Source organism: Pelobates fuscus, chromosome 3 (genome assembly GCF_036172605.1).
Source record: "Pelobates fuscus isolate aPelFus1 chromosome 3, aPelFus1.pri, whole genome shotgun sequence".
Lineage (NCBI taxonomy): Eukaryota > Metazoa > Chordata > Amphibia > Anura > Pelobatidae > Pelobates > Pelobates fuscus.
The window spans coordinates 251,899,670-251,953,768 of NC_086319.1; the positions used below are offsets into that span (position 1 = coordinate 251,899,670).

At 41.1% G+C, this 54,099-nt stretch overlaps 2 protein-coding genes across 2 annotated transcripts; both read right to left on the reverse strand.

Annotated features, from left to right (window-relative positions):
- Nucleotides 1-433: 433 nt before the first annotated feature.
- On the reverse strand, nt 434-6,472 carry LOC134601060 (uncharacterized). Its single transcript, XM_063445478.1, has 5 exons — nt 5,969-6,472; nt 3,695-3,883; nt 1,605-1,709; nt 1,251-1,342; nt 434-635 (listed from the first exon to the last, which is right to left on the reverse strand). Exons 1-5 carry the CDS (start codon nt 6,446-6,448, stop codon nt 539-541), a joined length of 963 nt encoding a protein of 320 aa, XP_063301548.1. The 5' UTR covers nt 6,449-6,472; the 3' UTR covers nt 434-538.
- A 1,114-nt stretch (nt 6,473-7,586) lies between these two features.
- LOC134601735 (uncharacterized) lies at nt 7,587-51,532 on the reverse strand. Its single transcript, XM_063446239.1, has 11 exons — nt 51,276-51,532; nt 49,911-50,064; nt 46,541-46,807; nt 46,172-46,378; nt 45,317-45,529; nt 43,415-44,176; nt 42,772-42,945; nt 27,705-28,802; nt 18,193-18,330; nt 15,764-16,024; nt 7,587-7,787 (listed from the first exon to the last, which is right to left on the reverse strand). Exons 1-11 carry the CDS (start codon nt 51,530-51,532, stop codon nt 7,587-7,589), a joined length of 3,732 nt encoding a protein of 1,243 aa, XP_063302309.1.
- Nucleotides 51,533-54,099: the final 2,567 nt, after the last annotated feature.

The window sequence follows — 54,099 nt, forward strand, 5'->3', positions numbered from 1 at the left end:
AGATATTTTGTTCCATAGTTTGCTTTGGGGTTTTTTTCTGTGCGGAGAACTGTTCTTGCAAATTTATTGAACTCTACTGTGTGAACTTCCATACATTTGGAGTACTGCTTGCCGTTTATGCATGTTGAAGTTTTTGCGAATACGTCATGCATGAGGAATTTTTTGGGACCAATTGATGCACGAGGAATATGTTTTTGCATGTTTCTATTTGTTTTCTTATGGACCGTGTTATGAGAAAAACAGCTAGTATATAGTTGCTTTACAGTAACAGTAATTGTCTAGCTGTATTACAGTAACAGTAATTTCTTGCATTTCACGTTATAAAAATTGCCTTAAAAAGTGAATATCTTATATACAGTACTGTTACTGCCGTCTTTTGACTGATTTAGATGTACCGTGGTATTTTTACTTGAATTTGCAACTGTGTCTTTAGTGGTCCATTGACACTCTGGTTGATAGGAAGTTGATTCATGTACAGATCTGAGTACTTGGTTTCTCTCTCCTTGCACCCCTCCTTAACCATTATCATAATCTTTACTTAAACCCCTTCTGTTCCTCTGAGTCCTGCTCCTCCATCCTCACATTCACTCCTGGTCAGTACAGGATCCAGTAGCTCTCTGAAGGTGCTTGTGTTCCTATTAGACAAAGATAAATAAAAAAATCAAATAATGTAAGCAAAAAGTAAATATAATGTATAGCAAGGAAGATATTTACATATTTGAGAGAGCCTGGTGCTCTTCATACAAAGTGTGATGTGATCTCAATTAGTTTAAAATGCTACATAGAAGAGTAGACAGACTATGAAAGATTGCAAAAATATTATATTAAAGGGAAACTCCACTGCCCAAATGGGCAAAAAATAAATCCTTATTTAGTAGATAAATTATGCAAAGTCCTTAGCCAGTGAGAGTGCTGTTTAGTCTCTTAATGGAGAAATAGCCTTTTAGAGAATTCTCATTGAGAAGCTTCTGAAACTCTCCCTCTGTGTGTACACATTGCTCAGTATTCTGATCTGAGGACTGAGAAGAAGGTATGCAGGGGGAGACAGGCACGCTAATGTAGAACGCGCCTACCTCTTCTGCTAGCACAGAGGAGGCAATGGAAGCAGAATGAAACTTCCCTGGCTGTTCGATTGATACCCTGGGAGTTATTTCATCATTATTTATAAAAGTGACAATTTATCATAGAAAACCAGTCATTATAATGGGATTCTCCCCACGCATAAAGCATTTCAGAAAGTTGCATGTTACCTTTCTCTCTTTGTCTGCATGATGTTCGTACGCTCTCGTTTAACCCTTTCTAGATGCTCTCTTACTGCTGTCTTTTGATGCTCTGTATCACCCTGTTGGAATAAAAAAGATCAGAGGCTGGATGTGTTTTTTGTTAAATCTGTCAACATAGTGATATAGCAAGAAATACCTTTTTAACACCATTCATAGCAAACAGCTAACCAACTTATTTAGTTTACTTGACAAAGCTTTCAAATATCCTGTATATATGTGTTCAGAAATGTTCCTGCCGTATTCAACATGCACATACCCAATATTTTAAACCCAACCATGCGACAAGTATTTAAGTAATGCATCTCAGTATCTTGGTCCCACCTGGGGCGATGGTTCTGGGGACAGGAGAGGGGATGCACTCGGAGAGGTTCCCAAAAGATCTTCCTGTGATTTTCTGATTCTGGCAATGGACAGTCTCTCTTGAAACTACGGAAGAAAATATCTATTAACCTTCACACAGGATGATACAAGAACAAATGAGTTGGCAACTTGGGAATAGAGATATTGTCTTTTTTTTTTTAGTTATTCTGCAAAATTACACTTTGCATCTTTCTATGTGAATGCATATATACATAAATATATATATATATTTTTTTTTAAATGGTTGATCTCTCTAATGAGACTCATCAATTCTGATGCATATGCGTCCTTTTGGCTGTAGGTTAGTAGATCTTGTTCTAGTTGGGTCAATCCAGTGGTCTTGCTGCAGTTTTGTTTTCGTAACAATTCAGCCACAATCCTAACAGTATCGTCCTGGCTTTAAATAACCTAAAATTATAGGCAAAAAATGCCTATTAACTATTTTTGGTGTCGCTGCATCCTTAACCATGAGCTTGGAATTCCCTGTATCATTGTGTTTTGACTTCCTTTGTCAAGTTTGTAAAGCTAACAAAGGACATGGAGCTTGCCTTAAACTCCACCCTTTGTCCAGATTGTCAAGTGTGGGAAAAATACATAAGATAAAGTAGTCCCTAGTCTGTATTAAAGAGAAATAGATCAGAAATGAAGAAAAGAAGAACAGATTCTTAAAGAGGAACATTAGGAGAAAGGTAAGTTTGAGGTGACAGAGCCACTTTAGCATTGAAGCACCAGCTCCAGGCCCTTGCTTATTTGTAGGCCCTACCAGCGGTTTATGAATATGATCCCTGACTCAATGTGCTGACTACACCTTGTCTCAGCAGTAGGCATGGGGTCCATTTACACTGACAAAATAGCCCAGCAGCTTCCTACCCATAGCCTGAATTCCCTCCCCACCCCTCTGACATTCTCTCCCCTGAGGAGGGGTTACTTCCTGGCACAATGGGTCTGTGCACTCAGGAGCTGCTGTAGGGTTGCCACCTCGCCAGCATTTTACTGGCACAGCTGATATTTAAGGCTGTCTGGCCAGTGCCAGTATTGCAAAAATACCTGCAATGCAAAGGCCAGTATTTTTCTCTGATGGGAGAATGGGGAGAGAAAGTGAGTCAGCATATCCACCTCTGTTATACATGACTTGTACACACAATAACATTTACAGACATAGTGGACACACAGTATACAGACAATGACACACACTGTTATACACATTTAGACAACACACAGCTATACACACACACACTGCTATACACACACTCATTCAGACAGTATATACACACACTGCCTCACATACACAATGCTACAGGCACAGCCATTAATTAATTTATTAGTGATTTAGGGAATTAATGTATAATTTATTATGCAAATTAGCATGGACTGTATTTTTCTTCCAACAAAAAGAGGCAACTCTAGCTGCCGGGTGGAGATAAGGTTCGCAGGAGAGTTAAAGGAATACTAAAGCTGTATTCCTGGCACTATCTTCCCCCCTGCCTCCCCCCTCATGCCCCCCTTCCCCGCCCAGGTAAATAAAGGGTTAAATACACTTTATTTACTTAACTTTTCCCAGCACTGATGTCCCTTGGCACTGGGACCTGGCTCTGCCCCCTCCGACAGCGCGCAAATAATGCACTAAAGCACATGCGCGGCAATGTTTTACATTGCAGCACTAAGTGCAAAAGGGTCAGACCACTTCAATGAGCTGAAGTGGTCTCGGTGCCTACAGTGTCCCTTTAATGTGTTCTAGTGTGTACTAGAGTGTGTATGTGTATATTTATTTTTGTGTGAGGATGTTTTTTCTACATGTGTGTGATTATGTTTTACTTGTGACTTTATAAATTGTCCATACACAAACAGCACCACATAGATGTATTTGCACAACCACAAACTCTCTTATACGTAAATGTATGCAGAGGTCTGTAGGTATGTAGTCTGTGTGTAAGTATGATACATGTTACCACAGTTACTTATATATACCAGTAAAATAGTCTCTTACACCTTGGTAGCCAACATGTGAGCTATAGATAAGTTGACGCACTATAAAATAAATTGGCACTCACCCGTAGCATTTGCCTCCTCCTGTCACTAGCACACTTCATCTCTGCCTCCCTCTGCAGGTCCTTTAGCCTTTGCATGGTTTCCTGCTGCTCCTTTACTGATAAGTGAAAGAACACTTTCTCACGCTGTAGCAGGGGTTGTCCTGGTGGCAAGGGGTATATCTGCTTTACAGTGCCCTCTGCACACAGTACCTGTTAAGGAGTAAACAGGGGTATTACATATTAAACCTTAACCAACAGCTATAAGATATACTTACTACTGGCATGTATACACACATAACCACCTGCTTAATATTTTATACTCTACATCCTCCTCAGGCTGCCAAAACAGCCCTAATGAATCGAGGCATGGACTCCACAAAACGTTTGAATGTGTCCTGTGGTATCTGGCATTAAGACATTCACAGCAGATCCTGCAAGTTGTGAGGTGGGGATCGGATTTGTTTTTCCAGCACATCCCACAGATGCTCAATCAGATGGAGTAGAGTGTAGAGTGGATGCAGAGAGTGTGTGTATAGAATACAGTGTGTTTGTGAAGTGGATGCAGTGTTTGTGTTTGTGTAGAGCAAAAGATAGATCCCTAGATGTTGTAGAACTACATCTCCCATGAGGTTTTGCATGCCTTTAGAATGACAAAGTGTCATGGAAGTTTTAAAACATCTGGGGATCTACCTTTTGGGCATTTCTGGTGTAGAGGATGCAGCGTGTGTAAACTGGATGTTGTGTGTGTGTAGTGGATGAAGTGCGTGTATGTAGTGCAGAGCCAACCCGTCCATAGGACGGACTGGAGCCATGGCTCCAGGCCGTACTTTTACAGTGGCGGCCACCTAAATCGCCTTAGGGTAGACTTAGGGTCGTCGCGTCCACCAGGCGGCTGCCTTAGGGTGCCAGAGCAGGGGGGCACAAATATCAGAATCCCCTGCCTCTGGCTGGGGAAGGGACTCGGATTTTTCAAATTACCTGGCTCCTTGCAGCCAGTGAAGTCGGCCGGCACATAGTGCTGTGTGATAAAACTGCATGTTTTAGAGTGACCTTTTATTGCGGCCAGCCTAAGGCACACCTGTGCAATAATCATGCTGTCTAATCAGCATCTTGATGTGGATGGATTATCTCGGCAAAAGAGAAGTACAGATTTAGAGAGATTTGTGAACAATATTTGAGAGAAATAGGCCTTTTGTGTACATAGAAAAAGTCTTAGATCTTTGAGTTCAGCTCATAAAAAATGGGGGCAAAAACAAAAGTGTTGCGTTTATAATTTTGTTCAGTGTATGTGGGGTAGGATAGTGGCTGCATTCTGTGGGGAAAAGTTTTTATTTTTATCATTCATTTATTAATTGTTTTCCCCCCTCCACACCTCATATATGTGGCCATGGAGGGAGGACATCACACTCCCTGGTGGTCCCGTGGCATTGTGCAGGCTGCCAGGTTATGTGTAGTGAAGAGGGGACCCAGCCCAGTCGAATTTGCATGTCGCATGGAGCAATGCCACAGTAACCCGAAGCAACACTTTGACAGCTAGGGGCTCCCGAGAGTTGGAAAGAGCTTCTGGAAGCTAAAGATCGCATGTGCTGGACACCCTCTTCATATATAAGTATTACCGCTCCACTTCTGTACATGAGCTCCACTTATATCACCTGTAGAGTATTATTTTGGTGTGTGGGGAAGAGGGCATTATTCCCAAACATGTGTTTTAGAGCCACTATTACAATCTTTATCACTTTATGTGCTAATTACGGGGCACACTTTTTCCTATTGGAGATTAATTACATTAATGTATTATAATCAGTAACACAGAACCTATCCTGGATCACCTGGCTCTTTATTTTTCAGTATTAATGTAATTCAAAGCTTGTGATTCGGTTTCTAAGAAATTATTTAAATACTTAGGTTTTTTTTTTTTTTTTGTATTTTCTAAATTGTGAGCTACAAACTGACTTCTAGGCAAAAATGCATACACTTGGGAAAAAATCTACAATTCATAAGTTTTCTAGCTATTTTGTCCTTCAATTGTCATCCCACCACAAATTAATTTTCTTTTTTTAAATTGACCTCACATACATATCCAAAACAAAGATAAGAGTGTAAGTGTGTGATAAGAGTATAACATAAGCCGTGAACTCGGTTATCATTCTCAGTGTTCACATAAAATATATCAATATACATATATAGATGTAGACATAGAAGACTAAATATCATAAGATATGAGTTGATATAAGTAACAATTAAACACACAGAAGCATGTAACAAGTGGTAGCAATGATAATGAAATGTGATTACCTGTTGGGTCATTGATGGTTCCTGTGTCTCCATCACCACTCCACAAGAGTCACACACAGGAGGTGACTCTATTTGTTCCTGAGTGCTAGATTCACTGCTCATCAGTCTATCATCTTCTCCACTGCTATCTTCCATTTCTTCTGAAGATGCCTCCTCTTCAATTACTACCCTATCCAATCCACTCTCATGTTTCTCTTCATGATAAGCCCAGGGGTTGATCCCACTTTCACTTCCTTTTCGAATATTCTCACTCTCCCTTTCTTCAGAATTAAGTCTCTTCCTCTTAGTTACTGTTTCTATTGTTTCACTTATCTCTTCCAAATCTCTGTTCTCTTCATTCCCCCAAATCTTCACTGTTTTATGGTCCTGCGTAGCTTGTTCTACTGTTTCTTCTTTTGCCTTTATTGTATCTGTTCCACCATCAAACAGTCTCTTCATCTCAATTTGCTGTGTTTTATTTTCGAGCTCAGTCTCTTCCATTGTTTTTTCTGAGTTTAAAGCAATATGATGTATGTCACACACATTATGTTCAGAAGACACCTAAAGTAGACAAAGAACAAATAAGAAAATACCAAAAAATATGTGATGTTTTTTTCCAGTTATTTCCAGGGACCATCATTATTTTCTAGTAACACAATACAAACAGTGCATTAACATACCATTCCCAAGTTACAAAATGATTTTTTTTAAATGTTACTTGAGATAGAAATGTGATGGTTACTATAGCACAAATGATTGTTTATAAAAAAAACAGTATGTTTTATATAACTAAACCTTTGCACATTTAAACAGACAAAAAGGTAAAATATTATACGGTAAAAAATGGCACACGCTTTAAATGTATGGAAACTATGCACTCATTTTTAGAATGATTCAGATATAAGTAGCAGTCTTGTTCCTTTTATTTCTTGTAAAAGCTTTCCATCTGATCTGCATATCTTCATCAGGGTTTTTTACCTTGTCATATGCTTGGCTTCCTATCAAGAGACAAGAGGGGTGGGATTCCAAAGATACCTCTGAGTCCGTGTTTCTGATGAGCTCTAAACTGGTCGAAGAGTCTACACAATTATCATTAACCACCTGGTAAACACATAGAGAGGTAGAAAAATTAGCACATGCTATAAACTCAAAAAACTAAACAACTTTCTAATTGATTTTGTTTTAATACTTAAGTTTCGTGCACCACAAGGTTGTATTCAAGAATATCAATTTTGATAACTGTAAAATCAAATATGTTACTTGTTGAAAGATTGATTCTCCTGAAACGTTTTCATTGGGCGTAAAGAGACCAGCTGTACATCTATTGCATTCATTAACTGATATGGGAATTTCAATGTTTCCATTTTCATTTAATCCAGTTCCATGCTCAGAGATGTTAGTCTGAACACTGGGTTCTTTTTGCGCAAAAGGATCTCGAGTCTGCTTCCCAGCATATTTTTGTGCAGATTGGCTCATAATTTCTCCTTCTGAGCTTTGTTGACTGTTTTCTGTTTTCATGTCTTCCTGTAAACATAAAATATAGCCTTTGCTTAATTCTACATATTCTATTTGAAATGCCATTGAACTAGTCTTGTCATTTGCCGTTCTGTATATTTCTTGAGAATTACAATTTTAAATTCTAGGATTGACTCACAGTACTTGTGCTCCTTGCCTCTCCTTTAAGTTCTGTGTATTCCAAGCTATCCTTCAATGGTTCTATGTCTCCAGTGGCCATCCTGGACATTGATAACCTTCCAATTTCCTCCTTCAAGGAGGTAAATCCTCCAATTAGATCGGTTGTAGTTTCCAGGAATGTTAAAGTCAAGTCATAGAATGGATCCTGGGAGGAAAATATGGATTTTTAAAAATGGAGTCTATTTATGTTAGAAGAAATGAGGGGGACAATATGTGAGAATATTTATGAGTTAAATAAAATATAAAAAAAAAAACATTTTATAAAAAATTCTCAAAAATAAATATTTTGTATTAATATAGAAAAAAATCAGTAATACTCACTAATTTTAATTCTTTTAGACCCTTGAATTAGTTTATTAGTGAATTTTATATTTCACACAATAATTCACAAAATGTATAAAAATATACATTGATTGTGACAAATAATCACATGCGTAGCAATCACTGAATAATTCAATAACAACATGAGGTAGAGTATGGCAATTTTATAGCTACAATGGCCACAAAAATGAGGTTAGTAGTCAACTTAACACATTATCTACCAGTAGGAGTCAATATATATAGCAAGTAATGTACAGGTAATAGTACACAGATAATGCAATCAGCTTGCTATTAAGTTAAACAGTATCCAGCAATATGATAAGAAAGATTAGAATGGACTTACGAAGAGCAAGACCAGTACTAATTAGGGATTGACCGATTATCGGTCTGGCCGATATTATCAGACGATATTCTGTATTTTCAGCAATAAAGATACCAATATTGCCGATAATGCAGAACAGTGCCGCCATAAGGGTCCTGGGGGGGCCAGCACACTCTTACTTACCACCCAGCAGCTCCCTTGAGCTCCCCTGTGAATGGAGCTGCTGGGAAGGTAAGCAAGAGTGTGCTGGGCCCCCTCTGCACAGTCCATGCCACTTGACCACCAGGGAATGCCATGTCCCCCCGCCCTGGCCAGGTAAGAAGCAGTGAGGGGGGACTAAAACATAATTAAAAAAATAAAAATAAAATATATATATATATATATATATATATATATATATATAAAGAGAGAAAAGTTACAAAAAATAAAAATGACCCCCCCCATTTTACACACTTAACATACCTACACAAACACTTACTGCACAAACACACACACACTCTGCATTCATTATATACACACACACACTGCATTCACTATACACACACTACACAAACACACACTCTGCATTTATTATATACACACACACACACTACACAAACACACTTCACAAACACACACACTCTGCATTCATTATATACACACACTACACAAACACACACTTGCATTCACTATATACACATTACATAAACACACACACTGCATCCACTATACACACACTACACAAACACACTGCATTTACTATACACACACTACACAAACACACTCTGCCTTCATTATATACACACTACATAAACACACACACTGCATTCACTATACACACACTACACCAAGCATGTCAAACTTGCGGGCCGCGGCCCACAATGGACATGTTTGCAGCGAGCCGCAAGTACATGCTTAGTGTTATAGCAGAGTAGGCAACTGCTTACCCCACATTGCTGGTGCCTACTCTGCTAAAACTTACCCGGCCGGGGAGGTGGGCCAGAGAGGGAGCTCAGTGTTCCTGTTCCTCACTGCTCCCTTGCGCGCACCGTCTGTAGAGAAGCCAGGTGCCAGAATATGATGTCATATTCCGGCACTCGGCATCACTAAACCACACAAGGGAGCAGTGAGGAGCAGATAGAAGATCCCCACTGGATCCCAGGGAGAGGCCCCACATCGGCTCCCAAAGTTAGGGAGCTATACAGAAAATGATGTGTGTGCAAGGTATAAATGTGTGTGTCTGTCAGTGTGTGTGTGCCTGTGAGTGTGTGTGTCTGTGTCTGTCAGTGAGGTTGTGTGTCTGTGTCTGTCAGTGAGTGTCTGTGTGTGTGTCTGTCAGTGAGTGTATGTGTGTCTGTCTGTGAGTGTGTCTGTCTGTGAGTGTGTGTGTCTGTCTGTGTCTGTCAGTGTCTGTGTCTGTCAGTGAGTGTATATGTGTCTGTCAGTGAGTGTGTGTCTGTCAGTGTCTGTCAGTGTCCACTACACACACATATATTCTTGAAAACATGACAAATTCTGACTGATATGTATATTTAAAAAAAAATGTTTGCAAAGAAATTAAAAAAAAATAATACACATGTTCAGTTAACAATAGTTTGTAGAAATAGTTTATTTTTTAAAAATGGTAAATGTACAGAATATCGATTTCGGTAAGTTATCAGCTATCGGCCTGAAAGTTCACAGATTATCGCTATTGGTATCGGCTCTAAAAAATCAATACCGGTCGATTCCTAGTACTAATCCTACTACCCTGATAAAAGCTGCTAATCCAATATACATAAATACATAAAAAAACGAAAAACTATTTGATTTTATTGAATCCCTAACTGGATAGATAAGAAACGAAAAACATAAATGACTGTTTTATAAAAAGTGCAAAAAAGAAAAAGGAAATGTTAAAAAAGGACCAGCTGCTGGAGCCTTATAATAGTATCCAAAAATACACAAATGCTAGTTAACCTAATACAATGTGGCAAAGAGTTGCAGTGAGAAAGGTGCTGAGCGAGGTCTGAATTAAATGTTAAAGCTCAAAAAATCTCTTGGGGTGCAGTCTCTTATGGTGAGAGTGGGTGCAGTCTCTTATGGTGAGGTAAAGCCATATATGGGAAAATTGATTTGAATAACAATCGAGAAGCTGGCGATGGGAGTAAGAAAAATAAATCTACTATTAATATATCCCAATGACTCACAGTACAAAAAATTAGTGCGGTGTGGTTTTGCAGATCATCAGTGGAATTCGCTCAGTAACATAAAGACAAACACAGTGCTGTATGGAGTATAGCACTTAGATAAGACGGACACAATAATAAACAGTTGAGATAATGGGCCAAATTTGTCTGTCTGGTGTACTCTGAAGGATATACAATGCTGTAAATAATGTAGCTAGTAATCTTATCAAGAGCACTGATAGACAAATAAGAATAAGGAATCCAGCTGTTTTAGTGCTGCAAGTAGATTGCTAAACTTGCGATAGATAGCCCATAGATGTATTGCCTATTAGAAGAGCAGATTCAGTAAGGATATCTTTAGTAGTGTGGAGAAAAAGATAGCTAGAGTAAAGCCTGATAGTCTATTAATAGCTACTAGTAGCTGCTTCATGGCAGCCCCTGGTCTAGTTAGATCTATTACGAATGCCTCTCTCTTAATAAACTACCTAGCAACTGCTTCGAGGCAACCCGTAGTCTAGCTAGAGTGATGACTGCTACCTAATAGTGAAGGGACTCCAACAATCCTAAAGAGTAAATCAAAAGTAAAGAGGTATCCAGTAATGGTCCTAAAGTAAAAAAAAATCCACAATTGTGGAGTCTAACCCAACACGCGTTTTGGCGCTAACATGCACCTGGATAAAGACAGAGCGCGACACTTTTTATAGCCGCAAGGACCCGCCCCTTTTTTGTGACGTCAGCGTCATTCACAAATCGCGTCCACAAGGAGTGGACGGCTTTCTATGAGTGGCGTGTACATGATTAAGAACGGAGAAAGGTGCTTGAATATTAACTCCTCCAGTGCCAGATAGTCAATTGAATTGCAGTCCTTGTGAAAAGACAATCTTATAAATCCCTAATAAGGAATATTAAACTTAGTTTAAGCAATTAATTCAAAGCAACAATATTTGATCATAAGGTGGCAGGACAGTAAGTACATATTAATTAGAATCTTAGAGGGGTTATACTTTCTAATAGTTTAACCTCCAAATCCAACCCATGTATATTAAATGTCATAAGCGTTCATGCCAAATCCAACCAATATATGTTAAATGTCATAAACTTCCATAATGGGTGACGGATAAAGGTATATCCAACTTTGAAGTGTTAAAAACAGTTAGATACACGGTGCAAAAGAGAAGCCCTCATTTAAATCCTTGGGTTCGAGGGTCCTCAACTGATATATCCAAAAGCTCTCACGTTGTCTCAAAAATCTATCGTAGTCGCGCCTTCTTTTGTCACGTTTCACCAGTTCCAGACCAAAGAAACAGAGACCTTTTGAGTCACCTGAGTGGTGTTTCTTCAAAAAAGTATCCAGCAATACTCCGTTAATTCTAAAGATATTATGCAAATTAAACATATGCATCTCTCATAAAGAATTTAACAGATAAAGTATACAGATTAAAAACGGATTCTGCAATCGATTGGTAAAGTGATAGCTTATATCAACAGATCAATCCAAAATCAAACAACTCAATATATATTTTTTTATAGTAAACAATGTCACTTAAACATTGGTAACTTAAATACTATCACATACCAGGGTACACAGAATGCAGCAATAAACCAGATATTAACACAGATAAGGTACTGTTAGGCTGTTTCTATAACTAGTACCACTTTAAAGGACCACTATTGGCACCCAGACCACATAAGCTCAATGAAGTAGTCTGGGTGCCAGGTCCCTCTAGTTTTAACCCTGCAGCTGAAAACATAGCAGTTTCAGGGAAACTGCTATGTTTCAGCCGAGCGGGAGGGGGGACCTGATGACCCTATAGTGCCAGGAAAACAAGTTTATTTTTCTGGCACTATAGTGCTCCTTTAACTCCAACTGTTGGCTACAGTTTTCACTGAGCAATCACGTTAAACACTGGAAAGCAAAATACAATGTTTCAATGCCTTTTTAGCTATTTCAACACAGTTAATTAAACTTAACCATTTTCCTTCACCATCGAGAATACAAAGAATCTTAAGCAGTTTAAAAATTACTTAAGTTATTTCACTACTGAGTCTATTGAACAGTTAGAATTTTACACAACTTAATATCCTGCATATCTAATATCTCTGGATAACAACTAGATATGCTAAACTTGTCAATTAACCAATGAATCAATATAAATTAATCATATCATCTGCAGTATGATATCATCAATCTACTGATTACATTTTATGCTAGATATGATTTCAGAATTTTTTTTAATCTGAATCAGCTATTATCCAGATATATTTGTTTATAGGAAAAAAATTAAAATGATAGCATTATAGTTACCAACATTTCCTGTATAGAGGATTATGTGTCTCATGAGATTAATCCAATGACTGAAGATGGTGTTAGGAAAGTTAGGAATAATTAAGTAAGAAAGTCTTCAGAACATTTCTAAGAAGGGTAATGAAACATAACAAGGGGTGTCTATTGGAGAAAGTGGGGTGGCTTTGTTCCCCAGAGAAAATTGTCCCTAGATGCTCCCTTTAGCTATTTTTAAAGCAACCTCTTATCTCTTTAAATTCACACCCATATGAGTTGATCAATGATATTTGATGGGTGTACGCTATGATAATGAGTGACGGCCTCATCATGGTAGCTAAAAAATTCAATTTGGTCAGTAAATTGCATTTTTGTCCCATAATTACTTGTTATAAATTCTCTTAAAGAGTTAACCAAAGGTGATGATGAGAATTGCCATCAGAGAGTGGTCATTTTTATGGCTATTTAAATCACTGATTTGTCAAATATCAGAAGAAACTTCTCCAGCTCTACCAGACAAATAGGTACCTATGTGCCCATCAGGTTGTGTGACACATCTGTCCATAGATTCACCCAAAGTGTATGAATAGAATATTTATACAAATTCTAGTATACACACTAAGTTATAGACACTCTTAATAAAGTGCTGTAAAGATGACATGTATCTTATGTGAGATCGTGAAGCATTATTTTTGTTATCTCATCTGTGTCTGTTTTTTTATCACACACAATGTAACTAGTATTAAAATATAAAGATACATTGTGTGTTTTAACTGCTAGTAAGTGAGATTAAACATGCATGCATAACAGAGAAGGTACTTTTATATGAGTTTTATATGAGAAAACCTGTGTTTTGGCTGCAAATAGTTAAATTCAATAAAAAGAAAAGTAAATCCCTTCTTGCAAAGGTCAAGAATGTTTTTGCTGACAAAAGTGCAATACTTAAAGAAGAGATTCTTTTCCCAACAGGAAGGCTTAAGGCTAAAGAGGACAATGTTATAGACAAATATCAAGGCCTGGCTACAGTGGATGTGATTGTCCAACAACTACAGTCCTTTTGTAAGGACCTTGCCTGAACAATAGATACCCTTAATGATTTGTAGGAGGACAAACATTACGGTGAGCCATTGCTGATTCTGCCATCATGGAAGAATTGACATACTACCTTAGATGCCTCATTGCCTCCCTTCTGCCCTCAAATCACTCTGAGGTGTAAGTCCTAGATGGACCACCATGGATATCTAGATCAATACCATCATCTGTCAGTGTTCAGTGCTGAATGCTCATTAACAAATCACGCATAATGAGAGCTCTGAAAGAAAAGCTATAGCAGTTCGCGACATATTAACAATGTTCTGAGAGAGGCTGGCTTGGACTATTGGTGGGGTACACCATCTACGCTGAGTCCAAAAGCATGGTACTGCTTATTGGATCACAACTACAGAGGTCCCCATTCTCTTTTTTTCTAAGCTAGGAATTACGCTACTGGCATTTGCTACAGAAAGACATACATCTCCGCACACTATGGGTTTCTACCATAGTTCCATTTGTTACTAGGAACTGGGCAGGAAAAAGTTAATGGTTGTAGGTATGTCATTGGAGTTTTCCTACCATATCCATTTTATTTAACTGTATGCTTTTCTTTTGTTATTTTATGTTACTGACAATGCATTGCATTTCTTGCTTATATTGCACTTCTTGCTTTTACTACTTGTTCTATACAAGCAATTGGTTAACATTCTTCCACTGGATAGCTTTAATGCCTATCCTTCTTTTAATTATTTTAGGGTGACTTATTGAGTCTTACAGGGTTACTCACTGAAGTGCAAATTTTAAGTCAATTCAAAGTAAATTTCACATGTAAAGTCAAAATAGCCAGTTCAACTTTGTTCTGAAAGAACCCTATTATTAAACTTTCTATATTATAAAAAAGGGAATGCTTAGCAAAGCATTTGATAATTCTGCTGTTTTTTTCTAATACAAGCTATGTATCTCTTGCTGACGTGAGTGGTGTCATTTATGTAATGTATTACATTAAATATCTAACTTATAAGTCACTTAGAAGCAGGGGATTAGGTTTATTACATATGGTGTAGGTAGGAGGTTAATGTCATAGGTGTTGTTAGAGGGGTCATTTAAGGACTAAAACCACGCTTTTGGGGTTCTTTAGCCCCGGATCACTACAGTTGGTGGAAGAGGATGAATGATTTGGTGCTTTTTTGTTTTTTTTATAATTTTACATCAGGGTGGTACAAGCAACCACAAATTATAAAAGAAAGATAATAGTATATTGTTGCGCCAGGCTGCTTAGGAGAAGGTGGTAGTGCCCCCAGGTGCCTGTAAGCAGAAGGTGGGTGTTGGAATACAGAGTGTTGCTGCACACCCCACTGTTAGGTAGCATGGTAATTGCATTGAATAACAGGTTGTGGTCGTATTTGCTTCTTCCTGGCTGTGCTTTAGCTAAGTGGCATTAGCAGCATACTTCTCATGAGTAGAGGGGTACGGACATAACATAAAAAGGATGGAAATGTCATGACATATCTACAGCCCTGCTAGTTTAGTGGTCATTGAGACTTCCTTTGGGCCCAACCTCCTATTTTTGTTCTGGCTAAAAGGATTGGAAAGAAGTGCTGAAAAGCTCCAGTTTCCTGAAGAAACTGCATATTTGCAGGAAATTTAATGTATATCGGGGAGATTTTTTTAAAAATTAACTATTTGTACCTTTTAATCAGGGTAATGCCCTTGTACGCATACACAAATGAGGAAACTACTGCATTTAGGAATCAGGAGTTTCAAACACACATTACAAAAGATAACACAGCAAAAAAAATAAGCGAGTGAGACATCTCTACAAGGGAAAAGGAAGAAAAAAAAACTAAAATTTGTATTTTTCCTGTTTCAACTGCTATACATAAATCAGCTTGTGGTCTTTCTTTTTGTATTTGGAATTTCCCCTTCAAATGAGGAGTTTTATGTAAAACATAAGGGGAAGACGTGTGTATGGATAATGCATAGAATACAAATGTCTTGTTTTGTGCTTTGTTTCTTACCCCAAAACATTTTTCAGATGATGTTTCTTTGTGTATATCATCTTCTCCAACTGACAGTGATTTTCCTTTCTCCAAGCAATCTCTATTGTCCTTTAGTTGATCTACCTCTAATCTGTCCTGTATTTGTGTGAATAGGTCTTCTATAAGTTTTATTTGCTCAATCATAATTTTTATTTGTTCTGCGTGGAGTAGCCCTCCATCTTTATTATTTGAGTCACCGTAAGATCCTTCAGTCACCTGCATTTCTGCCCCTGATGATAACTGAGAAAAAGAAGGGAAGAGCAGTTAGATTTTGTATAAACGTGGAGCTGTAAAGGAATGACCAGACCTGAAAATGTTAGAAGTTGCAGCATGCTTTTTGGTTGTTTTGAAACCGAGGAACAGAAAAGTGTATATTGCATCAGTACAAGAGAAACTCCTTGGAAGCGGGCAGAAACACAGAGGAAGACATAACATAAAAAGAAATAGGGTAACACTTGCATCTGTAAACTCTTATAAAAATTTAAAATGTGCCTGACTTGCAAAAACGACGACATGTAATGCATCTTGAAGATATCTATTCCTTGACACCGCTGTTGTGGCGCTCCAAGGCTGTTTGTAATTTTTTGTGCACAACAAAATGAAAAAATTATAAAAGCAAAGTTCCTTTAGAATCCAGAAATATAATACCATGGTCAGGTCCAGTGTAATGGTAAGGGTGAGGGGTGAAACAGGATTGTCAAGAGAAAATATAGATATCAGATAGCCAGTGAACAAGAGCAGGAAGCAGAAACAGGCATGCAGTATGGACCCAACCGTGTGTCTTGTAAGTGGTTAGTCTAAAGTAAAGGTTCAAGAACACCTATGCACTAACTGGAACTTACATAGGGAAAATCTGAAGGGACATACTACAACTAAATGAGCAGACTTACTCACACATTGCCAGTGGCTCCTGTGTTTGCGTGCATTAGTTTAAAGGTGTATGCTTAGCTACATGCAGTATTAACACTTGTTTCATCATGCAAGCTTCCTTGAAACAGCCAGGAACATGGCAGCCACCAACACAATCTTAATGAAGCAGTTTTGGTGCGTAGTTTATACCTCTGAACTTTCAATTCACTGCCATTTAGAAATTAAATCACTTTCTTTATACAGCCCTAGTCAAACCACCCCTGCCTGTGACTCTACATCCTTCCGAAGCACTTCCTGTAAATATAGATCTCATGTTTAAACTTACTTTATTGCACATTCTGTTTAATTTAGAATGTATTATCTTACACTCTATGAATAGTCTTCTAGACACTGCGGGAATGTGATAAAAGTTCAATTCACAGAGCAAGAGATAAAAGCAAGTTAAGGTATTACTCCAACCACCATGACCACTTCAGTAATGTGAAGAAGTGATGGTGGTAGGAGTCAGCATGTACAGTGTTTCATGCAGTGTTTCAGCTTGAAACACTGAACATACTGAGATATTCTTAATTGTGTGCTGGGGTTGGTTGCACACTCAGTACATGTGACTTAATCAGCCCAGAACTCTGTTACGAAAAGAAGGGAATTGGGGATACACCCGGAACATGTCAGTTCCACTGTATGGCCATACTGTGTGAAGCCCACTACTTCACAGTTCCCCAATATCGGTGGGTCCTACACTAATTCCAATGTGGGAGGCAAATTAAATAGAGCTATTGCTAAATGAGCTAAAGTGTATTTAAATAAGCTTTTGTAAGAGCATTGTGAATATTTATAATGCAAAATTAATGTGATAAAAAACACAATACAAAAGTATATAAATCAAAGCACTGTCACTTTAATTGTTTGGCTTTGACAATGCTTTTTTTTGTTTGTTTTATGGTTTTTATCACATTAATTTTGAATTATATATATTCACAATGCTCTTACAACAGATTAACTGACATCAGGATTTGGCGCTTTAAAGAAGTCCCGAGAGCTTCGCCCGGCACTGTGTTTCAGGTAATTAAAACAATTTATTACAGGTTTTGCAGCGTAGTGAGAGGGGGACCTTTTCCACCATGCCCAATAGGTCATATATCACCTGATATGTTTCCTATCAAAAAAGAGTTATTCATTAAGCTATTTTTTTTATGTCTATAGTGTCCCTTTAACAATGGAGGTGGCATTCACATTCCACATTTTGGCTAAACTAAAAGCAGAGAGAGATTGGTAGCAACATGGATGTCCATGCATACTCTCTCTCCTTTTATGTATAGTCTTTGCTGAGCTCTTGTTTTACAACTTTTTTTCTCTGTCCCCGGTACATCCACAGCATGTTGCTCCATGTTGACATGCCTTGACAGGTACTTAGAACTCCTAGTAGTTGTCATTCTGGAATTCCTTCACATAGGCCCTTCTCAGATTGGCTGTGGCATTGGAAAGCATACCTAGACATTTCCAAAAGAAAGATTGTTCCATTCATTGAATATACCAACCTCTCTGACAAGACTGAGGCTTTCATGTGCCAGTGGCTTTCTTGATTCTCTACCTATCTCATCTCTAAGAGATAGCAGCTCTTCAATGATGTTATCTGTGGCTTTAAGGACTGTGGAAGTCAACTCAATGATAGAACCCTAAAGAAAAATAATGCAAGAAGTCAATACAAGAATAAGGAAGTGGGATTGAGAAGGCATGACGAATAAGTAATAATTACATGATTTTGCTATTACATGACCAAAAATCATGATTTTATTAAAGACACGGCGGCGAGTATTGTATATCCCTTTCTTTACTGTCCACCAATAGCAGCAAAGAATACAAAACAGTAATACAAAATGGCATACATAGTAATTGGCCACTCCCATACCAAGTTCCAGTAGAATAGTCAGTGCCTCGTTTCATACTTCCTCTTTCTTTGGAGATACGACCACAAAAAAAAAAAAACATTAAACAGGAACCAAGGAATCAGTCCAACCGCACAAGAATAACTGCCCGCAAAATCAGTCGGAGTCAAACCAGGTAATAATCCAACAAACTGGGACTATTCCAACACAGGAAACAAGAACCACCAATTTAGGGGATTCCATTAGATGATAATCACTCGGAGTCCATCAAACGAGTCCGAATTAGACAGTGAAAACAAATAAACAGGACCCATACTGTTATTTTGGTCCTTGCAACTGAATGCGAGTATAAGGTATATACAGACCCATCTTATCAGACAATTTGGAAACCCAGGAACATCACAGAATTCAAATACATACTGGTCATCAAGCCTAGTGTAATCTCATCCCCACTTACCTTAATACCAACCTTATTCAAGCATAAACATAGCAGGGAGGGAAGATGTAGACCAAGTCAGAATTGTATCTAGGGTGGGACAATACTCGCCTCCGTGTCTTTAATAAAATCATGACTTTTCGTCATGTAAAAGCAAATTCATGTAATTTTATAACAAGACACGGAGGCTCATATTGCAAGTTTAAAGCTGACTGACAACCGTAGAAAAAACATGAGTCACCAGTCGAAAATAAAATTCATGGAAAGCAGATTCCCAAGACCAGTCCGCTGTCCTCATCAGGTCCTCCAACTGTGCCCCTGAAGTCATAATCGACGAGGCCGAAGCACCCCGGACAGAACGGGCTCCAAACACCGAAGTGTCAACCTGATGCAATACCCATTTCAACCAACAAGCCATTGTAGTACTGGGGAGAAAGCAGGTCGCAAGGACAGAAAAAGATGAGGCGCAGAAGGTGACCGATGTGGTCCAGTGCGAATCTCATATTCCCGTAAACAAGCCACCGGGCACAACGCCAGAACGGAAGGGAAAGCCGGATAAGAAACCAATCTAATCAAAGTCTTCATACTAAAAAAGTCACCCCGTCGGGAGTGAAGGAACAAGTGTTGAAATCCAAGGCACGAACATCCAAAACCTTCTTACAGGATACCAGGCAAAACAGCATGACCAATTTTGCCGACAATTGGCTTAAGGAAAGATAAGGCCAGGAGGTAAACAACGATAGCACCATGGAGACATCCCACGTAGCGGAGTAACATTGTCTAGGTGGGCGAGAGAGGTGGGAGCCACGTAGAAGCCGGCATACTAAAGAATGTTGTCCCACCGGACAACCCTCGAAAACCTTGATGGGCTGAAGAAATGGCAGACCTACATACACATTTATTACCCGGTAGGCTCGTCCGATTTCAAACAGAGATGTGAGGAATTGGAGAATTGCCGTTACAGTTGCAGAAACAGGATCCACTTCCCTAGCCAGGCACCAGTCAGCTCAAGATCTCCAATCTGACCCATATGATCTTAGAGTTCCAGGAGCCCATGCATCCGCCAAGAGGCGTTGAGTTGCGTTCATAACGCCTGAGATATGCAAGGGTCCCCTGAAATCTGCCAAGCCATCAAGAGGAGGGAGTCTTCCAGGAGGAGAGGATGGTGACGTCCTGTCGGGTCCCGAAGGAGGTCCAGATGTATCGGCAACAACCTGGGGACATTTATTGCCATCTCCAAAAGTTGAGTCTCCCAGAATGGGGTTAAGAGAACCAGCTTCGCCAATTGGCAGTGAACTTGAAGCAACACCCTGGGAAACATGGCAAATGGAGGGAAGGCATTGAGGAGAGGACCGTGCCAATCTTGCAAGAAAGCGTCCACCACCTCAGCGGCCGGATCTGGATGCCAGCTGAAGAACGGGGTAGCTGGGTGTTGAGCAGTGAGGTAAACAGGTCGATGGAAAAGGGACCCCAAAGGGACGAGATAGTGCAAAACACCTCTGCATCCAATCTCCAATCGCTGCTGTCCGAGAGATAGTAAGAATTTTAATCCACCTGAACATTGTGCAGACCCAGTATGTACTCCGCCTGGACCACCAGATTCTGTGTTAGACAAAATTCCCAGAAGTCCGTTGCCAAGCGAGCCAGCAATGCCGACTGGGTATTTCCCATGTTGTTTACATAACGAACCGCCGTCCATCCGTAGGCGAATGCAAGTATTGGCAGACCCCTTAGCGAAACTCCGAATGGCAAATGATCCCACCAGAAGCTCCAGAGCATTGATGTGCATCCTGCATTCGCTCTCCGACCAGTGCCCTCCTGTGGAGACCCCTCAACCGAGTCTATGGTGAACTCTGGGTGAGACCCAAATATGGCTCTGCCGTTCCATGCACAGAGATTTCGAATCAACCAACGCAATTCGTTCTTCGTTTCCACGTCCAGTGATATCAGGTCCACATACGATGGTCCCTTGTGAAGATGTGCAATCTTTAACTGCTGGAGTGCTTGATAGTGAAGAGGAGCCAGAAACAACACTTGGATTGACAATGCTAAAAGTCCGATGAGTCTCGCCAGGTGATGTGGTCAGGTAAGAGTCCTGTGAACCTCCTTGCGGATCGTTCTAATTTTTGACGCAGGCAGGCTCAAAGAATTCCATGCATCTGGATGGTTTCAGACAAGATTTCTCCCAGTTGATGAGAAAACCCAGCCTGGTCAGCAGATCCACCGTCCACCGCAGATGCTGGAGGAGAATGGAGTGGTCCTGGGCCATGACCAGAATATCGTCCAGATAAACGATAAGACGTAGTAGATTTGTGAAGCACCAAGGTGCCAAAGAGAAACCAAAGGGAAGACAGGTGAAGTGCCATATGTGTACCCTTGTCACGTATTCATCCGCTTATAAAAATGTGGTTAATGACATTTACTGTCCACACAGGAAAAGTTGTGCCGAGCAGCAACTAAATCCACAGAGGGGTTAATGCTGAGCAGCAATTATGCAAATGGGAACCTGGTAACTGCTTTGGGGTCAAAGGCCAGTTACAGCCTATCAGATCTAGAGGAGGGGTATTTAGGCCCACTTCTCATCCTGCTCAGTGCCCTGTAGTCGTTTCCCTTGTGGTTGTCCAAGAGCGTGTTATTGATTCTGGTAAATTCTGGTTATTTGACTTTGGCATTGTTTTTGACTTCCCTGTTTTCTGGCATCCCTGACTCCTGGCTTTTCCTTATCGTTGTGTCTCTTTCTGTTTCCCTTGACCTCGGCTATTCCTGACTATTCTTTGGTACGTTAGTCCGGCCATTCTAAGGTCCGGTATACGTTACCTATCAGTCCTCTGTGTTATACAATTCTACGTGCTGGATCATTCTGTAATCCTGACACCCCTTCAGCGGAAGCATAGGAAGTCCCTGGAAGCCACGTGTACCGGCACTGTCAGGTATGCGTCTTTCAGGTCTAGCTTCGCCAGCCAATCCCTGTGTAGGAGTAAGTCCCCGAGAAGATGGATGCCCTCCATCTTGAAGTGCCGATAGCGTATCCTGGAATTGAGCGGGCACAGGTTTATAACTGGGTGCATTTGGCCACCCTTTTTCTCTACCAGGAAGATATTGCTAACGACTCCTGATGGGTTTAGAGGAGCCAACTCTATAGCTTCCTTGATGCGTTAGGCAGACAGTTCCTCGTCGATTAACCTGCAATCCGGAAGGGAAAAACAGATCAGTCGAGGGGTAGTAATGCCATGAGGAGTCCCACTAGCTCTATGTGAAACCCCTTCACCGTGTCTAGAATCCATGTGTCTGATGTGATAGACACCCAGGCTGGGAAAAAAGACAGATTCTGCCCCCTACACAAACAGGAGAAGGAACCCGTGGTAGAATCATGCTTACCCAAGGGTAGTCTGCCACCGGAACTTCCTCTGAATCCCCTTGACCACCATGGTCAACCACAGTAATGGAATTGGGTCTTCGCCTCCTGGTAGTTGGGGCGCTGATTGAAGGAGCCTCTACCCAAGCCACAGGAAGAAAAATAGCTGTGGCTGGCAAGACGGCCCCTGGATCTGCCAGCCCCGGTAGAGACCCGCCCCTGGAATACCCCCCATGGAGGACTGGGCCTTATCTAGGGCCATAAACGCCCCAACAAAACGGACACGGTCCTTAATAAAGGAGTCACCAAATAGGAGACCGTGGGAATCTTTGCCAGCCGAACGGGTGCGAAAAAAAAACACAAAAGGGTGCCAAAATGGCCCCGGGACTTTGTTTAGCAAGTAGGGGAGACAAAAAACGGCAAGGCCCAATCACCGCCGAAGGGAAAGTCAGAGAAAACATATATAAAGAAATAGAAGGCATGAAAAAAAGGAGACAACTACAAGGGAAAAGGAGGGGCAAGACCCCCCAGCAGGTCTGGGACCCCGAGCACAGAACCAAACAATACACAATAAAACAGGTACATAAGGGGACAGGGCCTGACAGCCAAAATGGCCGGACGTGCTCTCTGAAAGCTCCGACACCAGCGGGCAAAAAAACACTAATCCTGCAAAACATAACAATGCCAGCAGCACACAGTACCCGGAAAGCGATGCAGGACCACGCAGGGAACGGAATGATACCCGTCCTGCACCGAAAAGCACTGCGAGTGCCCGAACCGGCCATGTGGCCTAAACTAGAGCGGAACCTGAAGCCTGGGGGAGGCGGCCGATCGCCTGGCATGGGACCCGCTTACAAGTGTGACTCAAACACTGCCCTGCTAGCCCCCCCCATCCCCTCTGGACCGGCGGGGGATATCCCGGTCCTCGCTGGGGACAAATACCCCCACAATACTACTCGAACAAGTCACATGAAACTGTCAGGGCCCAGTCAAGATGGCGGCGCAAGCACGGCCTGCGACGCAGATCACCCTTGCCAAGTCACCCAAGCACACCCTGGGGTTCTTTGACCAGCTCTGTGCACACCTATGGACAAAGCTCCGTACCAAGAGCCAGACCTTCAAACTAATGATGAAAGAGGTAGCGGCATGGATTCGCCCTGCAACCCGGTGCCACCTGTGTGGGTACCCGCCCACACAGGTCCCCAAAGAGGCCTCACAACGGGGACAATGCCGAAGAACAAGAAGGCGGGAAGCGGCGACATGTCCCTCGGGTGCCAGCAACAGCACTCGCACTCACACACGCGAGTGCAGGAACATCCAGCATGCCCTGCCTGCTTACCACCCAAAGGCACCGGAACCCTCCGAACAGCGGAATGCCGCTTCACGTCTGAAGACTCATGCTGACGGCCGCGATACTACCCGAGCTCCAGCCCAGCTTCCTATTAGTGTGGGAGCCGGGCAGAGAGCATCTCCAAGGCACATCGACCCAGCCCTTCTCCCTGGGACACCAGTCGAGCCTCCAGAACCGGTATCGACTGAACTATAGGAACTAAACCAGAGATTGGCTATGCTCCGGAGTGCCCAGGCGCGGATATACTACTCGATCTCACCGTACTATTTTTATCCAAAGTGCAGTTTTATTAGCCGTTATACCTCTCTGCTCTCATATCTTCTAGCGTTCAATATAACTGTTATAGACCTAAACTACATAAGATCTAATACTGTTCCATTACTTTTCACTCGGATAACACGTTAGAAGGCTTCAGCCTGCTTAAGATGTGCATAATAAGCTACCACACTCACACGGACACACACGCATGCCCCACTCATCCAGGCACCCAAACCTTTAACCCTGCGACATGTAATAAAACATATGATGGGACCTAATAGTCTTAATCATAAACAGCATACACCTCCCCGCAAACACTTAAACGTGTCACATCTCATTCATAATTCTATGCCAACACATAATTCTATTGCTCCACCAGACGTTAGTCACAACTTCGAGGCATGCTATTACTCATCCATGTTGGCCTTCTGACATGCCAGTCATCATAACCTTACAGCATTACTCCAGCTTATTACTGTCCTGCCAAACATCTAGTGACACTTAATGACACAGAGTATTCCAGGTTCAACTGTTAAGCCTTGTTTAGAAAAGCACTAAATAAGCCTGTTATTTACCACTCAAATGCTTATATCTTGAATCGTTATTTTTGTTCTATATTTAAAAAATATATGCAAACCCAACATGCCATAACACTGTTTTGCTAAGACCATATAAACTGAGCCTGCTGATGCTGTTGTGGCGATACAGGCACTGTTGTACCTACCTGCATATCAAAAATAAAGAATTCTAAATAGAACAGGTACATAAACAGTTTTACAATGTAGACTCAAGGGTTAAGTTAAACTAAAATCCCCAGACAAATAAGAAGAACAAATACACAATAATTAGTACAACTAAAGCTTCAAGAGACAAAATAGATGGTACTTAACGGACTGTGGAGCAGCAAAGAAAGAGGAATTATGTAGGGAGGTGCTCACTATTATACTGGGACTTGGTATGGGAGTAGCCTATTACTATGTGTACCATTTTTTCTTACTGTTTTGTATTCTTTGCTGCTATTGGTGGATAGCGATGTCCCGAATAGTGAGAGGAGGGACAGTGTAGCTGCTGCTGATTTAATAGGGAAATCGATAGCTAGGCTAGTGTATTCAGTGTCCACTACAGTCCTGAAGGACTCATCTGATCTCTGCTGTAAGGACAGCACCCCAAAAGGCCATTTTTAGGGCTAGAACATCAGTCTGCTTTTTTTTTTATCTGTGTAATCTAATTGCAGTTGCCTGCCTGCCAGCGTGTGTGTCAGGCTCACAGCGTATACTGTGCCCACTTGCCCAGTGCCACCACTCATATCTGGTGTCACAATAGCTTGCATTTAAAGAAAAAAAAACTTTTTTGACTGTGAAATAATAGCAGTCAGTTTCCTGTGCGTTTCAGGGCCTGCCAGGGCACAGTGTCACACCAGTGCAACTCATATCTGGTGTAACAGTAGTGTACATTTAAAAAAAAAAAATACAATTTTGACTGTAATAGATTGAATAGCAGTTAGTTGTCTGCAAGCGTGTGTGTCAGGCCTACAGCGTCTACTCTGCCAACTTCTGCCAGTGCACAGTGCCACTCATATCTGTTGTCACAGTAGCTTGCATGCATAGTACCACTAATCGGAAAAAAAATGACAGGCAGAGGCAGGCCACCCCGCAGGGGCCGTCGTGGTCGTGGTGCTGTGATTCCCTTTGGCCCTAGAATAATGCCCAGTGTTCAGAGGCCACGTACCCTGAACTCGAAAAGTTCTGAGGACATAGTTGACTGGCTAACACAGGACACCCAAACTTCTACAGCTTCCGCTCGGAACCTTGACGCACCATCCTCCTCCAGCTTAGCTTCGGACACCTCTCAAGTTACCACTCGCCCGCCTGCCGCCACCACCAACACTAGCACCACAGCCGCTTCACTTGATCTGTCAGAGGAGTTATTTACACATCAGTTGGAAGAAATGAGTGATGCGCAACCATTATTGCCAGAGGATGTAGATAACAGGGATATGTCTCAGTCAGGCAGCATTACACACATGGACGTACGGTGTAATGATGATGATGTTGTACCCGCTGCTGCTTCCTTTGCTGAGTTGTCAGATACAAGTGAAGCGGTTGATGATGACGATGCGTCCGTGGATGTCACATGGGTGCCCGCTAGAAGAGAAGAAGAACAGGGGGAAAGTTCAGATGGGGAGACAGAGAGGAGGAGGAGACGAGTTGGAAGCAGGGGGAGGTCGTCGCAAGGAGCTAGTGGCACAGTCAGACAGCAAGCATCGGCACCCGGGGTCAGCCAGACAGCACGCCTATCAACGCATGCTGTTGCCACCACCAGAATGCCGTCATTGCAGAGCTCAGCAGTGTGGCATTTTTTTGGTGTGTCTGCCTCTGACAACAGTTTGTGGTGTTTACGGTGCGTTAAACGGGGAGTTTGGTCTGTCACTGTGAAGCGGGCGTAACCCTTACACTACCTGATCGATACAGCATCATACCTGATGTTTTAAAGCAGGTTATTCCAAACAATTTAGGAATGTTAGGTGATTTATGCACTTTATGGATTAAAACCAGACTCTGCATCAACTATGTAATTTTCCATGGGAGTTTTGCCATGGATCCCCCTCCGGCATGCCACAGTCCAGGTGTTAGTCCCCTTGAAACAACTTTTCCATCACTATTTATGTTCGCGACATCTCTATTGGTGGACAGTAAAGACTCGCCTCCGTGTCTTGTTATAAAATTCATAATTTAGTCTCCATGTTTATCTGAGGAAAAAACATTAGTTTCTGCAAAAGACATATGTATTTCTTTATGTCTCTTAACAACAGCATTAAGAAGATCCCTGATTTGAACTGCCTACAAAAGCAGGTGCCAGTCCATTTAGGAAAATGAAACACTACACTATACATTATACACTATATGTGTAAATTTGAAAGTACCATTTTGATGCTATTTGACATCATAATGTGGTTAGCTGGTTAGCTGGTTAGCTGGAGAAGGAAAACTAACCTTCTGCATTTCTCTGCCTGGGCTGGGAGGGCAGGAGGTAATTTATATCTAAGGTCTTATTAAAGAGAGGTATTAGCAGCATCATGGATGTGCAAGCAAACACACTTTCCTTTTATCTATAAAACATAAATTAAGAGTTTAATTTACATGATCTTGACGAAGATGAGTTTCCAAAAAGACATGAATTTCTAAGAATCAGATTTAGATACTAAACTATACATATTTATCCCGTTTCTAAAATTATCCATTTTTTTCCCCATAAATTGTAATGTGCTCCAGATAAGAGTGCTATATAAGAACTGTTACATAAATAATAAAATAAATAAATGTATGTTAACAGCAAAACCCTTTGACATCTTTATGGACAATTAGAACTGGGCAACAACAGTTGGAAATACAAAAAAAAAAAAAATCAGTAAACAGTTAGACTCAAGATGAAATCTCAAGCAGATCTTTACACATATATCAGTTGCCATTATCGTACCATTTTGGGTTAGTTATCTCTAATTAATGAAGGTGTTTATTCACTAAACGCCAAATTTCTAAATTTAGGCTTAAATAGCCAAGCTCCCAATATAGTATACATTTATTCTGAAACCAGCAATTATTCTCTCAATTAACTGCAATTTGGTGATTAGTGAATACACCTGACCTGAACATGAATATGTTTAGGACTACTCACAGATATAATAAATATATAGAAGTCCATAAATTGCAATAACATAAGTATTGCTTTATCTCAACATAATTACTAAAGTAAGCAATACTCACGTTTTCACTATAAGTCTGATGCCTGCTCATCCTAATGAGCTCTTTCCCTGCTGAAGGACTTCTAACCAGGATATCTTCATCTTTCTCTGTAGGCTTTGTATTTCCACCAATCAAAGCTTGCTGCTGACCGCCCAGAAGGTGCTCATCATACTCACCATCTGCTATTTGAACATCCTTCTCAACATTTTTAATATGAAGAATGTTCTCAACACCTACAAGGTGAATATCTTCATCTACTGCATTGTAAATATTATTTTCACCTTCAGTAGGATGAGTGTGCTTCTCACCACTTGCAGGGTGTACATTATATTCAAAACAGAGTGAATGCTCTTCACTACCTACAGGCTGTACATCCACTTCACTAAATGCAGGCTGTACATCCACTTCACCATATGCAGCCTGCTCTCTTTTCATAACATGTAAACATTCTTCTTCTTTGAACACATCCTGCTCTATTTTGTTTTCCTTTGTATGCCCAGGTATCTCCTGTATAATTGTGGGCACTATTACATTGTGATCTGTTCTAGGCTCAGTAATATCCTCACTGGGTACAGGCCAGGATCTCTTGTCCTCTAGTTCAACCTCAGTCCTCTCTTTTTTGACTGCAGAGCACTTTCCTATATTTTCAGTACCAAACTCACTCATACCCTTTTCAATAACGTGCTGTTCTTCTGTGCCCTCTGTTCTAGATTCATTATCTTCCTCTATAAATGCCTGGCCCTCTTTTTTGTCTCCAGGCTCAGGCTCAATCCTCCCAATTGTACTGTGCTTTATTTTGTTTCCAAGTCCAATCTCCAAAATGCCATCTTTTATTGCAGGCTGCTCTCCGCTGTCTTTCCTTCCAGACGTATTCCTCTGCTCTGTCAGCTGCATGTTTGGAACCTCTTGAAGTACATGCTCATTGCTTATCATGATCCCAGCTGGCTCAAGTTCTTTGTTAATTGCAGTAAGCTGTTCATCTTTACCTCTTATTGAAACTTTTTCCTCACTAAATGGAGGCTTATCTATATCACACCAAACGTGTTCATTCCCTGTTAATTCCTTTACGTCTTTGTGGCCCACAGAGTCACAAGGCAAGGTGTTTTCTCCTGTAGAAGACTGTACAGAGAGAAGAGTATGATTTTATTCTAAATTCTTCTTTACACTCTTTGATATCAGAATATGCTATTACCATAATTTTAAAAAAGTGACCTTTCAGAACGTTTAAACTTATTGTATTGAATTACCTTTTTTATATGATTACAAATTATCTGTTTATTCAGTTTTATCTTGATAATATTTACATAGTGTAATTCAAAAGTATTAAAAAAAAAAAAGTATATTCAGCACTGACTAGTCTCCCATACCAGAACTAGTCAGGGATACCCCTGTTTTGCTTTTGATATTTGTCAATGTCAAGCAATCTGAGACTAGAGTGTGCACAATCAATACAAAAAATATAACGTATACTTCTTATATTTAAAAAAACAGTGGTGTTTTCATGAACTATAACAATATTATCATCAATGGGTTTGGTTGGGAAAGGGTGCTGACCAGTGCAACAGCCTCTATAGGGTGGAACCCAGAATGCAAATAAACCATATATACACACAAACCAAGGCAAAAAAATAAGTGTTTTGATATTCACAAGAAAGAAAGTTAAGTAAAATACAAACACAGATAACCGAATATAGAAGTACTTCTAGATAAAAGGAATGCAGGAAATGCCTCTGGATTAGTGATGTACCGAACTGTCCGCCGGCGAACAGTTCCCGGCGAACTTAGCGTGTTCGCGTTCGCCGCGGCGGGCGGACACATGCGCAGTTCGATCCGCCCCCTATTCGTCATCATTGGGCAAACTTTGACCCTGTGCCTCTCGGTCAGCAGACACATTCCAGCCAATCAGCAGCACTCCCTCCCTTCCACACCCTCCAACCTCCCTCCCAGCATCCATTTTCGATTCAGTGAGAGGAGGGAAAGTTTAGCTGCTGCTGATTAGATAGGGAAATTGATAGCTAGGCTAGGGTATTCAGTGTCCACTACAATCCTGAAGGACTCATCTGATCTCTGCTGTAAGGACAGCACCCCAAAAAGCCCTTTTTAGGGCTATAACATCAGGCTGCTTTTTTTTTTTTCCTGTGTAATGTAATTGCAGGTGCCTGCCTGCCAGCTTCTGTGTGAGGTTCACATTGGATACTGTGCCTATTTGCCCAGTGCCACCACTCATATCTGTTTTAACAATAGGTTAAGCTTTACATTTAAAATAAATATTTTTTTTTCACTGTAATAGAAGAGCAGTTGCCTGCCTGCCAGCTTCTGTGTGAGGTTGGATGCCTTGCCCATTTGCACAGTCAGTGCCACCACTCATATCTGTTTTAACAATTGGTTAAGCTTTAGATTTAAAATAAATAATTTTTTTTCACTGTAATAGAAGAGCAGTTGCCTGCCTGCCAGCTTCTGTGTCAGGTTGGATGCCTTTCCCATTTGCACAGTCAGTGCCACCACTCATATCTGTTTTAACAATTGGTTAAGCTTTAGATTTTAAATAAATCATTTTTTTCACTGTAATAGAAGAGCAGTTGCCTGCCTGCCAGCTTCTGTGTGAGGTTCACATTGGATACTGTGCCCACTAGCCCAGTGCCACCACTCATATCTGTTTTAACAATTGGTTAAGCTTTAGATTTAAAATAAATATTTTTTTTTCACTGTAATAGAAGAGCAGTTAGTTGTCTGCAAGCGTCTGTGTTTCAGGCCTACTTCAGCGTGTGCTCTGCAGACCTGTGCCAGCGTGCTTTGACAGTTGCCCCTCATATCTTGTGTCTCTATAGCGTGCTTTTACAACCAAAATTTTGTTTCCACTGTAATAGAAGAGCAGTTGCCTGCCTGCCAGCTTCTGTGTGAGGTTCACATTGGATACTGTGCCCACTAGCCCAGTGCCACCACTCATATCTGTTTTAACAATTGGTTAAGCTTTAGATTTAAAATAAATATTTTTTTTCACTGTAATAGAAGAGCAGTTAGTTGTCTGCAAGCGTCTGGGTGTCAGGCCTACTTCAGCGTGTGCTCTGCAGACCTGTGCCAGCGTGCTTTGACAGTTGCCAATCATATCTGGTGTCTCTTTAGCGTGCTTTTACAAAGAAAAAAGGTTTCCAGTGTAAGCTAATAGCAGACAGTCAGTGTCCTTCAAGCGGCTCTGTCAGGCCTTCCTTCAGCGTGTGCCCTGCACAACCCTGCCAGCGTGCTTTGACAGTTGCCACTCATATCTTGTGTCTCTATAGCGTGCTTTTACAACCAAAATTTTGTTTCCACTGTAATAGAAGAGCAGTTGCCTGCCTGCCAGCTTCTGTGTGAGGTTCACATTGGATACTGTGCCCACTAGCCCAGTGCCACCACTCATATCTGTTTTAACAATTGGTTAAGCTTTAGATTTAAAATAAATAATTTTTTTCCACTGTAATAGAAGAGCAGTTGCCTGCCTGCCAGCTTCTGTGTGAGGTTCACATTGGATACTGTGCCTACTTGCCCAGTGCCACCACTCATATCTGTTTTAACAATTGGTTAAGCTTTAGATTTTAAAGAAATCATTTTTTTTCACTGTAATAGAAGATCAGTTAGTTGTCTGCAAGCGTCTGGGTGTCAGGCCTACTTCAGCGTGTGCTCTGTAGACCTGTTCCAGCGTGCTTTGACAGTTGCCAATCATATTTGGTGTCTCTATAGCGTGCTTTTAAAACCAAAATTTGTTTTTCACTGTTATAGATTGAATAGCAGTTACTTGTCTTCAAGCGGGTGTCTCAGGCCTACAGTGTGTGCTCTGCAGAACTGTTCCAGTGCACATTGCCAATCATATCTAGTGTCTCTATAGCGTGCTTTTAAAACCAAAATTTGTTTTTCACTGTTATAGATTGAATAGCAGTTACTTGTCTTCAAGCGGGTGTCTCAGGCCTACAGTGTGTGCTCTGCAGAACTGTTCCAGTGCACATTGCCAATCATATCTGGTGTCTCTATAGCGTGCTTTTAAAACCAAAATTTGTTTTTCACTGTTATAGATTGAATAGCAGTTACTTGTCTTCAAGCGGCTCTGTCAGTCCTTCCTTCAGCGTGTGCTCTGCAGAACTGTTCCAGTGCACATTGCCAATCATATCTGGTCTCACAGTAGCTTGCACGCATAGTACCACTAATCCCAAAAAAAATGACAGGCAGAGGCAGGCCACCCTGCAGGGGCCGTCGTGGTCGTGGTGCTGTGATTCCCTTTTGCCCTAGAATAATGCCCAGTTTTCAGAAGCCACGTACCCTGAACTTGAAAAGTTCTGAGGACTTAGTTGACTGGCTAACACAGGACACCCAATCTTGTACAGCCTCCGCTCGGAACCTTGACGCACCATCCTCCTCCAGCTTAGCTTCAGGCACCTCTCAAGATAGCACTCACCCGCCTGCCGCCACCACCAAAACTAGCACCACAGCCGCTTTACTTGGTATGTCAGAGGAGTTATTCACACACCCGTTTGAAGAAATGAGTGATGCGCAACCATTATTGCTAGAGGATGTAGATAACAGGGATATGTCTCAGGCAGGCAGCATTAAACACATGGAGGTACGGTGTGATGATGATGATGTTGTACCCGCTGCTGCTTCCTTTTCTGAGTTGTCAGATACAAGCGAAGCGGTTGATGATGACGATGCGTCCATGGATGTCACGTGGGTGCCCGCTCGGCAAGAAGAAGAACAGGGCAAAAGTTCAGATGGGGAGACAGAGAGGAGGAGGAGGAGACGAGTTGGAAGCAGGGGGGGTCGTCGCAAGGAGCTAGTGGCACAGTCAGACAGCATGCATCGGCACCCGGGGTCAGCCCGACAACACGCCAATCAACGCATGCTGTGTCCACCACCAGAATGCCGTCATTGCAGAGCTCAGCAGTGTGGCATTTCTTTTGTGTGTCTGCCTCTGACAACAGCGATGCCATTTGCAACCTGTGCCAAAGGAAACTGAGTCGTGGGAGGTCCAACACCCACCTAGGTACAACTGCTTTGCGTAGGCACATGATCTCACATCACAAACGCCTATGGGATCAACACATGAGTACAAGCAGCACGCCTACTCTAAGCCGCCATCCTCCTCCTGGTCCAGCATCTTCAGCCACGTCAACCACTGCTGTCCTTCTTGCCCCCTCTCAACCATCCGCCACTCCGTCTCCCGCCTTGAGCAGTTCCCGCTCATCTGCCCACAGTCATGTGTTTCTGTCAAGGACATGTTTGAGCGTAAGAAGCCAATGTCACCAAGTCACCCCCTTGCCCAGCGTCTGACAGCTGGCTTGTCCGAACTATTAGCCCGCCAGCTTTTACCATACAATCTGGTTGAGTCTGAGGCGTTCAAAAAATTTGTAGCTATTGGGACACCGCAGTGGAAGGTACCCGGACGGAATTTCTTTTCACAAAAGGCAATCCCCAACTTGTACTCGATTGTGCAAAAGGAAGTCATGGCATGTCTGGCACACAGTGTTGGGGCAAGGGTCTGCAAAGCATGGTCTGCAAAGCATGGTCAGGGCAGGTATATCACCTACACTGCGCATTGGGTAAACCTGCTGACGGCTGACAAGCAAGGAATGCGTGGCATTGCAGAGGAGTTGGTGACACCGCCACGAATTGCAGGCAGTCCTGCTGCCACCTCCTCTACTCCTCCTACTCCATCCTCTTCCATAACCTCCTCGGCTGAGTCCTCTTGTGCCGCTGCTTCTTGCTCCACATCAACGGCACCCCCCCCAGCTCCCCAGGTACTATTCCACATCCCGGATACGGCAGTGTCACGCCGTCTTGGGTTTGACTTGCTTGAAAGCAGAGAGTCACACCGGACAAGCACTCCTGTCCGCCCTGAACGCACAGGTGGAAAAGTGGCTGACTCCGCAGCAACTGGATATCGGCAAAGTGGTGTGTGACAACGGAAAAAATTTGATAGCGGCATTGAAGTTGGGCAAGTTGACACATGTGCCGTGCATGGCACATGTGTGTAATCTGATCGTACAACGCTTTGTGCATAAGTACACAGGCTTACAGGACGTCCTGAAGCAGGCTCTCTACAGAGCGCTCAGGCGGCTGTGGCATTTAAAGGGCCGGCGATGGGGGATCAGGGCGCCCCCTCCAATATGGCGCCCTAGGCGGCTGCCTAGTTCGCCTTATAGGAAGCGCCGGCCCTGTGTGAGGTACTAAACAAGACTGAGAATAAACCAAATTGTGACTATTATTGAGCTTGTAAAAGCAAATGTTAACATTATGTGTTAGCACCTACTGGTCTCCCATTCCAGAGCTAGACAGAGTCAATACTGCCTACTTTTTGATATTTGCGAAGGACAAGCCAACTCAGACTAGAAAAGTTAGAAATTACTCTAAATATTAAAAGTATACTTCCTGTACATGAAACCATTAGTGTTTTCATAAACGATAGCAACAATGATAATATATTCATTGCAGACTAGAGTTGTCACAACTAGCATTGATTCATAAAAGTATTCAACTTATACCAAAGTGCTTTATTCTGCAAAGTGTTCTATATCCCATTCCCCTCTCTCTCCCTTCCCCAGATACCCCTTATATCCCCCTTCTTTCTCCGTAGCCTCATTTTCCTCTCCCTCTGCCATATCCCATTCTAGTTGCTTATTATCCTCACACTCAACCCATTTCCCCCTCTCTTTCTTCTATTTCACTTCTCCCTTTGCCTATTTTACCCTCTCTCTCCATCTGCCATAGCCCACTCCCCATTTCCCCCTCACTCTACTATCACGCTGCAAGTTTCCCCTTCCCTCTGACCATGTTTACCTCTCTCTCTCTCTCTCTCTCACCCTTATTACATCTCTTAGTTCTTCCTCATGTCCAGACATGAGAATCTGTGAATCATGTTTGGTCTCCCATACCAGAAATAACCAGAGACAAGCCTGCTTAGCCTTTGATATTTACCATCTCAGACTAGAGTAGTCACAAGAGACAAAAGACTAAAGTTTGAAAGTATACTTCTTATATTTGAAACAAGGGGAGTTTTCGTAAACCATAATACTGAGCTGAACGTGTCAGCACTGAAGGGTCTCCCATACCAGAACTAGCCAGGGACAAGTCTGCTTAGCTTTTAATACTTGCCAAAATCAAGCCAACTGAGACTAGAGTAGTCACAAGTGATCCTAAAGGTTAAAATTGCACTTATATTTGAAACAAGGGAAGTTTTCATAAACAATAACAATAATATTGAACTTCCAAACGTTGACAAAATGTGTCAGCACTGAATGGTCTCCCATTCCAAATCTAAACAGGGAGAAGACTGCTTAGCTTTTGATACAATCTTAGAGCAAGCCTACTCTGACTAGAGTAGTCACTAGTGCAGTGTTTCCCAAATGGTGTTCAGCTGTAATTTCGGGAAACACAATGGCTGCTGCGATTTCGCCAGGTTGGGTGCCTGTGGTAATTGAGGCAGGTGGCGAAGGAGCACTCTCCCCTGCTCAGCTCCCTCATGCGCATCGCAGTGATGCCGGAGCCGGAATATGACGTCACTCCGGCCCCGGCATCACTAAGAGGCACACAAGGGAGCTGAGCAGGAAGATCACTGCTCTCTCGTTGCCTGCACTGCACACCAGCCTCTCAGCCCAGCAGCCCCACTGGACTCCCGGGACCGCATGCCATCCGCTCAGCCCAGCAGCCCCACTGGACCCCAGGGGAATAGAAACTCCATGCCAGCACTCCCAAAGGTAGGGAGGCTGAGTGGAGTGAAATTTTTAAAAATAAATACATTGTGTGTGTCTGTTAAGGAGTTTGTATGTGTGTTTGTCAGAGTGTGTGTGTGTGTGTGTGTGCATGTTTGTTTGTCAGTGAGTGTATGTGTGCTTGTCAGTGAGAGTGCATGTGTGTTTGTCACTGAGAGCGTATGTGTGTTTGTCAGTGAGTGTGTGTGTGTATGTGTTTAAGTTTGATTTTGGAGCGCTCTGATAATCTGAATATTGATACAACCTAAAGTTGGTATGAAATGTTTATTATGCTGCTAACACTCAATGTGTTGAACCCCCAACACACAAAACTAAATCAAAAGAAAATATAAAAGAAAAAAGAGTTGAGCAGTATAGTGGAATGAACATTTAGGTGAGAACCCAAAACTATGTAACGATGGTAAAAAGATTTAAACAAAATACTGTAGTAATAATCAATTGTCAGTAGATGGCCCCAGGTCAACACATCTCACAGCACATATAAAAAGAAATGCATAGATACACATAATATTGCAGACTGCTTTAGAAAAGTAATGCTTTTAACATCATATGTTGATATACCAGGATTCCCACAAAATTACCCAGGTTCCAGTCAAATAGTGAAAAAGCTCAGTTGTATTTAAACAAAGTGCAAACAAATGTATTAGTTAAAATCTTGGTGGTAGTAAAAGAAACACACTCTCTCTTACAAGAGAATGTGGTGAGTAGGCTCGGCATACGCCGTTACTGCCAAGCTTTGTCGAAGTATCGCATGGGGTAACATAGAAACATAGATTGTGACGACAGATAAGAACCATTCGGCCCATCTAGTCTGCCCAATTTTCTAAATGCTTTCATTAGTCCCTGGCCTTATCTTATAGTTAGGATAGCCTTATGTATATCCCACGCATGCTTAAACTCCTTTACTTTGTTAACCTCTACCACTTCAGCTGGAAGGCTATTCCATGCATCCACTACCCTCTCAGTAAAGTAATACTTCCTGATATTATTTTTAAATCTTTGCCCCGCTAATTTAAGACTTTGTCCTCTTGTTGTGGTAGTTTTTCTTCTTTTAAATATAGTCTCCTCCTTTACTGTGTGTATTCACTGTGTGTATTTAAATGTTTCTATCATATTCCCCCTGTTTCGTCTTTCCTCCAAGCTATACATGTTAAGTTCCTTTAAACTTTCCTTGTAAGTTTTATCCTGCAATCCATGAACCAGTTTAGTGGCCCTTCTCTGAGCTCTCTCTAAAGTGTCAATATCATTCTGGAGATATTATTATTATTATTATTATTATTATTTTATTATTTATATAGTGCCATCAGACTCCGTAGCGCTGTACAATGGGTGGACTAACAGACATGTAATTGTAACCAGACAACTGGACGTACAGGAAAAGAGGGGTGGAGGGCCCTGTTCCATGAGCTTACATTCTAGAGGGAGTGGGGTATAGTGACACAAAGGGTAAAAGTAGGTTGTTAGAAAAGTATTAATTGAGGGCTTAGTAGGTAATTTTTGACAGTTGCAGGAGAGGAGTCATGGAGGGTGGGGGATGAAAACCTGTTTAATTGATATGCTTTCTTGAAGAAGTGAGTGTTCAATGATTTTTTGAATGAGTAGAGACTGGGTGAAATTCTTACAAAGAAGGGAAGGGAGTTCCACTGAAGAGGTGCAGCCCTGGAAAAGTCTTGGAGGCGAGCGTTAGAGGTGGGAGTACGGACAGAGGATAAACGTAGGTCTTTGGCAGAGCGTAGGGGCCTCGATGGGACATACTTTTGATTTAGGGAGGATAGGTTGGAGCAGCATTATGTAGGGACTTGTAAGCAAGCACCAGAATTTTAAATTAAGCCCTATATCTCTCCAGTACTGCGTACAATACCCCAAGTGAGGTTTCACCAGTGTTCTGTGCAATGGCATGAGCACTTTCTACTGCTAATACCTCTCCCTATACAACCAAGCATTCTGCTAGCATTTCCTGCTGCTCTATTACATTGTCTGCCTACCTTTAAGTCATCAGAAATAATCACCCCTAAATCTCTTTCCTCAGATGTTGAGGTTAGGACTCTATCAAATATGCTGTACTCTGCCCTTGGGTTTTACGTCCAAGATGCATTATCTTGCACTTATCCACATTAAATGTCAGTTGCCACAACTCTGATCATTTTTCTAGTTTACCTAAATCATTTGCCATTTGGCTTATCCCTCCTGGAACATAATTACTGTTACATATCTTAGTATCATCAGTAAAAAGACATACCTTACCATCAAGACCTTCTGCAATATCACTAATAAAAATATTAAAGAGAATGGGTCCAAGTACAGATCCCTGAGGTTCCCCACTGGTGACAAGCCCAAGCTTTGAATATACTCCGTTGACTACAACCCTATGTTGCCTGTCACTCAGCCACTGCCTTACCCATTCAACAATATTGGAATCCAAACTTAAAGATTGCAGTTTATTGATAAGCCTTCTATGTGCAATAGTGTCAAAAGCCTTACTGAAATCTAGGTTAGCAATTTCTACACCACCATTGTTTATTATTTGAGTTACCCAATCAAAAAAGTCAATTAGATTAGTTTGGCATTATCTCCCGGAAGTAAACCCATGTTGTCTCTGATCTTGAAATCCATGTGTTTTTAGATGTTCAACAATCCTATCCTTTAACATGGTTTCCATCACTTTCCCCACTACTGAAGTAAGGCTTACTGGCCTATAGTTGCCCGACTCCTCCCTATTAACTTTCTTGTGAATAGGCACAACATTCGCTAACTTCCAATCTTCTGGGACTACTCCTGTTATAAATGATTGGTTAAATAAATCTGTTAATGGTTTTGCTAGTACACCACTAAGCTCTTTTAATAACTTTGGGTGTATTCTATCCAATTACTTTTGACAGTTGAAATAGAACCTCTTCCTCTGTAAACTCAAGGAATTTTGCATTTAGAATTACATGCATACATTTTCTCCATAAAGTAATGTTGGAACTTGCAGAAAAAAAAGGGTGAAAGGGGCAGACAGGCAGAGTGGACAGATGTTTAAAAATACACAAAAAAAACATGAATATAAAATTCAAAAGGAATGGCTCAAAATTTGCTATTAACAATTATAGAAAAATCTTTATAAAAAAAAATCTAAAAAAATATTAGATAGTAAAAAGATAAAAAGATTAGAAATGGATTAATCATTTTTAAAAATGGCAAATTTCTAAATCGGTGTGTAAGCTGTTCAGAATCATGCTGGTTTTAACGAATACATTTGTTTGCACTTAGTTTAAATACAACTGAGCTTTTTCACTATTTGACTTAAACCGGATTTCCTTAACCTAACTATTTGGGTCATTTTGTGGGAATCCTGGTATATCAACATAGGATGTTAAAAGCATTACTTTTCTAAAGCAGTCTGCACTAGTATGTGTATTTATGCATTTCTTTCTATATGTGCTGTGAGATGTGTTTACCAGGGGCAATCTACTTACCAATGAGTATTACTACAGCATTTAAAATATTTTTTTTTACCATCTTTACTTCGTTATGCTCCACTCTTCTTTTTTTTATATTTTCTTTTGAGTGTGTATGTGTTTTTGTCAGTGAGAGTGTATGTGTGCTTGTCAGTGAGAGTGTGTATGTGTTTGTATGTGTCTGTCAAAGAGTATGTGTGTTTCTCAGTGAGACTGTATGTGTGTCTGTCAAAGAGTATGTGTGTCTGAGTGTGTGCCAGTGTATATCTGTGTGTGTCAAGGTCTGTGCATGTGTCAATGTTTTTACATTTGTGTCTGTGTGTTAATGTGTTTGTGTATGTTTGTACATACGTACGTATGTGGCATACGTACAGCAATCATATGTGCATACATCCCAGCAATCTAACACCCTCCCAGCAATCAAACACGTATATGTGCATACATCCCAGCAGTCAAACACCAACACATCATGCAAACACACTCCTGCAAACACAGACATTACATACAAAAACCTCTGGATTCAAATTTCAAATTCATTTACAAACACTCAAACACACCCTTCACTCAAACACTCAAACACTAATACTACACACAAATGTACATCCGCATTTAAAAGCTAACACTACATCCAAGCACGTCCCTGCATGCAAATGCAAACTATACATACAAACACACCCCTGTATCAAAACGCTAACATTATATACAAACACCAACTGTACACACCACAGCACATCTGCTCCTAAGTACTACTATCTGTTAACAATCTGTGCTCCGGCGCCAAAAATATTTTGGAATTCCACATTGTTAGCGCATTATGTCAAAGGGTTCCACAGGAAAAATTAATTGGGAACCCCTGCACTAGTGTCACTAAAGTTTTAAAGTATACTTCTTATATTTGAAACAAGTGTTTAACTAAACAATAATATTGAGCTCGCAATAGGGAATGTTGACATTATGTGTCATCAAAGTCTGGTCTCCCACAGCAGAAGTAGCCAGGGACAAGTCTGCTTGGCTATTGATACTTGCTGAGGTCAAGCCAACTCACACTAGAGTAGTCTCAATTGACACTAATAAGTCACAAGTGACAGGAAAGGTTAAAAATATACGTCTTATATTTGAAATAAGGGGTGTTTTCCTAAGTGTTAAAAGTATACATCTCATATTGAAACAAGAGGAGTTTTTCCTAACAATATCCCCTTAACCCCTTATGGACGGCGGGCGTGCAATACCGTCCTTGGGGACCCGGCTCTAAACGCCGGGGGGCGGCTTAACACGTCCCCGCTGTCCTATGTACTTACCCGCTCGCCTGCGTGGGACTCAACTGGCATCCCAGGAAGTCCCCCTGCTCCCGTTCCGGCCCTCTGGGCCATGATATCGCGAGGTCCTTGCAAGGAACTCACGATCACATGGATGGCATAGCCGTCCACAGTATTGCCAGCAGTGGCAGTGCCTGTAATGTCACAAACACTGCCAAAATTGGCGTTCAAATTAGTTTTTTGCATTTTTCACACACAAACAAATATTAACACTAACTTTGACCAGTGTTTGTGACCAAGTGGCTACTAAAAAAGACTGGACATACCCCATTTGCAATACCTTGGGTTGTATATTTAATTAATATCATTCTACGTGTATTTTGATATTAATATATATATATATATATATATATATATATTAATATTAAAATACACGTATACAGTGTGTGTGTGTGTGTATATATATATATATATACTTTATAATATAAAATACAGAATACAGAATTCAGCGCACCCTATTTAGCCTTGACTTTCAGAGAGTCCCAGTAAGGAAGTATTTCCCAAGTAAGTGGATTAATCTCATAAGAGCAAGCATTAGGCTGCTACTAGGATAGGACCTGCCGAATATGGGGTACTTTGACGTAGTTGGCAGGCTTATGCAATGTATGATCATATAATGTAACTAAACCCCCATCATTTTTTGCCTAGGTGAGGTGTTTTTAAATAAAACTATTATAATCATTGTTTAGTGAATAAGCGAGTGCGCTGAATTCTGTATTTTGTATATTTTGGCCCCAGCAGCACCCTATAATGTATGCATGTTCAGGTGAGTGCAGCACTTTTAGTTTCTTTTACTTTATAATATATATATATACGATCTAAGTAAAAATTATTTATTTTTAAACAGTTGTTGTCATTCCAGGCAGTCCCCTAGCTGGCACTGCAATGGACGGCTATTCCATCCATGTGATCGTGATGTCCTCACAAGAACCTGATCACATGGCCCAGGAGGGCTGGATCAGATACAGGGGGACTGCCTGGGATGAGTTTAGAGTCGGGTCCCCAAGGACGGCTTAGCACGCCCGCCGTCCTTAAGGGGTTAATGAACAATTAACAACAAAATCACCTATAGAAATATTGCAGATATATAGAGGATATTAATTTTAAAAAATGGAAGGAAAACGGTCTGATAACCTTGGCTGATATATTAAATACAGATTTGCATTTAAAATCATTTCAACAGATTCATACAAAAATAGAAGGGTTTGATGAAAAACAATTTTTATATCTTCGAATCAAACACTTCATACAAACTAACCCAATTTACAGTACTTCAGATATAGACCATCTGTTGGAAATAGAACATAAAAGGAATATTGTTTCAAAAATAAATACAGTTATACATAAAAGGTATAATAAGGATAAAATTAAATCAATGGTGAAATGGGAAAATTAAATAGGTAGTGAGATTTCATTGGATCAGTGGATGGAAACATTTTTTCTGCTTAAGAAGGCATTGCATAAGTTTATATGAACTACAGATTAAATTAGTTCATAGGTAGTATATGGTTCCAGCTAAAGTAGTAAGACTTCACTCCCTTACTGACTCAGTTTGTTGGAGATGTAACAAGGGAACACAGAAACATATTTGGTGGGATTGTTATATTCTTAACCCATTGAAGCAAGCAGTATCTAGGAAAATTAATATCATTCTAAAAACATCAATTAACATTTATTCTCAATTGTTTGTTACATATGGAAATACCTACCAAAAGTAAATCTTTAAAACTCCTAATTGTTCATATATTAAGGGCAACTAAAATCTGCATAGCAAGATATTGGAATCAGTAAATACTCCCTCATGGAGAGGGGTGGAATCCCAGATAAGATATCAGTAACTAATGGAGAAACAAGTCTATAGAAATCTTGATTTAGTAGATACATATGCAAGAATATGGGAACCCTAGACAATAGATGTATCCGCTAACCAAGAAGAAAATAGGATAAAAAGAAAAAAAAACAGACATGAAGGAAAAAGATGAAGATAAGTGAAAAGAGAATAACTATGGTGTTCCATCCCCTACTGACACCTTGCTGGGCCTCGGAATGATGTGTAATATTTATGTGTAGTCTGTCACTGTTTTATAAGTACGTCTTCAGGGGAAGTACAGATATATTTAGATAATAGTAATATTATTATTATATATATTTGTTTTTTTCCCCTTACCTTGCTACTGATATCGACAATATAGTATTATGGAGATATTATATCGATATTTCCTGGAGATGTTTCTTACGTTTTTTTACATTTAAAATTAAAGAAATATTTTTTAGAAAGGATAAAAATATAATAGAGAGTATAACAAATGATGATGAATTGGTATCTACTTCGATATCCGGGGTAATAGAGAACATTTAATGGATAAATACCTGATGTTTAAGAGAAAAAAAAAATGGGAAAAAGAATAAACCCCTAGTAGTTAATAGTATTATATTTATCTAGTATGTCAGTATATAACATGAAAATATAAGATGCTATTTTTCTATATGTCTATCTATAATGTACCTAGTTACTCTGAATTAGAATGATGAAAGGGCTGTGGCATTTATTAATATGTATAATATATGATATATTTACCATCTAACATTATCTTACCTTATTGGTGGATTCCATTGCTAATACCTGGCTGATGCTTCCATAGTTCACCAGTTTCCCTGTTTTGGTACTGGGCCCTATCCTAGCCATCATAGGGTGCAAATTACCAACAAAATTCTGTGTAGCAAGGTAGACATTCATCACCACTGCGTCTTGAGATCCATGAGGCAGAAACTAGGACCAATTAAAGACTTAATTACTTTTAAGTAATTATAGACATTTAAAAGTGCATGACTAGTCTCTCTTTGATTGTCAATTGGCTAATACAAATATCGCTGATGGTCAATAATAATCTTATCGAAGAAGAATAACCAAATTAACTATGCAAAACAATATGCAAACACAGATGTAGTGTATTGTGTATACATTGTAATATAAGCGATTAATGGGCAATAGGCCTGCTGCATACAGTCTTACAGGTGAAATTCCCAAATTGAGATTTGTGAACAAAATACAATTTACATATAATTTTTATTATTTTTTTATTTCTATTTTTTTCCATTAAATATGCAATAAATGTGTAAACATTACAAAAAAGTGCAATATTTTTTTTAATTTTTTTTAACCCCTTAAATGACGCCATGTCTGGAAAGTATAAACAATTTAAACCTATGCAGGATAAGCTTTGTAAAGCATAACTCACCTGCTCGCAGACATCTTTCTGTTCATTCCTTTCTACTGCTCCTACTGTTTGGTCTACTTTTGGTTCTTTCTCAAGTCTTTTACAATTATTTTGATCTATGTGCTTTTGAGAACTATGGTTTTCTCTTGCAAGCTGCATGACGTCTACCGAAGAGACACCCTCAACCTCCCTATCTTCATCCCCTCTAGATATTTTTTGGCATTCTTCCTCTTTGTCTTCTCTTTTCCTCTGAACCATCAAGTCTCCATCATCTTCCTCCCCTTCTACCTGTGTCAGAGGGTCTCCTCTATCACTTGTCATCATGTTGCACGTTACTACATTTATCTCTTCAGATACAGGTTCAATTTTTTTGTCCTTCTCCCCTTCTTGTATGATTTCAACATTCTCATAATTTGCATCAAGTACTTTCTGTACATTTCCATTTATCCTGGGCACATAGACATCATTTTGTCCAATTCTTGCCTCTCTTTGTGTCACCATGACTCTTCTTTTAACTCTCCTTTCAAATATTTCTTCTCTATGCAAGCAGATGTCCCCCTTCATATTTATTCCTTTGCTATGTTTCTCATAACCCATCTCCTTGGTCTCTTCTTCTAACAAAGTTGATACTTCTCTCCCAGTAAATTTTGTGAGAGAACTCCCTCTTGTGTTGTCTACACTTTCTTTGCACCAAGGGCTTCCGAATGATGATTCTAATGTCCTCTCACAGCCCCCTGAGCCACAGGACTGATCCTTACCTCCTTCAAAGTCTATCACTTGAGGCTGTGGAGAGACAACATTGCACTTTTTAAGTCATAAAAAGGAAAGTTTTTATTGATGTTAAAACATTTTTTTAAAGTTAAGGATTGATATATTTAACACAGCTAATCATCAAACAATAGCAAAACTATACAATACTATATACATTCATTTTTATATACAGTTGTGTGGCCTCCAAACCAAGTATCCGTAACTTTGTAGAAGAATGTAATTCATTGTATTTTATTATACAGGTAGTTTATTATACAGGTATGCATAATTTATCAATACTGTCAGTATCTTAGCAGTGATCTCCTGAACAATGCTTTTTCTTTTATATTGCCTGTCTCCTATGCAACAGTAAAGTGTGTGATACATTCTATCTAGACTTTCATATTTGTCTTGTTCAGTGTCTATTAATCTGTATTCACAATCTAAACCAACATTCCAACCAAGTATTGTCATAATCAACCCGAGATCATACTGGTTCATGTTCAAGTAATATTCAAACTATCCCCATGCCTCAACTTGGTGTTGACTGTGAGCGCTTCCCCAGTTCTTAAATGCATTGACATGAAAAACTGCTAAGTTTAGTCACAAGACGTCCAGATCATGATGTGATAGGTGGTAGGCTCATTTCCCTTTATCTACAATATATAGTCTAGAATTGCTATACCTGAAGTCGGGTTATTAAGCAGACATTTCCCAGGCAATTGTCCCAGTCAATTTAAATATATTTTAAATAGGCATCCAAACCTTGAATGGATTATCAAAACCAATCTAAACCTATTGTCATCTGACCACATCCTTCCTTTCATGTTAGGAAGGCAAGTATTAGGGCAGTATTGTTGAAATGCTACATTGAACTTTGACATAATAAAAAGGGGTCACATAGGTGCACTTTCGCATTTCACATGACAACTTTATGTTTAATGGGTTTTGAAATTATTTTTAAGAAGCCATATTTTGAAAAAATACTTGGTGCAAATGAACACCAGTTGGTGCTACAATATAACTTATTTGGATTACACATTTCCTTTATGAAACATTATTCCACTCACATTACATTAGGGAATACAATCATGTGAGATCAGCAAAGACTTGTATTTACAGAATAAGAATACCAATTTTGATGTAAAAGTGGGAGCTACCATTTAAGCCCACCTGATTTCCATCTTCTGTCGCTCTTGTTCCCGATTGCTCATGTACCCTACCATCCCAGACACGTGAATGATTTTCACTGAGCACACAGGCTGCATGCAAGTTCCACATGTTGCTCTGATTACTGCTTGTCAGATCTTGGTAGGTGTCAACTCTCATGCCATTCTCCCTGGACAGAGAAGGGACCATAGAATCTTCGGCTGAGCCTGATGAATCCTTGGTACATAAATGCAATACATGGAAAGACGTGGTAGCTTATAATAACAATCTGAATTACTTAGAGTCAAAGATATTTTGGCATGTTGCTTTGGGGGCTACCTAGTTTGTTAAATAACTATACTTGCTACAGGTTATCTCGCCATAATGACTTAAGACAAAATGGGCCATTTTAAATTATTGATATTGGAAATTGTAATGTTATAAAGTAATGCATATATACATAGTGAGACTGAAGCAATAACATTGTTATTTTTTTCAGTTTTATTCATATTACTATCAGGACAGTCAATATTGAGGTTTTATGTATTGACATTTAACACAACAACAACTCTTTTTCCCTTTCCTATATTTTAACTTGAAAATCCAAATGTCAGTGGGATTTCAAATTCATTACAAAGAAGAACACCATAACAAACCTTAAATTAAAAATATATATATATATATATAATAGATAAACACAGTCTTATGCCAGTGCCTAACTAATAAACTAAGGGCTACAGTGTTAATGAGTGTAGCCTCCCTTTAATTTCTAAGTAGCTTTTGTGTGGCTGACGTAAACCATCTTCCATTATATTTTTTATTGTTCCAAAAACATTTGTTTGACTTTGAGTTATGCTTATTCTTCATCTATCCCCTCACCTCCATGATGCTAAGTGTTGCACTTTCTTCAGACAGCTCTTCACCCTGGCTTAGCAAGACATCGCCGTCTACCACAGCTCTGTCTGTCACTATGACAACCACTCTCCTTACCGCCGACAGACCTGTATCCTCTTTACTAGGGATCAGCCCACCAATCAGATTATCAGCAGCTTCCAAAAATGTCATGGCCAGTTTGCCTGCAGAGTCCTTAATATGCAGGAATTATAACAGAGATTAGCATTTAATTATCATGCACTTGTACTGGTTGGTGATATCAGTGCACACAGTCATAAAGGTTTTAGACTATTGGAAATGTGGAAATTGAGTCTGAGAGAAGAAAAAAAAAAAAAGCAGATCCGCTTCACTTGCCTGTTCTGTGGTTGAATCTTCTGATGAATTCTCTAGCAATTGCATTGATGTAGCTGTGACTTCCACAACTTCCCTTTCAGTTTGACAGCCATCTGTCTCAAACTCATCACTCTCTGAGGTTGGGGCAGGAACTAGTTTCTCATCTGGTTTCATTTTGTGGATTCCTTCTTTTTCATTTTGAATGGAGGCATGCTTTACCTCTCTCCTTGCACAAGGTCCTCCCTTGATCTCCTTCTCCTCCGTAAGATGGACTAGTGTGGTTTCAGGCTGAGCAGAGTAAAAGACAAACAGAATGCTGTGATAATAAATACAAATATTTAACTAGCATCATTTATTTATTTATTTATTTATGTGCTAAAAATTACAAAAACAAGAAATATGCTATGATAATATTGCAAGTTCTGTCCAATCATAAAAGTATAAAAAAAGTTACAAAGACAATTACATAGACATAACATTTTACGTTTTAAGTGATAATTCAAAATTCAAAGGGAATTTCCAATTTTGCTATTTTGACCTTACATATGAAACTCACTTTCAATTCACTTTGAACTCTCACTTTAGTGAATAACCATGTGAGTGTACAAAACATAAGTTACACCTGTTCTTTCCAATAGGTTGACGAGATGTCCCAGTGTAGAAAATTGGGAAGAAACCTACTAAAGGTACACTGTTGGCACTATAAGCATTTAAGCTCAGTGAATTGGTTATAGCATAAAGCACAAGCAGCCGCCTTAGGGCGCACCGGCCCGGGGGACACTAGCATGGAGTGACCGGCAGGAGGTAGGCGCACAGCGCTCCCTCCTGCCAGGCACTGTGTAGCATGGCCAAGCAGAGCTGTGCGCACCGCGGTACAGGAACGTCTGATTCCTGTACCCGGCCGGACTGAAAGGAAGTGCTCACTGAGAGAGTACTTTCTGTCAGTCCAGCCAGGTACAGGAGACTGAAGCTCCTGTACCGCGGTGTGCACAGCTCTGCTCGGCCACGCTACAAGGTAGGAGACACACCAGGGACAAAGGCGGTTAATGAGAGGGGCACTAAGGGGGAGGGAAAGAAGGAACACTATCATGGGGGGAAGGAACACTATGGGGGGAGAAGGAGCACCATTGAGGGGAGGAAAACTATGGGGGGGGGAGAAGGAACACCATGGGGGGAACGAAACCTATGAGGGGGGAGGAACACTATGGGGGGAGAAGGAGCACAATGGGTGGGAAGGAAAACTATGGGGGTAGAAGGAGCACTATGGAGGGGGGGAGAAGGAACACCATAGGGGGGAGAAGGAACACCATGGGGGGATAAGGAGCACTATGGAGGGGGGTGAGAAGGAACACTATGGTGGGGGTGAGAAGGAACACTATGGTGGGGGTGAGAAGGAACACTATGGTGGGGGTGAGAAGGAACACTATGGTGGGGGTGAGAAGGAACACTATGGTGGGGGTGAGAAGAAACACTATGGTGGGGGTGAGAAGAAACACTATGGTGGGGGTGAGAAGAAACACTATGGTGGGGGTGAGAAGAAACACTATGGTGGGGGTGAGAAGAAACACTATGGTGGGGGTGAGAAGAAACACTATGGTGGGGGTGAGAAGAAACACTATGGTGGGGGTGAGAAGAAACACTATGGTGGGGGTGAGAAGAAACACTATGGTGGGGGGGAGAAGAAACACTATGGTGGGGGGGAGAAGAAACACTATGATTAGAGTGGTGGTGAGGGAGAAGAAACACTATGGTGGTGGGGGAGAAGGAACACTATGGTGGTGGGGGAGAAGGAACACTATGGTGGTGGGGGAGAAGGAACACTATGGTGGTGGGGGAGAAGGAACACTATGGGGGGAGGAAAACTATGGGAGGGAGGAAGGAAAACTATGGGAAGGGGGAAGGAAAACTATGGAAGGGGGAAGGAAGACTATGGGAGGGGAGGAACACTATGGGAGGGGGAGGAACTCTATGGGGGGAGAAGGAGCACTATGGTGGTGGGGGAGAAGGAACACTATGGTGGGGGGAGAAGAAACACTATGGTGGGGGGAGAAGAAACACTATGGTGGGGGGAGAAGAAACACTATGGTGGTGGGGGAGAAGAAACACTATGATTAGAGTGGTGGTGAGGGAGAAGAAACACTATGGTGGTGGGGAGAAGGAACACTATGGTGGTGGGGAGAAGGAACACTAAAGGACATGGAGGGGAGAATTGCACACAGGGGGGCCTGAGTGGGGAGAAAGACACACAGAGGGACATAATGGGGGCCGGGGGGGGGGGGGGGAGAAAGTCCACAGAGGATCTGGGGTCTGGGGATTGTCTGGGGAGGGTCTGGGGATGAAAGCTCCAGAACCAGGGGCCTGTGAGTGGAAAAACAAAGGGGCTGGGTGTGAAAGAGACACAGATGGGTTGGAGAAGAGGAAAAAGAGACACAGAGGGCCTGGGGGGAGATAGATGGGCTGGTGGTGAAAGAGAAATACACAAAGGAGCTGATTAGAGTAAAAGACACAAAGGGACTGGGAGAGAAGGAGACACACAAATGAGCTGTGGAGAGTAAGAAACATAAAGGGGGTTAGCAAGAGATACACAAGGGAGGTGTAAGACACAGAATGGGGAAAATCTGGGAGATAAGACACTAAAGGGGTTAAGACAGTTTTAAAAGGGGTTAAGACACAAAAGGTGGGTTAAGAGGCACACAGGTGAAGATGCTTTTGGGGGAAGGGGCTCCAAAATCATCTTCGCCTGTGTACCCAAAAATCCTTGCACCGGCCCTACATCTAGAGTGCTCTGACATTAACCTTCCATTAAGTTTTAAACCATTTTTGGTCAGTTCACTCAGGGCCAGTGCAAGGATTTTTAGCTACACAGATGAAGATGCTTCAAGAAGTAAGCGGCTGGAGGGGAGCGTAGTGCGCTTCCCTCCTGCTGGTCAGCCTAACATTGCGCCCCCAGGGCCAGTGCGCCCTAAGGTGGCCACCTGGGCAGCCTTATGGTAGCGCCGGCTTACTATTAAATGAGTTGCCCTGGCCAGCCACAGACCAGATCCCACAGAGTTATGGCTAATGCAGAGACTACTCATTTCCTACTAGCCATACCAGTCCATACCAACAATAGGTGCTGTGATACGTTGACACGTATCACAGCCACCCATTGCTGCTCATGCTAATGCTTCCTCATTAGATCAAGCAGCACAGAGGAAATGGGCTGCTGGGGACTCTCGTTTAGCATCATGACATTAAAAACAATTTAATACTGAATGCATGGATGGTGCCAGGGGACTCCAGAAATTATAACATCTTCAATCAGATTAAGCAGTTACAGTGCCTACGGTTTAAAGACGTGGTTTAAGCTTTGAAAATTGAGACAAAGATTGTAGTTCAGCTGTCAGCTTACACCTTCTGAAGCCACAGGTCCAGTATGGCTGCAACACTTCAAGCATTCAGAATGCAACTCCCATGAAACCTCCCTGGTTGTCTGGATAGTGCTGCGAGTGGAATCCTCACATCCAGTTGCTGTTTCAAAATTCTGTGTATATTCATCCTTCATGCTGTGGCAATAAAAATAAGACAGGTAAAATGCCAATCAGGCCACAAGGCAACTCTTATGAGGCACTTGGGAAACAAAATGCTATATGCTCCTGAAGCCCATACATGTTATTTCATATTAAGGCATTTCGGCTTAAAGGAACATTTCCATCCCCATAACAACTTAAAGGAAAACTTAAATAAAAATTGAGTGGGTGATTACAATTTTAAAATTTTACAATTTTCTTTGCGTCTCACTCTTCTTTATTTCTTGTTTTGTTTGCACATGGGAGCAGAAACTTTTAACTTATTTGCCTCTTGCGGGCGGAAATGAAGATGATTAGATGTGCAACAATAAGCACGTAAGGATTCAACTCCCCCAATAAAAGAGCATTCGTTTTTGATTATCTCAAAAAAGAACGTATACAGATATGTAACGTACAAGAAACACATTGAATGTTGAACACATTTAGAATACTAAATTGATACCCTCTAGATATTGTAAGATAATTTCAGCATCTTTAGAACATTAAAAAAGGGGAGTTACAGTCCTAGCCCACCTCCAAGAGGTAGATGAGGAGGGAAGATACGTCATCATAATTTGTGATATTGGAGGTTTTAGATATACGGTACTTTAGTAAACCTATATGCACCTAATAGTGATTGGGTAGACATGTGATTTACTGAAAATTGTAAAGAAGCATGATTATTTATTTATATTTTTGCTTAGTTTTGGAACATATATGTGTAACTAAGATGTTTATTGGTAATTCAATATGTAGTCAATATTAGTAAATCAATATATAGCCACAGTGGATCTATCAATTCTTGTCCAGTGACTTTATATCAATAAGAATTTTATAGGCATAGTGAATATACACTGATCAGCAACAACATTAAACCACTGACAGGTGACATGAGTAGCATTGATTATATCATTACAAAGGCACCTGTCAAGAGGTATAAACGTATATAAGCTATGTATTGCCCAGATCACTTGTTTGAAAACCTGGACATTGGTATCAAATGTATGTAACGCTATAGCTTGGAACATAAAGTTCATCTATCATCTGCTTTGCGTGAGGTTTTTTTTTTTTTTAACCAAATTATTTCTTAAACACTGCAATACATCTGCATATACACATCAATAAACATAGATCACTTTCCATGTACAGTATTGTTGTTTTAATAAAACAAAACTTTTTGAAGTTTGCACAGTGAAATTATTTCTTACCCTGCAATATTCTTGTGACTCTTTTGTAATTCTGTTTCACTATTTTCGAGTTTTGATGAAGGATTATTATTATTCGATTCAATATTATTGTTCGATTCCGTGTTGAGACTGCCTGGTGTACTTTTTGTGTCTACCTGATGTAAGATGTTCTCATTAGCACCATGAATCGTTCCCATTTTTGCAAGTCTGGATTTAGCTCTGCTGACTTCTTCCTTCAGAGACATGAGGCTTCCAATCAGACTGTGCGTAGCCTCCATGACTGTAGAGGACAAATGACTAGATGGTATCTGTATAAAACACAGATAAATGTATAACTAATTCCACCAGGTCAATTGTCTATTAGTCACCATTTAGAGCTCTCACAATTAGGCAATTAGTAAACTAACAGTATTATGTAGTCCAGTATACATACAAATATTTTTAATTTAATAATAATAATGATATTTAAATATCCACTGCTTGAAGAACACCATTCATACACTCTGCACCTAAATGTGAGTTTTATTGCCAAGGAGCTCTGTGATACATTATTAAATGCAAAATAATAACTCATTGTAGTAAACAGAGCACTGAAGGGGGTGAGAAATGTAAACAAAGACACAAAAGGTGGAGGTAATTCCAGGCAAAGTGCCAAATACCCTAGGTAAGCTTTTGATACAGACTATGGTTCTAATTTAGTAGAACACAATATAGTCCCTGCAGCAACCACTTTCCCAATGAAACAGGTCTCAAACACAAACTGAAAGTAGAAGTTCACTTACTATTTCTTTTTCCATGCATTTTTCATTAGGGATCTCATCTGGATGAATTGTATCCTGTATTGTCAAAGCACTTTTTGGGCTCTCTTTTTCAATCTGCTCAGTAATATTTTTTCCTTTGCTGTCTGGTTCTTTTGAAAGATCTGCTCTCTCAGTTTTCTCCTTTGCATAATTAATGTCTTGATATGATTGAAGGTTGTCCAGCTTTATTATGTTCTTCTCATGGAGGTGTACATCGTCTTCCGAGTGACCAGCATTTTTAATTACCACTTCTCTAGGTATTAAAACTCCATCCACTTGATCTTTCAATGCATATGTTTTTACTGTCATGTGTGATGTCTCTTCATGATCTGTATTTGGTTTTACATCATACATCCTTTCAGTTTCCTCCATTTCTTTTTTGGCAGTCTAGGGGAGAACAAATATACAATAATTATACTTCCTTTAGTAATGCAAATTACAAAATATAAAATATAAAAACAGTAGGAGAGCGCTAAAAAATATATACAATCTCAACCTCATCCATGCCACCAAGACTGCCGCCTGTGGGGGCCTCCTGCTCTCCACGGATGCCGAGAAGGCTTTTGACAGGGTCGACTGGCAGTTCATGGGTGAGACCCTGCAGGCAATGGGCTTTGGCCCCAACATCCGAACCTGGATAGAGGCACTATATACGGCCCCGAAGGCCCGCCTGAGAATAAATGGCGCACTGTCCCCAGCCTTCTCGATTAGCAATGGTACGCGACAGGGGTGTCCTCTGTCCCCCCTCCTGTTTGCCCTCACGCTAGAGCCTTTCCTGGCGGCGGTCAGATGGGATGGGGGTATTACAGGGATAGCGGTGGCGGGAGAAGAACACAAGGTAGCTGCCTACGCTGATGACCTGCTATTTTTTGTTGGAAACCCGACAGTGACACTGCCCAACCTGCTTCAGGCTTTCCGAACATACGGAGCATTCTCCAACCTACGACTGAACACGGATAAGTCTGAGGCGCTGCCCCTAGAGCTATCTCCGGGCCTGACGGCCCAACTGAAGGCCAACATTCCTTTTAGGTGGTGCACGCAGCACATTAAATATCTTGGCATCTGGCTGACGAGGGATCTGACCAGGTTGTTCACTGAAAACTTTCTTCCCCTCCTGAAGACATTAGCCGCGTATATGAAAAGATGATGTGCGACATGTGTATCCTGGTTTGGGAGGATAAACGCGGTGAAGATGAACTTCTTGCCGCGGCTCCTGTACCTATTCCAGACAATTCCCATTCGCCTCCCCAAGACCTACTTCAGCTCCGTGACTACGGCTATAAGTCAATTCATATGCCAAGGTGGAGTGGCTCTGCCTTCGATCCAAGCCTACTACCAAGCAGCGCACCTCCTGCGGGTAGTGGACTGGCATGTGCCCGACACCGACAAGCAATGGGTCAGACTGGAACGTGCTCAGGTCAAGGAGCGCTTACCTTGGATTACGTGGCTACTGAAACCCACGCAGATGAGTGAAATCCGGACGCACCCGCTCATAGGGGCTACCCTCCAGGTGTGGTCCAATATACGCTACAAACTCGACCTTACTACTAACCCGACCCCGCTGTCTCCAGTGATCTATAACCCTGAGATTGTGGGAGGACTGGCACCTAGAGACGTCTGGGGAAGCCGGGCAAACCATATCTTGGGGACTGGTGCGCTGGAACACAGCTGAAACCCCTTGAAGCTTTAACCTCCCTAGCACCCCTTACGGGGTTGGCCCACTTCCGATATCATCAAGTCCGGCACTATTACCAATCCCTTCCAGGTAAGCGGCTGGTTCACAGGGAGAAGACCAGCTTCGAGACCCTCTGTACGGAGGGAAGGCACCTATCGAAGGGAATCTCCACGCTGTATTCCATGATACTGACGGCTACCAGACACCCCCCGGCGACATACCAATCTAAATGGGAACAGGCCACGGGTGTCGCCCTCTCGGACCCCGAGTGGGAGAAGATACATGTCCTTACGCATCAGGGTACAACTAGTGCAAAGCTCCAGGAGATGAACTATAAGCTCATGACTGGATGGTATAGGACACCCCACCG

Coding starts and splice junctions, on each gene's coding strand:
- LOC134601060 (XM_063445478.1), bottom strand. CDS start 6,448: ATGGAAGAGACTGAGCTCGAAAATAAAACACAGCAAATTGAGATGAAG. Junction 3,884..5,968: donor AACCATCAATGACCCAACAG/GTAATCACATTT, acceptor ACTCCTTAACAG/GTACTGTGTGCAGAGGGCAC. Junction 1,343..1,604: donor CCCCAGAACCATCGCCCCAG/GTGGGACCAAGA, acceptor TTATTCCAACAG/GGTGATACAGAGCATCAAAA.
- LOC134601735 (XM_063446239.1), bottom strand. CDS start 51,532: ATGGAGGCTACGCACAGTCTGATTGGAAGCCTCATGTCTCTGAAGGAA. Junction 50,065..51,275: donor AGTCACAAGAATATTGCAGG/GTAAGAAATAAT, acceptor TTATTGCCACAG/CATGAAGGATGAATATACAC. Junction 7,788..15,763: donor CATCTGAAAAATGTTTTGGG/GTAAGAAACAAA, acceptor TTTTCCTCCCAG/GATCCATTCTATGACTTGAC.